At 36.5% G+C, this 72,089-nt stretch overlaps 1 protein-coding gene across 4 annotated transcripts; it reads left to right on the top strand.

The window, feature by feature from the left end:
* The first annotated feature begins 12,971 nt into the window (after positions 1-12,971).
* On the top strand, positions 12,972-47,157 carry LOC131059979 (putative lysine-specific demethylase JMJ16). 4 transcript variants are annotated; one of them, XM_057993052.2, is made up of 13 exons: positions 12,972-13,544; positions 16,738-17,025; positions 26,242-26,536; positions 26,844-26,915; positions 26,997-27,074; positions 27,219-27,755; positions 27,858-28,082; positions 28,398-28,559; positions 29,549-29,917; positions 30,085-32,053; positions 32,185-32,288; positions 45,838-46,035; positions 46,222-47,157. In XM_057993052.2, the coding sequence occupies exons 3-13, from the start codon at positions 26,252-26,254 to the stop codon at positions 46,624-46,626; spliced, it is 4,404 nt and encodes a 1,467-aa protein (XP_057849035.2). In that variant the 5' UTR covers positions 12,972-13,544; positions 16,738-17,025; positions 26,242-26,251; the 3' UTR covers positions 46,627-47,157. The 4 variants fall into 4 exon arrangements, with proteins under 4 accessions (XP_057849035.2, XP_057849033.2, XP_057849034.2 ...); XM_057993050.2 differs by having other exon boundaries at positions 16,738-16,952; XM_057993051.2 differs by having other exon boundaries at positions 16,772-16,952.
* The last annotated feature ends 24,932 nt before the right edge of the window (positions 47,158-72,089 follow it).

Below are 72,089 nucleotides of genomic sequence, written 5' to 3' on the forward strand. Positions count from 1 at the left end.
TTCAGAGATCTTAATAAGGTGTGTCCTAAAGATGATTTTCCTTTACCAAATATAGATATCATTGTGGATTTGATAGCTAGACATGAAATTTTCTCTCTTATGGATGGTTTCTCAGGCTACGATCAAATCAAAATAGCACCAAGAGATCAAGAGAAGACAACCTTCACATGCCCATGGGGTACTTTCTGTTGGAATGTAATGCCTTTCAGACTCAAGAATGTAGGAGCTACCTATCAAAGAGCAATGACAATAATTTTTCACGATATGATGCATACCTTTATAGAAGATTATGTTGACAATCTATTGGCTAAGTCACATACTAGAGAAGCACATCTGGAAATCCTAGCAAAGATCTTTGACCACTTAGAGAAATACAAACTAAGGTTGAATCCAAAGAAATGTGCATTTGGTGTCATGTCGGGTAGACTTATGGGATACATTGTTTCAACATGAGGCATTAAAGTATATCTAGACAAAGTTAAAGCAATCATGGAAATGGAATCACCCAAAAACATTAGTAAGTTAAGATCACTTCAAGGGAGACTTCAATCTATTAGAAGGTTCATATCCCAGCTAGCTAATAGATGTCATCCTTTCACACATTTGTTGCATAAAAATGTTCCATTCAAATGGGATTACACTTGTGAAGAATCTTTTCATGCAATAAAGGAATATTTGATGAACCCACCAGTCCTAATGTCACCAATTGAAAGCAATTCATTACTGCTTTATATATTAGCCACTGATGTATCATTAGGAACTCTGTTAGCAGAATTGGATCGTGAAGGGAAAGAATGAGCTATTTACTACATTAGCATGACCTTAGTCAGATATGAGCTCAACTACTCATCTATTGAGAAGGCATGCTTAGCAGTAGTGTTTGCATCCAAGAGGCTGAGGCACTATATGCTAACCCATTCAGTAAAGCTGATAGCCAAGGTCGATCCATTGAAATATCTTCTTAGCAAGGCAGCCTTAATGGGTAGATTGGCAAAATGGATAATGATCCTGAGCGAGTTTGACATTGAATACATTAACAAAAAAGCTATAAAGGGACAAGTGATTGCTGATCAATTAGCATAAGCACCACTCCAAGATGATCATCCAATAAATGTTGAATTTCCAGATGTTGATGTTCTCACAATCACTAAGAAAACATGGCAATTGTATTTTGATGGTTATTACACACATCATGGATCGGGGGCAGGTTTTCTATTTATCACACCTCAAGGTCATACCATCCCAAAAGCATACAAATTGAATTTCCCTTGCAATAATAATATGGCAGAATATGAGACATTAGTCATAGGAATTAAGATGGCTTTAGAATGAAATATCACACATTTGCAAGTTTTTGGAGATTCTCAGCTAGTCATCAATCAAGTCAATGATGATTAACAAACCAAAGATGAAAAGCTAATGCCTTACAAGAAGATGGTGGATGATTTTAGAAAGTACTTTGTAGACATTTCTTTTGAGAAAATCCCGAGGAATGACAACAAAGCAGTTGATGCCATGGCTACAATTGCCTCTTTGCTTCAAACACAAGAAAATCAAGATTGTTACGAATTCCTGGTGGAAGAACTGTTTCACCCTGCCTATGATTGTCTTGACTCCCAAATCATATGTCACCTAGTAGGACCCAATTCCTCCTGTTATGGCCAAATTTATACCTACTTGAAAGACGATACCCTTCCTCTTGACCTATCAAAGAATAAAAAATGAAACTTCATTCGACAATCTGCTTGTTACACCATTGTTGCGGATACTTTATATAGATGAGGTCTGGTTGGTACTCTCCTCAGGTGTCTTCAGTAGGAAGAATCAAAGAAGGCTTTAACTGAAGTTCATAACGGTATTTGTGGTACTCATTTGAGTGGGCTTACTCTTTCGAAGAAACTCATACGATTGGGTTACTATTGGCCTACTATGGAAAGAGACTCTTTTTAATTCACCAAAAAGTGAAAACAATGTCAGGTCCACAATGATCTCATACGTGCACCAACACAAGAGGTTCATACCTTGGCAACATCATGGCCATTTTGTTAATGGGGCCTGGATCTAGTAGGGAAAATCCATCCACCTTCCTCAGATGGTCACAAGTTCATACTCACAACTACTAAGTATTTCACGAAGTGGATTGAAGCAGTGCCCATCACTAATATCATATGAAAGCAAATTGTTGCATTCATCTTGAACTATATCATATGTCGCTATGGTATCCCTATGACTATTATCACTAATAATGGTCGACCACTCAAAAATCAAGATGTAAGAGAGCTTTGTGAAAAGTTCCAGATCCAACACAGGTTTTCCACATTGTATTACCCGCAAGGAAATGGTCAGGCAGAAGCATCAAACAAAACAATCTTGAAAATCTTGAAGAAGATAGTTAATGATGCTAGCAAAGACTGGCATGTTCAGCTGAATCCGACTCTATGAGCATATCACACCAGTATCTGCACCTTGATAGGTGCCACACCATATTCTCTTGTCTATGGGTTGAAATAAATATTACCGATGGAGGTTGAAATACCATCTCTATATGTGTCACTGAAAGGTCTCATTCTAGATGAGGAGCAACGAGTGTCTAGGTTACAAGAACTTGAATTGTTGCAAGAGCGCAGGCAAAATGTTGTTGATCATTTGAGAGTCTACCAACAAAGGATGTCACACAAATATAATCACAAGGTCAAGCCTAGGATGTTTCAATTTGGTGATCTTGTGCTTAAGGAGAATCCACGCAATCAACAAGATCATGAAAAGAAAGGGAAAATTGAGACAAATTGGTTGGGTCCTTTTGTTGTCACAACTACATATGGATTTGGTGCTTATTAGTTATCAACACTAGAAGGAGATCAAATTGAGGAACCCATCAATAACCTTCATCTAAAAAAGTTTTATACCTAAAAGCAGATAAAATAAAATAAAAAGCAAAAAAGCAAAAAAAAAAAAAAATTACAAAAAAAAAATCAAATATGAGAAAAAGTGCAATAAAAAAAATGGTGAAAATCTGGAGACATGTGCCATTTGTCAGCTAGCTTCTCCATCTATTTGGTCACTTGTCTTGCATCCATCCATCGTCATTGTACATATCCATAATAAAGCCTTTTGTATTTAATCAGGCCTCATTTGTAAATCTCATCATGGTTTGGAACATTGTATATACTGGTGTGTTTCTAGACTGGGGGCAAAATCTTGAACTCGGTCGACAGTAAGCTACATTGAGATTGAATGCATCAAACAAGAAACAATTAGGCAATGGTAGTCCTAAGAAAAGATCGAGATATCTAATATTTGGACATAAGTATCAAAATCCAACTTAAGATCAAAACCAAACACTAAATCAATGGATGATATACTCTTAATCATATCTAAAACACTTTAGTTTGAATGCTCAACTACCGTGTTTTGATTTTTGTTATCATGCCTCCTGAGTGACTCAAGGATGTCTTGTACTAGAGAAACAAGGACAAAGCATGATCTTTTCTTTGTCTGTTGCATGTTAGTCAATCATTCTTACTGTGCAAATTTGTCACGGGACATGATCAATCAAATATCATTGATGATATTTTGGGTTTGCATAGGAGGATGATTAACTCTTGTCTGTTTGCATGCAAGCAACACTCAGGTCATCTTGGTCCATTATACCTTGATGCTTGTGTTAACTTGCAATATCAAAATCCAGGTAAACAGTGCTCGGGTCATCATGGTTCAATTATACCATCGATGTTTGCACTCGCTTACCACATTTTAAAAGGCTAAAAGATGATAAAAAGCATGATTAAAGTGACCGGTCCGATGATAACATGGCTTTACTTGCATATTTAGATTAGATTGCATGCTACATTTAAGGTGCATAAGAGATCAAATCTCATTTTTTAGAGGTTGAGGTCAAGTGGTGTTATCTCTCTTATTAAGTGATTGAGTACATTGGACATCAACAAAAATAAATAATTCATGCATCATGCATTTTAGGTCATACATGTCTTTTGCATTTCATTACATCAACATACATTAGTTAATTCAAACATTTCATATTGCACATCATTGTCATCAAGTCATTTGCATTTCATCAAAAATTATAAAAACAACAACAAAAAGAAAAAAAAAGAAAAAAACATATTATATAATTAGCATCTCATACCATCGCATATGCATGACATAGTATAGAAAATCATTCATAAAACATCACTTCATGAATCATTATTGCACCATAGAATCATAGCATTATTCTATATTCATCATAGAATCATATCATCATTCATTGTAAAAAAGCATAAGCATCTCAAATAGGATCCATCATGCATTGTATTCAATCATCAATAAATCACATAATCACATAGGCATGCCTCATGTAAATACTGCATCATCATATAAGAAGCATACATCCATCATCTAAAATCCATAATCAAATAGAACCTAAGACATACATCATGTAAAGAGTTGCATACATATAATAGATATTGTGATGCTAAAGATGTGGTAAATAGAAAGGCATACCCATATAATGAGACAATAAAACATAAATGAAAAGCTTAATTGAAAACTAGATTAAAAATACAAACCATAAGCCTTCCTTGAAATGTCCCATTTTCCTCTATTCTTGAGGACCTTGAAGGTGTTGGATTGATGGTCTCTCAGCGGAGCAATGACCTCCAAAGTGGCAACTCAAGAGTTGAGTAGCTACTTGATCATGATTGGTTATGCAAATGATATGAAATGCATGATCTAAGAAACTAGATTAACATTCTACGATTAATCGAAAAGATAATTACTAGATGGTTGAAATGAAAATTGCCTATAGTAATGATGCTAAAGCTATGAATGCAAGGGATCCTTATTGCTCCAAAATGAGGGATATTTATAGGAATTCCAAGGCCAAAGCTGAGGTGGCATGAATCGACGGTCCAGATCTAATCTAAAGATATCAAGGGTCAAGATTGAGGAAGTTGGAGAAGAGGTTGGAGGAAGGGACACTTGTCATCTCTGTGGTGACAAGTGTCAAGGAGCCTTGCTCATGAGAGGGCAAGTGTCCAAGGGAGGAGACATGTGGAAAAAGTGCCATGTGTCTCAAGGGGATAATATCCACACCATAGGAGGTTAGGATGTGCAAGATAAGATAGGGTTAGTTAAACCCAAGATTAGGTGGAATGGGTTAGGTTAGGTGGTTAAAAGTTAGGAGCCATGTGCTCATTTGAATTTAGAAATTCAAATAATTGGAAAATAATAATTAATCTCAACAAACTTGAGTTTTTTAATCTTAATTAGGGATTAGAAGAATTGATTTATATGGGAGGACATTAATTAATTTAGAATTAATTAATCAAAGGGGGATATGAAATGAACTATATAAATAAATCATGTAGATTTATTTACTAGTAGATGAATAGAGAAATTAATTAAATTGCTTGTGAATTCAATTAACTGGGAAGGGGGATTAATCAAATAATTGTGTATTTAATTAACTATCTTCAGACCATTTTTAGGTGTATACAGATACAAGACATCATCATAAAGTAAGTAGAATGCATCCATCATATAGAAAGTAAATGCATATCCATGTAAGTAAGTTGCATCTTAAGCTGCATCTCATATAATCAAAAGATAATCGAGATCCAATGTACCATGATATCACAAAAATATCGGAGATACATAACAAAAATAGCTTGCAGGAATCATTACTGTATCATCAATAAGTGTATACAATCAAATCAAAATCTGTCATATCTCAACATCTCAAGAAGGATGAGGAACTGAGCTCGTGCCTGATGCAGTGGACCTGACACCATCACCGCCAGATGATCTTGACCCACCTGGATCCCTCCTAGGGCCTGTAACACCTTGGCTCTTTGAATCTCGACATGAACTATCCCGCCTGGTACTCTGCACATAGGATGTCTCCCATCTCTCTAGAGGTACAACTTGGAAGTATAAATTCTTGTAATACTCTGCCTGAGAGGAGTGGTGTGCTAGATCCCTCAAGGTCACCTCGGTCAATCCCTGAGAAGCTGTCCAATGTAAAGTCCGTATCAACTCCTGGGCCTGCCCATGTCTCTCTATGGTTGTATCTCTCTCTATGGTCAGCATAGCAATCTATGTCTACATTTGAGTCACCTAACCCTGTACCTATGCTTGTAACTGTGTTATCTGTGAGTTTCTCTCTACCAGCCTGCCCTCCAACTGCTACTTGACTCTCCAAGTCGCTAATTTTTGCCTGTTACTAGTGAGAAGGCATCCTGATGAGTATCCGCTGAGAGATCTCTTCTGGTACCTGTGGTATCTGATCTACCTATGTAACTTGTTGAACTTTTTCTATGTGTCCAGATCTCCTCCATCGAACCACCCTAGTCACCCAATCCATAGGTGACACTCTCATATACATCTGCCACTACACCTCCATTAACTCCCCCATCATCTCCCCCATAATCTCCTCCATGTCCTCCATCATGTCCTCCATCATCTCCCCCATAATCTCCTCCATGTCCTCCATCATCTCCCTCATCTCCTCCATCATCTCCATCTCCTCCATCTCCCCTATCTCCTCTCCCTCCTCTCTCTCTTAGTCGTCTACGAGCCCGATGTGGTGGTCTATCCTCTCCATCATAGAACCCAGGTACCGGCTCATCCAAGGCAGTCAATCTCGAAAATGAGTGTGTCAAAAGATACTAGCCATACTCTATTGTAACACCTAGATCAATAATATCGGCCATGTAGTCCCAATCCTGTCCTCCGAGGCTCTCATATTTAGCATAAGCAGCATCATAAGAAATAGTCGGCCCCCAAGTAGCCACATCCTATCGCCTCTGTGCATACAACGTTGTCCCCTGTGGGAGTCCTTGGACTCTGCCCTACTGACGTAACACCCGTGTAATGATGAACTACTTAATAATGTATGGAGTAGAACCAATGAGGTACCTTGAGCATAAAGCAAATGCCATCTCATGTACATCCTCTCTCCATTGATCATAATCTCTATATGGTCGCCAAATCACGCTGTCGAGATCATCTAGCACTCGCCTCCAATACTCTAGTTTGCCCAACTTTCGCTGAACAGTTGCACCTAGGTAACCATACACATAAGGCCTCCCTACTGGATTATCTTTATCTGCTAGTGGACGTGTGACAGGAAAGTGCTCCCAAGCCCATATCTATAGTAGGGTCACACTTGCTGATAACGTGGTTGATCTCTGGTAAACTACCTGGTGCAAGTCATAGTATAAGTGAGCTAACATGCAAGATCCCCAAGAGAACCTAGTGCCCTGTGTAATCATCCGCTCTAGCAAATGGCCCCACCCAACTGATAAGCCCTTTAACTTGTGATCAGGACAAAGGAAACCACCAATGAACCCTGCTAGTATTTAAAGAAGTGGAGTGTAATCCAAATCGAGCATCTCCTGCCAAGGGATATCATACCCACATATCTGATCATCATCAAAGATCCTCCTCAATGCCTTTGTCCCACCCTGCTCATATAAGTCATAATAAACGATGTGCCCAACCACGGGTATCTTGAGTATTTGGTAGACATCCTCGAGTGTCATTGTCATCTCGCCTTGAGGTAGATGAAAGGTATTGTGTTTACTGTGCCATCTCTCGGCCATCACAGTCACCAAACCCTGATTAATCGTATACTGGGGCATATCGATCAAGAAAGATAGTCCACATCGGTGAATCAAATCTAGATCTGCCTGAGTAAGATACTGTATCAAACTATAGGTCTACAAGAAACGTTCCCAACACTCAAGAGTACCTAAAGACTCCTGTTATCATATCAAATCAACATATTAGTAGCTCGATTTATCTATCTATCTATCTCGCTAATGTGAGATTTCTATCAAATCTCGTTGAGCTGCTATCAACGACTCTCATTTATCATGAGGTTTTTATCCTATCTAGCACACAAATAAAGGTAATCAAAACTGATCATTATCTAATCAATCAGGAGTCTCTAAATCAAATTTCCCCAATCTAGTATCAAATTGCTAATCAGGCTAATTAAAATCCAATGTTAACTGTTTTCATCAATACCTATCCGGGGGCTTAAATCATTGATCTAAAAAAAAAATCAATCATTTTGTTTTTATCAAAAAATTCAGCAGGGGGGGTTTTTCTGTGTGCTAATATCATTGATCTAAAAAACTAATCATTTAAAAAAAAAAATTAGCAGGAGGGGGATTATTTGTGCTATTGTGGCTTGGATCTAGTGCTCATGATGTCGGAGCCGATGCCCGTGATGCCGACAACGACATCTGTGGTGCCGCTATCGATGCCTGTGACACCAACAACGACGTCTGTGGTGCAGCTGTCGACGCCCGTGATGCTGGTGATGACATCCATGGTGCCACCGTTGGCGCCCGTGACGTCGTCGACGACGCCTATGGGGCCGCCACCAGTGCTGGTGGTGCCTCCGAAAATCAAGAAATTTAATTTTTTTCAAAAACAACCCTAAACACCAATCTAAAAAAAACCAAAACCCCCCAAAACACCGGTACCAAATCCAAAAACGCCCAAAACCCATTTTGTAAAATTAAAAACCTCGAAAAATAAGCTAAACATTTCAAACACTCATTTGCTAAAAATAGCTAAATCATTCAAAAACATCAATTTAAAATTCTTCTAAAATCAACAAAATATACAAAGAGGGTTTTATCGAAGTACGTACCGATGGACCATAGGTCGGAGGACACTGATATTGCCGCACTTTCTTGAATCGATGCTCCTGACGTGGAATCACCATCTTGGCTCCATAGCTCCACTTCCAAATTTCTCAAATGCACAAATGAAAATGAGGGGTAAAATGAGGTTCACTTTTTCTTTAAAAGGAGCAAAATGACATTTAAGTGAGATGTTTTTATCCCATTTAATTTAAAAACCTCTTTTAATCATTTTTTAATCAATTCAATCGAAACTGGCAACGCTTGGGCATAAATTTAAAATCTTTTATCGAGAGATCAATTGAAAAATTTAAAAATCATTAAAAATTCCCCAAATTTTTTTTCTTTTGAAAATCGCGAAAAATCTTAAAAATTCAAAATTTTCCAATTTATCTCCCGAGGGGGTATCCTCGCATCCGTCACCTATCAATCAATGTCTGGGGCATCTTATCTAACCAAATCAACATCAACAATTTTTCTTTGAACCGACATATTATCACACATCGCTCCAAAGAAGGGCAAAATGTATACACTAAAAATCGGTCTGGAAAATCGAATTAAATAAATACCAAAATATTTAATTAATGACCTTTATTCTTCTACTATATAAATGAATTAAATAATTTGTTTATATGGTTCATTTTCTTAATTCATCACACCAAAAACAATTTCTTCTATTTCCTAATTAAATAAATGAATTTGGTTGATTTGTTTATTTAATTATTCCTTCCCCATTAAATTTGAATTTTAAATTAAAATTTAAGCACGTGTCCTAACTCCTAACCACTCCCTAACCTAATCTTCTTCTAACCAACCCCTAGTCTAACCACAGGTTAACTAATCTTATCCTAACCATTTTTGGAGTGTCCATCCTCTCTTGGAGACACGTGGCATTTATGCCACATGTCTCTCATCTCCATGCCACTTGCCCCTTTGTTGGCATATGGTTGGAGATTCTTTGCCACTTGTCTCCTTAGGAATGACAAGTGTCCATCTCCTCAACCTCCTTCCAAATTCTTCAATCTCAACCGTCGATTTATCAAGACCGAATCTGCACCGTTGATTCTTGACACCTCATCTCTAGTCATGAAAATCCTATAAATACCCCCTCTTTTGGCTATGAGAAAAAAACCTTTAGCATCATTATCAACTTCTGTCAGCATTATATCAACATTTTCAGCAATCATAGTTTAGTTATCATAGTATTAGTGTAGCATTAGCATCATAACAATAGTATAGCATCATTGTAATAATGGCTTTCATGATAGCTTAATCATCATAATGTAGATTTGCATGGAAATAGATTAACTTCTTGCATCTTAGCTTGCATATCAATTCTCATTTCTTGGGTTGTCACTTTGTCAAAGATCATGCATCTGAGAGCCACCAAATGAACCGACAAAGTCCTCAAGACTAGGGAGTGATGAGAACATTGGGGAGTGTTTTAATTGTTTAATTTTGTTTCCTCAATTTAATGTTTCATTGAGTATGTGTGATTTAAATGCTTTTAATGGATTAATCACAATAATTCTGCACACATCATGTTCAATAAATAAGGAATTAATTGAACAAATAAATAAGAGCAAGACATGGTGACACATGGAGTAAAGATAAGTAATCCTCACACAAAGCTATAACATAATAAAAGTCATAGTTATGAGAATCAATATATTACTACACTCACACACCCACAAAGATACTATAACTTGATCTTCTAAGTGTTTTGCATTCCTTTGAAGGTCCTAATTTCTAATCTTTTGGAGGACATGATTTTCAACAAGAAAGTTTTATCATTTAAACTCTTGAAGGCAAGTCTCCAAAGGTGCTTACAATACTATCTATTCTAGACTGTAAGGAAGTTAAGTAGTAGAACAAATTCCTACACTAACCTTGAGAGGAGGGTAATGCAAAACTTTTACAGATCATTACAATATTTATAGAAACTTAATAGAAATAAACATAAATAACATGCATACCACAACACAATAATTTACATAGGGAAAACCATTTCAGGAGAAAAACCCCACACTCCAAAAGCCATTTAATATATAATTCAAAAATCAACAACGGATTACAATATATTTGTAGAGCAATATTATCACAAGAGTATCACCAACTAGAGATTTAAAGGTAACTAAATAACTATAAGACTCTTACACACAACCTCCATCTCTCACACCTCATATATAGGAGATAGAATGCATGAAACCGTCAAACGGTATTACAAAACCATAGGCTAAAATCACCCAATAAAGTGGAACCAAATTTATCTCCAATCCTAGGTGCCCTATGATGTGTCAAAACACACATCAATACGTGTACCTCCCTTTTACAACTCATTAATGTGTCTGATGCAATTTTATATTTTCTATTTTAGGAGACCAAACTTCTGGAGGCCATAACTTGTGAAACCGAGTGTCCAATTGACGAATCATTTGAAGCACTAGAAAACTTGTGATGTGCTCTATCACCTTGTAACTCAATATGCCAATTATGGAAAGTTTTCAAGATGTTTCAGAGTCTCTAAAGTCCTCAAAATTGAATTTAAAACTTTCATCGCAACTTTCAAAAACAAAAAAACTTTAATATCTTCAAAACAGGTTATGGTCTTGCAGCAAAAAATTACTGACGTGCTTATTTAGCCAATTTGAAGCTTTGGGGGCAATTTCAAACTAATTCATGGTCAAACAAAAACTTACTATAAATAGTAATCTTATGTAAATGTAAGGTTGAGACACCAATTTCCCAACAGAAAACAAATTTTCATTACAAGTACAAATTATAGGGTTGTAGAAGATAGGATTGCAATTCCACAAGACAAATCTATAGTTAAAGGATATGTTAATGGTCATACAAATATGACTACACCAAAGAGTATGATGTTATGAAAATAGAAGAATATTGTTGGACTAATATAACAATCTCTAACCAAATAGTAGATTGATTGAGATACAAAGATTAGACCACACACTATGAAAATATATGATTGAATAAAAATATGAAATTAAGCTGCCTTAATACAAAAAATCCATAGAAATATGTACATCTTCTTTTTCATGCTTATATTAACCAATTTAACATGCTTAATCTTGTACTTAGATGAACATAAAACATCAAATAAATGAAGGCTATATCGCCGTAAGGTAGTAATAACAAATGACACAAAACACAACATAAGACTTGAACATCTCACAACATAGGATTTATGTAGAGAGACCGTGGTGAGAAAAAAACATCACTAAGAGTAGAGGCCAAGTATGTATTATCTTCAAATATATGAAATTACAACACTTCCATCACACCTTTCACACCTTCAATTAGACAACACTTTGTTACTTACAAAAAATGATATAATACTACTATATGAAGGTGCCAATTTATAAGAAAGTTGGGGTGAGAATACCATTATGGTATCTCAAAACAAGAGGTGAAAACCACCTCCAAAACTATGCGCCTCCTTTAGTGGTCCCCTTGTAAACATAATAAAAAATAAAAAATTATCACATGGCCAATCAAAATTGGTCAACTTCAAGTGCTCCATTACTCTCAACGACTTCAATGGCCAACATGCACTACCTAGCACCCCACAATGGACAACATGCACATAACATGCAATTACATGCACTGACATGCAAATCCATGTGGCCCTATCACTAAAGTGGATGTGTAGGTAAAATATTCTATCATTATGTCTTATCCCTGTCATCGCTAATTATACCCATCCCATATGAGTTTAATTACAACATGTCATCAATAATTAAAAAATATTTAAAGACATCCAAATACACCTTCCAAAAAAAGATGAAAACACATGAAAATAACTTAAAATTACAAGATAAATTTCACCTTATCCTAATAGATAATATTACATGCAATAACATCTTCAAAACAAAAAATATATATATTTTTTTTACATGCAATGACATCTTGAAAACACATAAAATGATTTCCCAAAACAAAACTTCCAAACTCCTCTTACAAATCTAAAACAATAAAAATAAAACAACAAAATTATGCCAAACACTTAAAAAACTAAACCCTTCTTATTCTTTAATCTCTACACTAATCTTATCTATATTCTTTAATTTAAAAGCTAAAACGTATATAATTCATTTACTATTAATTTATATTCTAAAACGAAAGAACACCAAAAATAAAAAAATGGAGAATACAACATTACAAACTTCAAGGTTTTTAAAGTCCTCTATTTTTGGATTAAACTATAATTAGCTTAAAAAACATATAACCTCGTTATTAAAGAAGTCAGCCAGAGACACAGATTGCCTATATTTAAAATGTAACACACAACTAAGAAAAAAAGTACAATAGATTTTAGCAGAGATAAAACCGTGGGCCTAAGGAACGGTTTCTATTCTTGTAGTTCTAAGGGCATAGGGTTAGGTTTTGGGCTGTTGACCGAATTTCAGTTGGCAATTAATTGATTTTTTAAATTTTCTTTACCTTGCTTTTTTAATTTTGGCGTAAGTTCGATTATATCGAATTCCACAATCGATTTTTTTAACTCTTGACGGTCTGTAATTTTTAACATTTGGGTTTTTTTTTCCTGTTCCAAGAGAATTGGGCTGTAACGAGTTTCTCTCTTTTTTATAATTACTTTAATTGCCCATTTGGGTCATTCTCGCCCACTTCCTATAATTTGATTTAGTTTTTTCAATACTTTTATCCTCATATTAATCACAATACAAGTATTCATTAATTGCTTAGAGGGGTAGGATTTTTTTCCTTGATTTTTACAAAAACACCACATCTACTGTCAATTAGGTTGGATCCAGGGCCTGTCAAGGGTAAATAAATTCATATACTGTAAAGGGTTAGTGGAGATACTGAAAAGGGGATTTCGTTGAGCCCAATTGGTTTTCTGAAGAGGTAAGTTGTCAATTCTGAGTTCTTTTCGCTTGTTGAGATCTTTCATGTGTTGGAGGCTCAATCTATCTCAAAAAACAATTTATCATTTTTGATTCTGCCATCTTTTCTTTTATTGTACATGTTTTGTCATTGATCTGTACGCTCCTACACAATTGAAGATATGTTTCTGTAATGTCATAAATTCTAGTTGAAAAACTGTTGGAGCTGATCTGCCATGCTAAATAACTGTATTGATGCCTTCTGCAGTTTGCAAATCAAATTCAGTTTAGATAAATCAAAGTATGATGCAGAAGCATTCTGAAATATAATTGAATTCGGTTTGAATCTGGTATTTTTAGAGAGAATATTTATATATTTGGAGAACAGTGTATGGGTGTGGAGATAGAAATAGAGGATAAAAATATAGTAGAGGGATAAAATAGGGATGCAAGATCAGTAATTAAATTTTTATTTTTGACACTGCTTATCATAAGCAAGATGCAAACTGCATTAAGGAAGAGAAAATGTGATCTTTGTGGATGCCTGTCTTGCTGTCTTGATAATATATTTATTTGTGCATGATCTTGGTCCTCTTCCTGGGAATACCCTACATTAAAGAGTGATTTTAAAGGTTAGATCTGTATTTCTATGTTCAAAATTTACCAGATATGGATTTCCTTGTAATCATTTCTAAGCATTATTTGCTCTTAGGGCAAATGCTGATTTTTAAGTTTATTTGTATAGAGGCCTATGAAATGTACCCAGTATGTTACTTGGAATTTGATCCCATCTCTACCTGCCAGTTTTAGTTTTTTGACATTTTCATCCTAAATTCCAGGGAAAGACACATTTTTTTGTCCTAAATTCCAGGGAAGGGCTCATTTTTCATCCTATTCTAGGGAAGTATACATTTTCATTCTGATGATGGATCACATAGGTTGATCTGGAACCCTGATGGTTTCAAAATTCTCATGAGATGTTTTTGCTCAAATTTGTTATGGACGCGGAGGCCTTAAAACACTCATTATATATACTGATTCACACAAATATACACACATGCACACCCATAACACATATCTACTCTTGTACCTCTGCAACTCTTGGTAGACATATATACTCTTGAGCTATAGCCACTTTTTCTTGTTTTAAGTAGTTGAATAATCAATATTAAGAGGGATGTTCACAGAAATAATTACCAATTGAAACAAGTGTGGTTTCTATCGTAATGCCATGTGCCTCCCCGCACTTTTGGGATAAACACATCTATATCTACATACCCTGACAAACAATGTTGATGTGGCTGTAGCAATTTTAGGCGATTAAGTATTTGAAGAGCCTAACAGGTTTCTTCTTGCAGATCGAGAAAATTATTGATATTGCAGAATTGATGTTACCATGGTTATCACAGTTGCATTTTTTTCTGATAACTTGATGCAAGGAGTTGTTCTCCAAACAAAAATGCTCCTTATAGATCTGCCCATTTCAGAGTAAGAAATGTTTCAAAAGAGGAGCAAAAACAGCTTTTATGTACTCTCTAATAGTCTTTGCTGCCTAGCTGTAAATGGTTTTAGCCATTTGACCTTGTCACATAATTTGTCCCCTTCTAGCCTATATCTTATGTTGATTCACCATTGTTCCTTGCAACATCTGGCATTGTCTCAAAAAAAGGCACTCAAATTATGCACTCAATAGTAATAACCAATTCATGCTTTGATTTTGGTGGAATGAACTATTCATAGTTGGGCATACCTAGCCTCCTTTGTGTTTTGAAGATGTTTGATCACTTTATAGTTTATATTCCTTTAAAGGAAGCAAAGGGAGAAGCAATGCATTATCAAGGCCAAAATTGGAAAAATCAAAAAGAAAAAATATTTAGGGATTTTATGAGCTGATTTTGTATATTTGGATTTTAGTTTCATTGGGTTAAAATCTTTTTCATTATCCCAAAAAGAGTACATTTATCAGAAGTAAATATTATAATTTTAATTGGTCCTGAAAGCATAAAGTACAATCAAACTGTTGTAGAAGCATTGCCTACAAAGAAGGTTAATTAGCATGTAGCTGACTAGGAGATATGGAACATGGAATGGCATAACAGGAGCAAAGCATACACACTTTAGGACTGAATGATGCCACAAGATTATTCTGACTCAGGTCAACAAGGCCACGATCCAACTAACAATACAGATTTGATCCAACTAACAATACACCTTCAGAAAATAACTAAATATCTAAATAATAGGACATTGAGTAGATAGTATATACCTTTCTTTGGCAGTCAATATCACATGTAGAGTTTTTGCTATAAAAATTGAAAATCCTTCGTAAGGTCGAAGCTGAATATCAAAATCCTAGTACATAGAGCCAGTCTAATGAAGTGACATGCTCCATTATATTAAGGCTGTATTTTTGAGGGTGATTTTTCCTTTTAACTTGAGAAACGCTTTGGAAACATCATTCATGTCCACTTGACTCCTCACAAAGTGGGACTTGAGTTGATGACATTGTTTATCCTTCAAGATGCATCTTCTGAAATGTTCATCTTTGAAGACTTTCCACATCCTTGTTTTCAAGAGAGATTTGCCTACAATATCTAGGGACACATATCCCTTGCTCATATAAGATCAGTCCTACCCTTCCATCAATTTTGCATGTTGGGCATAATTATTTATTTTCTAATGGCAACATGTGACATTTCTTCATCTAGTTTGAAGATTGTGTGTTGAAGACAAGGTTTTGAACTTGAATATCAAATCTTGTCCCTTGGAAGAATGAGTGGGTTGATATTTCAGCAATCGAATGATGAAATGTTGAAATGCTCTAAGTAGCCATTTACTTTCTCGAATCTTTCCTTTTTGCATGTATAATTGAAATTTGCATTTTTTCATTATCACATTCAATCTTTCTTGGTTACACGAGTTATCATTGAAATGCCTAATGTGCAAAACTGAATGAATTTTGTTCATTTGTATACTTTGTAAGTTTTATTTGATATTTTGTAGTTATTGAATAACTTGAGAGCTTCCCCGCATAATTGAAGAACTTTGCCCTCCATGTTATTGCATTTCAATTTGGTTCTAGTGACAAAATGACATGCCAACTCTATGTGAATTCATGGTTTCTCTTCCTATGTTTTGTTGTGTACTTTAATGAATTGAGTTGCAATGATTTTTCATTTAAAATGCTGCCACTCCATTTTTTGTTATCAAAGCAGATTTTGAAGCCAAGTTGTTTTGAATTGAGCTCAGAAGTTATAGAATGGCTCAGGAAGTAATAACGATTTGCAGAAGAGGAAGAGAATGTGCACATTCAAAAGATGGTGAGATAAAGCAGATATGATGAGAGCTATACAAGTGAGCTTGATGGCATACAATTGGCCTAGCAACAGAGAGTGAAATCAAAGGTGTTTGATAACAGTGGAACAAAGAGGTACCATTGTGTTCAATGTCATGAACTATGGCCAGCTTTCAGATTTGAAGAGAATTATTGATGCTATTGCTAGGTACAATATGTATGCATAAATTGAATTTCCCACTTATTTTGGAAATTGAAATCCTAAAGATTTGATTGAGTGAATTATGTTTCTAGAGAACTACTTCAAACTTGAGGAGATTATTGACCTCAAGAGGGTTAATTTTACTTGTAGCAAGATGAGGGGAAATATATCCCTGTTGTGCAAACATTTAGTGATCAAAAGTTTGAGAATGGGAAAGTATAAGATAAGGATAGGGTTACCCTTAGACTATTAATGGTGTTTATTCAGCTGTTCATATAGAGGAAAATGATCAAGATGTCCATGAAAGTGGATGGTTGGAGATATTGTATTTAAGACTCATTGACACATTTACCACTCCTAGGTTTGCGTTTGAGCCACAATGTGTAACATGGTGAATATTTACGAACTCAGGCACATACACAGCGGGATATCAGCAATTAATGTATTAAAACTCATCAATGATAGTTCACTCGAAGTGCATAGCGAGCCAAGGCCTTGCCTAGTTGTAGGGCTAGAGCTATTTACATGCAGGTGTACTTCTTAACATAGGCATGCAAGCTTCATTAATGGAGTTATCAATGGAATTACAAGAAAGGGAAATACAAGCATACAAAAGACATACATAAATCACATAGGAATCCTTTTAATTCATGTGGATCTATAGCATTACATGAACCTTGCATTGGCTAGATGGTCTCAAACCCCATTTGGACAATGGGGCAGCCACATACTTTTAGCTTACTTAATATACTATCTCACACAATTCTATGCAAAGTCCAACCTGCACATATGGATTGTTTGATTTGTATGCCCCTACAATCAAAGTGTATAGATAAAAGCCTTGAGCATCGTTGCCTTAAGCTCAAGCAACCTCTGCACGTGGGTTAACTCCCTATTCTAATGTCATCTGAAATGGTTGGTGGTGAAAAGGGCTAGAAAAATATGGTAAATGCAAAAATAAAAGAGAGGGTAATGGGTAGAATTGTGTGTGATTACTCCCATGAGATATACACAAGATAGGTAGAGATCTAGATATTCAACAATAAAATAGACATAGTAAATTGCTTATGCTAGAGGTATGAAATTTAATACTCACAAGGTTTAAGCATCCACATAAAACTCAATATTGAGAGTGAAATGAAATAGCTGCTGAGTTGTTCATTAAATGCTTGAAAATACATGATAGCAGCTCTTCAAAGACTAGAAGTTTGCTGAATAGTGAATACAAAAATAAAAAAGCTACCTAGGTAAGAAAATTCCCAATAGAAGCAATCTCGTGCAATGTTGACATGCTTTGCTCATTATTTACAGTACTATCAAATCTAGGCCATTGAAAGTGCCTTCAAAATCTAAGGATTTGTGAATGGACACGGTTTTGGCCTAATGGATGCCAAATAGTAGTATTAACACCATTAATATTAAATTATCAAATTGCAGCATTTTCACTCTACTTTGCACTTACAAAGCCCTTCCTCTAATTGGGCCTAGATGTGTCCCATCAAAATTCCATTCAAAATGGGCCCCATCTAGCTAAATAAAGCATGATAGCCTATCATAAAGTAAACTTAGATAAGATTGTGAGACAAAGATTGTTATATTAGCAAGTGAATTATTACATTGATGTTGCCATTTGCAATGATTACATTGGCCCCATGGAGTAGAATACAAGCTTGACGTGTATTACAATTTGTTGGCAATTGGTGATACCCCTCTCAAACCTTATTCTACTACCCTTCCCTTAGCTTTTTCTACTTCTCAGTTTTGTCTTCTTCCTTGGCTCTTTTCCTATACCATCCTCTTGATAGTATCAGGTGTTTCTATGTCCTATAAGTAGGTTGGTTTGTTAATACCTAAACTCCAAATGACATTTATAGGGATATTTATATTATTCCTTCATGGTAAGGGTTTAGCCACTAACATGGTAGGATCATTCCTTGTTCCAACATCCGTGCTTTGATTGGTCATGAGGACATAGTTGATGTTTCTTAGCACATGGGCTCACATTGGCTATTGAGTGGATTCCAATTGATCACTCTCTCACTGCATGTTGGTGATTGCTTTCAATTCTTTGGCCTTTTGATGCCAAATGTTCTATTGTTGTGGATCAAAAGTTTAGCAATACCTTGATACTTGGCCTTCTCGCATTTGAGAGGTGGGAAAGGTGACAATAGATTAACTTGCTGCCAACAAGACTAGTTAATTTTACAGAGGCCACATTTTGTAAAAGGGGCGTCTTAGTTGGCCTTGAGGGTAGAAGAAAACATGTGTAGGAATGTAGATTGGAAATCAAGGAGACAAAGCAGGTGAGAAGTAGAGAAGTGGCAAAGGTTGAGAGTTTGCGAAACAAGAAGATGTACGAGAAATGAATTCCTTACTACAAAGCCAAGGAGGTGGCCCTAATTCTCAATAGGGAAGAAAATACGGAGGCTAAGGTTAGTTAGAAGATTTGACAAAGTTTATTACAAATTGAGTTTTTATGGCCATTAGGCATTTAAATGTCTAGAAACAAAGAAGGAAGGCAATATGGGTGAACTGAGAGCTCATGTAGCTCAAGTAGAAGATGCCAAATGAAGAAATGGGCTTATTTGAACTTGAGGAAGGTGAAAATTTGATGATTCCTAGAGCGTATTTATAGGTGGAAACCAAAGAAGACCCTTGTTAGAGGAAGGGCTTTGTAATTGCAAAGTAGAAGGAAAATGCTACAATTTTATTATTTAATATTAATGGCATTAATACTACTAATTTGGCATCTGCCTGATTATATAGAAGGTGGGCCTAAATTGTGTCCATTCAAAAATCATTATAAGTTTACATATTTTCAAAAAGCTCATCAATTTGTGTTGAGTGAGCAATGTAAGATAAATTTCTCAAGGGGCAGCCTACTAGATGATTTTTTGTGAGAATAGGCAGTCATGGAAGAATGCCACATTTTGTGAAGGTTTTGGTGATAAAATGAGTTGTTTGGAGAAGGAACACTTACACTTTTTCCAAGGATAAGTTAGAGTTGCCTCAGATGAAGTGGTGATAATAAAATTCCACACAACTTATTTTAGAGAACTCCGATAGACATGATGTAAGTCTCAACACATAGTTCTAACAAGAAGTTGAAAGGGCAAAGGTATGTTATTTGCAGGATGGGTTCGAAGAACAAAGAGAGACCTCAACACAAGTGAAGTTTTTGCTGGGTTGAGTCCATTTGAGAGTGCAAATATGCAATTGCAAGACTTACTAGACAAGGAATGACCAGAAAAGAAGATGATTCGAAGATTGGCTATTTTGGGAAGTACTTGTGTAATGGATTGCTGCACAATTCAGAGAGTTTCAAATCCATCTTGAAATTCACTAGATTAATGCATGATGTAGAGGTAGAGTGTGATGCTTAGAGAATGATTGTGATGAACCTTTGAGAAAAAGAAGTGTGAATGTTGAAGCATCAAAAGATTACATGTTGGAGTTAGATAAGAAGGCAAAACAGCAATTATTGATATTAGAAAGAATTGTAAGTCAAGAGAAAATGAAGTTGAGCAAGTGAAACCATTTGTTGTCAGATTTGGTTTTGCTGCATTTGGGAAAGTTTCAAATCTAGAATTGTGAGTGTCATGCTCGTCATTAAATTGCTTGGGGGGGGGTTTGTTGTAGGATAACATCTACCCTTCCACCACTTCTCACAGTTTGGAGTAAGCCATGTTGTGGGGCCCTAAAGTTGTGGAAGGAAACCCAAAAACCTAGTTGATGAATTATTGAGTTGGATTAATGTGGAGTGCAGGCCAATAACTTAGTAAACAACCTTACTAACCCTTTGAACAACTTATGGGAGCATGTTTATGTACTCTTAATGATGGGATCACTTTTTGCTGTTTGCAAATGCTTAGGATCCAAGTCCAAAGGGTGCTATAAATTGCTTTGGGCTCAAGCAAAGGTGGAGAATATGGTATAAGGAGTTCCACATTGAAGAATGTGGTGGCAAATCAAGAACAATAGCATTCTTATTGGTTGTATATAGTATGGTACAAGGATAATAGCACAAAGGTTTGATCTTCTGTTGTGGACTCTTAGAGCATGACTTTTAAAGATGCAAATAGACCTTATTGTTGGAAGGTTGGTGCCTTTGTCCCCTTGGTTGCTCAACACTGCCCTTGGGGATTCGTGACATGGCTTAACTGCCTCCCGTGGTTTGTTTATCTCTGGTGTTTGTATCAGCTGTTAACATGTCGATCTTTTGGCACAACAACAAACCTTGGGCCAACAAGTGGTATCATAGCTTAGGGCACGGGTTTGAATCCCTTGATCGCGCTAGGGGGGATTGTTGGAAGGTTGGTGCCTTTGTCCCCTTGGTTGTTCAATGCCACCCTTGGGGATTTGCAACATGGCTTAATTGCCTCCCGTGGTTTGTTTATTACCGGTGTTTGTATCAGGCATTAACAGGTTGATCTTTTGGCATAATGGCAAACATTGGGCCAACACTTACTGCTTTTGTTCCATGGTGTTTTGGCGATGGAGATGGGGATGGTAGGTGATGCATTTCAGGGAGAGCAGTTTGAGGGCCTTTTTTTGGGGATAGTTGGGGACAGCAATAGCAATGTGTGTGAGTATTTTGATGTCATGTACTTTTTCTGAAAAGACATTTGAGTTGTTTCTTTTCAATATAGGACACTTGGATGTCCACAACTGTCCTCAAGATGGCTAGATGTCTTGCTGATGTTTTCAATTTGTTTTTGCCGATTTGGTGATGTCTTGCAGGTTTGAAAGTCTTGCCATTTTAAAAAATGCCTTGGGGGTTTAGGAGGTTGTTTTGAAGGTTGGGAATGCATCCTCATGGAACATAGCTTATTGCTTACATTCAAGTCATATAGTGTGTGATGTGTGCCATGATGCTCTTTGAATTTTTGTTGTTGGTGCGATATAATTAGTTGCATTTGTTATATGTGTCAAAAACTTCTTTGCCTTGCTTGTTTTCTTGCCTTGTGTGTGATTTACTCTTTACTAGTGCACAAACGATAGTGTCGAGGGGTGTAACTAACTTGAACGCATTGTGTCTAAAATGGACTATGTGCTATAGTTTGGTGGAGCTCAATTACAGGCACATTGAGTGAATGATAAATTATCATCCTAGCTATGTGGGTATGTATGTCATACACAATAAATGGACAAGATTGTGGTTGATCACTTTTGTTTGCCCATCTCCTTGAGATGAAATGTTGTAGATTGGTTTGACTGAGTTTCCAACATCTCCCATTGATTGTGCAAAAAATTACTTGCAAGCCTTGGGTTGCGGTTAGACTGAATGGATGAAGGTAGTTTTGAAATGCACCCAAACGTGATGGTAGAAGAGGCACATTGATGCTTTTCTTACACACAATCACGATGATCCTCAAAGACCTATCTCGTACAACAAATGTAGAGGCCATTATGGTGTTTTATCATAGGTAATCTAAACAAAAATATAAGTTGATAGATTCCCAATGCCTAGAAGGAATAGACAAAAGTGCATAAAACCCAAGCTTCATGTTTGTTGGGTTAGGGATGCATGACTTGATATGGTGCTCTATGTCCTTGTACATATGATACCAAAAGAAGTGTTGGATTATAGGTGAGGTCTTGCTTGCTATGAAGTGATTCAATGCTTCAAAATAGTGCATCTTCTAGATAAAGTTGTTATTGGGGGCATGTCAACAAGAAAATGAAGATTCTCAGGGTTGTAGAGAAGCTGGGTTGGATGGTTGAAATTGACAACCTATTTACCTTTTGTAAGAGAGGTATAGGCTAGTCCAAAGTTTTTATCCATTGATAAGAGGGAAACCAGATAAGTTGCGAGTTTGTGTTTCAGGAGTCATATTTGGTTAAGAGGGTGGCCAAGGTAGTTTGTTGGCTTGTTGTCCTTTAATTTCTTGTGCTTTATCACTAGAACGAGCTACGGCAATTATGTCATCTACATCATATGGTTCATGTTCTCTAGCTTGTTTTGTGTATGCAAGAATTGAAGAGATTTATAATTTGAGTGAATGATTGTCTCCTAAAGGATGTAATGTTGCCATTGCTTGTAGTTTGCACAATGGCATAGGGTAGTGTTTAACTATGCCATTGAATGTCTCTTAGTGATTAGCAATGTTTGGTGAGAATCACATTGAGTGCATAGTTAGATGCATCAATTTCAATCTCAAAGTGTTTAGCGATGTTTGGCATTCAGAACCAACACAAATGCGCTTGTATAGCTCCTTGAAGGCATATTGTTGTGTAGGTGTTGATTGCAATGTAACTTTGGCATGTATAATTTGATTCGATAGCCTTGAGATGTTTGAGAAACCAAGGATGAACTTGTGGTAGAAATTTGCAAGTCTGATTTTGTAGAGTTGGTCAATTCAACTTGATCTTTTCTAGATTTACATGTATAGTTTTCCAGTTGATTCATATGATGGATTTGTGCATTATTGAATGTATACTTAAGTTGGCTTTCAACTTGTGTTTGTTCAACGTGTCTATTAATGTGCTCCTTCCAAGTCTTGTGAAAGATCAGAATGTCATCCAAGGAGATGATGATGGAGTTAGCGAAAAACTTGGGTATGTTGTTTGTCAAATGCATAAGTGGTAGTACATTGGCGTATTGGTCAAATCCCCCTTTTATCTAGAAAGTTTTGTCATCCAGACATCTTTAGGATGGATGGGGACTTGACCATATATTCGATCAACCTTGTTGAAGTATTGTGCTTTTTGATTCTTCATCATTATCTTGTTGAATGCAGGATAGGTGAAACATCTTTCTTTGGCGTAGGATTGTCACACCTCCACAAGGAGAAGATAATGGCTTGATCATTTTGTGATTTATGACCTCTTAAATCTACCTTTTTGGATCTTTTCATTCTCTCAAATGGATTTGCATGAAAAGGAAGAAAGAAAGAAATTATATTAATGTCCACGAATGACCAAGAATAGATCAAAGGGATTTAATAGGTATGATAGCAAAGGACTATTTATAGGTGGAGATCCTAGAACTAGGTGGATTTGATGCATTATCCTGTAATACGTTAGGACACCATTGGGTTCTTTAAAGATGTTGCCATATTGTCGTGGTCAGATATTGAGCAACTACTGTTGGAACATTGTATGTATCACTTAGCATGCTTCTAATGCATGCTACTCAAGGTCCTATGGGTGTACCATGAGCAACACAAACTTATGCACAAAGGACACAAGTTTGCAACATTGTTTGATTAATACTATATTTACCTTGCTCTTTGGAGGTAACTTTGGGATTTTGTAAATGTGGTCATTGACTTTGAAAGACCAACACCTTTTCATAGCTTTGTAACTATGCTTATTGACTTTAGTGGTCCATTACAAATGTAAGTACGATGACAAGGACAGGTACAAAAGTGACTGGATACATAATGATTCAGCTTATGTAACAGTTGATGGTCTGTTTCCCATGTGTAAGGTGTAGATATAGATGTGTTGATGGGCACAAAGATTTGGTATCGAGGTTGACTAGTGTGGAATTTGATTGTCGTGCATGCTAACTTGAAGAGAGCCAATTGAGGTGAGCAAATATTGAAGGGTTGTTTAAGGTGGTGCTGACTTGCTGGAAGCGTGGCACAGAAGTGTGATAATCATGGAAGATTGTGGTGCTAGGTGGAGCAACACCCAGATACCTTGGCATTGGTGCTAATTGGTGTTGCATTGAGCTGTTTAGGACTACTAGCATGGCCATGGCAGGTGCATGAGGCATTGCAATCTGGCTCAAATCATGTGGAGTGGGGGGTGGGGATTTTGTAGTTGGACATTGTAACTCCTGAAGTGTCTTAATTTTAGCCTAGAAGTCAGAAAAGATAGGTCAGAAGAGCTGAAATAAGGGTGTGTGAGGTACTGGTTAAGGATGGTCCTTTATCCTTTTGCAAATTGGAGAAAGAATGAGCCAGACAAAGAAAGGATACTTTTCTTTTCGTTGAGTTTAAAATATAAGTTGGTCAGAAAAATTGTCCCATCTTCTTGGCTTGTAAAAAAATCACAAAATTCAACAGATGCTAGGTCTACATGGGGATTTGAATTTTGATTGGCTATTTAGTGATCAATATCTGAGTGTGGTGGCAATCCAGCTTAGGTTACAAAGAAAACACATCTGATCTGTATTGTTTAAATGAGAGAATGAAATTTGCATGTATTCTTTATTTGTTTTTGTTTCTTTGTTTGAGTGCTCGTTGATGAGCATTGTGTGGTATTATGTTTTCTGACTGCTCTTTTGACTTGGAAATGGGATGCTAGGAATATATGGAAGTCTGCTCTGTCACCATACAGTTCTATCTTTCTATCTTTTTGGACTTGAAGGACACTGTGTTTATGATAACTAGAATATGGGTCTCTTACATCTCTTTGCCAAATAAAAATCCAGGTGATCATGCTACTGTTGGATTTGTATTTTGATGTCTGGTGCATATATATACCCCCTTGTTGTTTTTCTTAGTCATCTACAAATATAATTTTATGTGTGTAGCTATAGTTGTGGGGATCTTAGCTTTTGGGTGAAATCCTATGATATGAAATTGTGGCTATATTTTGGGTCTGCAAAAAGTTGGGGACTGTGAATGTGTAAAACTATTTGAAAAACCAATGGTCTGCAGCTTCCCCTGGATGCTTTACATACATATTATTCACTGTACATTTATGATTAAATGTACATCATTTGTTTTATGAAAATGCTACTTGCCAAATAAAATAGTGGTTTCATGTTTAAATTCTCTTGACTCACAGTTTTGCTACTTTAATTGACTTTTGATTGGGGACCTATTTTCTGTTTCCTTTTCAGTGCCAAAAATGCAGAATAATCTTAGGTCTTACACACTGAAAGTTCTACATCTTGGTGTGACATAAGGCATTTTGTTAGAGACCTTTTATATTTTAATTACCCTTTATCTAATATTTACATTGTTGCAATCCGAATCTTGTGGCCTTGGGGTCACCTTCTCTTTTAAATGTTGTCCAATATTTAGGGATCGACCAGCAGAGAGCATTCAGCTGCTAGGCTAAGAACCCTCTCCTGGTCGTTGATCTCCTCGGCATTCTTTAGTGAGCCTAGTGTTCTCCTTATGGTTAAGTGCCTCAAGGACTGTACAATTGAGAGCCTATTGGCTAAGGGTTCTCACTGGGTGTATGTTATTACCTTGGAAGAATTTCATAAACAATTGTTAACTTATTGCTCTCTTATGATTTTTTTATCTGCCATGCTTACAGATAAGTGAGGATGGGGAGCGGATATTTTGAAGCTGGCACAAATGAGGATGAAAAGCATAGACTAGTAGATCCTGCTAGTTGCTCACCTCAGGTATCTTTTACATTGAAAAGGGCTCGCAGTGATGCAAATGCCAATTCAGGAACTTGCCCTCCACAGCAGAGTCAGACACATGCAGATTGTAGCAGTGGTGATGAAGTGAAGTTTACCAGGGCTCTCAGACGTAGGCCTTGGATTAACTATGGAAAATTTGATATGAGCTCGGATGATGATTCGGATTGTCAGCAATCTTTCCAGGTATTTGTGTGTTTTGCAGTTAACAATTTCCTTATCTTTAAACTGGTTGATTCCTATTTCATTTGTTTTATAGATGTGTGAGTAGCTTTTTATTCCCCATTATTAATATAGAAGTTTATTTATGTGATATCAGTTTGTGTTTTCTAGTATATACATAAAGTTGAGGTCTCAAGCATTTTAGATCCCCGATTATCTATTAAATAATGGAAGGAACATTCATGTGGACTTTTGCAACTATTTTAATGGGTTTATTTATTTCTATTACATCTTTAACTTTCTAAATGCCTAATTAAAGACTCAACTGTAGGCTCGTTCTTCAAAGACCAATCTACCAAAGGGGGTCATCCGTGGATGCTCAAGATGCAGTGACTGCCAGAAGGTGAACATAAAAGATGTGCTTTATTTGATGTTATTTAGTCAATAACCTAATTTTTTTTAAGCCTCCTCTTTGGTATTGCAGGTTACAGCACGATGGCATCCTGAAGATGGATGCAGGCCTGTGATAGATGAAGCACCTGTGTTTTACCCCAATGAAGAGGCTAGTGGGCTTCCCTTTCACATGACAAGAATCATTCATCTTTCTAGAAATCCATTCTCCACATTCTAGTGCTGACTGTTCTTGTATTCATTGTCCTCGGGTCTTTGAAATATGTACATATTCTTACATTTTGATTGATTGCAGGAGTTCAAGGATACTCTGAAATACATTGCCAGCATCCGTGCATTAGCTGAACCACATGGGATTTGTCGCATAGTCCCTCCCCCTTCATGGAAACCTCCATGCCCCCTTAGGGATACGGATAAATGGAAAAGTGCAAAGTTCCCTACTCGAGTTCAAGAAATTCACAAGCTTCAAATTAGGAAATCTGTGAGCAAGAAGTTTAGAAATGCAAATGGTGGAAGGCGTAAGAGGAGGAGGAATTCAAGGAGAGGTAGGTCTTGTGGACGTGGTCAACAATGTCACACTGGAGCTGATGGAGAACTATTGGTCTCTGATGAAGAAAGCAGGTTTGGATTTGATTCTGGATCGGAGTTTACGTTAGAAGCCTATGAGAGGTATGCGAATGAATTTAAAGAACAGTATTTTGGAATTCGAGAGATGAATGGAAATTTAGATTCCACAGTGTTGGGTGAGTCCAAAACTAAGTGGGAGCCATCTGTGGAGAATATTGAAGGTGAATATTGGCGTGTTATTGAGAAACCAACTGATCAAATAGAGGTATGATCATAACAATGAAATAAGCAGGTTGCTTGCTCTTGTAAAACAATATCACATAAATATTTTAAAACTAATACAGATTGCATGGTTATCGTTTCACAGGTTTTATATGGTGCAGATGTTGAAACTGGGACTTTTGGAAGTGGATTTCCAAAATCTACTTCTGGAACTCAATCAAGTGATGCAGATCCTTATGTCGAATCAGGCTGGAATTTGAATAACTTTGCGCGGCTCCCAGGATCAGTTCTATCATATGAAGGAGGGGATATATCAGGAGTGTTAGTCCCCTGGCTTTACCTTGGAATGTGCTTTTCATCCTTTTGCTGGGTTAGTGGTGTGATCAAACCTAGTCAGTCAGATTGTTTTTCTTCGTTTTTTTATGGCATTTATTGACTGACTTTTACTTCTCTGACATCGCATATGCATCATTATCTATTCTTGAATGATGTTTTAAACTTCTTGATTGGCAGACAAACTAATATATTGAATTGGAATGTTTTGAACTCTTTGCAGCTTGTTATAATTAACATTACCAATCAAATTGTTGTGGTCTTGTTGTCAATGATTTTTTATTGTGATAATTGTGAACTGATTTGGATTTGTTGCATGTTTACATGTTGGTTTTTAAATATATCTGGGCAGCATGTGGAGGACCATCATTTCTACTCATTGAATTATATGCACTGGGGTGCTCCCAAGGTGTGGTATGGTGTTCCAGGGAGTGCAGCTGTACAGTTGGAACAGGCAATGAGAAAGCATTTACCACATTTGTTTGATGAACAACCAGATTTGTTGCACAAATTGGTAAGCATTTTTTGTTACCATTGTGTACCATAGTTTTTTGTTTTTCTTAGAAAATATATATATGGTGAGCTAAGTATAACCATCCAACTGAGCCTGTCAATTTATGGTGCATATATGAGCCATAATTCTCTATGCACCCACTAGTCTTTGTCTATCATAATCTAAAACTAATTGAAGTGAATTTAAAAGCCCAAAGATTGGGGTTTTTGATTGAGCAACACATCCTCTATGTAATGATATATATTGAAACCGAGCACAATTGATAAATGGTCACAATATTGAAGCAGTGGTCAACTACAAGACACCAAACTACCTATGAATCATCCATTAGATATAGGCTCAAGCTCCCACTACCATGCACATTCCGTTTTGCTTTAACAACTCATCCATAACCACTTTACCAGGCCATGGTGGCTCCCCACACTCATACAGGTATGATTCTGATCCTGGTACTGGTACTGATCATTGTACCTCTTGAGTTCCTCAATGATTGTAGTTCTTGCTATGGTGCATAGTATCGTACATGGAGAGAGAGAGAGAGAGAGAGAGAGAGAGAGATTGTGCAGATGCAGCCAAGCTATACTTAAGTAGGGGTTCAGAAAAATTGGTCATGCTGATTGGAGTTTCTACATTAACAGACATTTTGGTCATGCTGATTGGAGTTTCTACATTAACAGACATTTTGGTCATGCTGATGTTATATCCACCATACTTGATGTTTGCCTTACATATTTTATTGACTATTTTGAGCATTTTTTAGGGTGGAGATACCTTATTACACCTCCCTGTTTGGCTCCTTTTTGGAAATAATTTAATGAAACTATAATATATTAGCTCGATGGATTCTCTGCAGTACACCCAAAAAACCTTTGACAATATGATGTATTAGCCAGGCTTTTTGTGAAGTGGAACTAGGTCTTTTTCAAGAACATCCAGTGGAGGAACAAGATTATAGAGAATTCTAATGTTTGAATGATATGCTGAAACAGGTAACTCAACTGTCTCCTACGGTTTTGAGAGTAGAGGGTGTACCTGTTTATAGGTCTATTCAAAATTCTGGGGAGTTTGTACTTACATTCCCCCGAGCATACCATGCTGGATTTAACTGTGGTTTTAATTGTGCTGAGGCTGTTAATGTGGCTCCAATTGACTGGTTACCACATGGGCAGAGTGCAGTGGAGCTTTATCGTGATCAGTGTCGCAAGACATCTGTATCACATGATAAATTACTGTTAGGGGCATCAAGGGAGGCAGTGAGATCCCTTTGGGAGCTCCTAATATTGAGAAAAGGTAATTTGTCGAATTCAGATTGGCAAAGCTTTTGCGGTGAAGATGGTATACTAACAAAGGCTATAAAGGTATGAAGCATTCAGAATTGTAGTTTTTCAGTCATGTAGCTTTCAAAAATTCAAAGCATAATTATGTTTGAAAGAGGAGTAAACTATTTGCTGCATTATTTTTGAAAGAATTTCACTCTGCAAGATGTATTGATTTTATTTGTTGCCTTTTAATCGGGCTTTTCTAGACACGTGTTGAAATGGAGCGTGCTAGACGAGTCTATCTTGCGAATCCTGCAAGGGCAAGGAAAATGGATCGTAATTTTGATGCAATAAAGGAAAGAGAATGTCTTTCGTGTTATTATGATCTGCACCTTTCAGCTGTAGGTTGTGAATGCTGTCCAGATCGATTTGCATGTTTGGAACATGCAAAGCAAATGTGTAAATGTGCTTGGGACAGAAGGTTCTTTCTTTATCGGTATGATGCCACAGAATTAGATACACTTGTTGAAGCTTTAGGAGGAAAGTTGAATGCCATTTACAGATGGGCCACTGTGGATTTGGGATTATCTTTGAGCTCTTGTGTAGGATATCCAAACTTACAATCTGGTTTTCAGCTTACAGCAGAGTCTCTTTATGTTAATTCTACACAAAGTAAGATGGATACTAATTCTTTGTTGGAATCTAAGACGCCATTTATTAGTATGTTAAATTTGGCATCTGGATCCAATGCTGGAAAAATAATCTCTTCAGCCATGCAGCATCAGAACAACAAATTAACTGGCTCTGCAGCATTAGTTGGAGACATTGACTGCCCAAGAGAAAAACATGAAAGTAAGATGCCCCTGGGTTTCACAGGTAAAGATACACTGCTGGCACGGGCTCCTCAGACCAATGCTGAAGATGTGATGTTGTCTTCGGCTGTGCAACATCAGGACAGTAAATCAGCTGGCTTAACATCAGCAATGGTTGATGAAAATCACAGTACAGAGGCCAAAACTAAAAGTGAGAATCCCATGGAACTTACCTTGAGAGATAAAATCCCAGACATAAACAAGCCATTCAGTTTTGAAGAGAATGATCTCTTTAATAAACCAGAACTAATATTGCAAGCTAGGACTATTTCTAATGAAGATACACCTTGTAATTTTTTTTCGTGCAAATCAGATAATAGTAAAATTCCTTTTTCTTGTGAAAGTAAGATTGAAGGAAATTGCTCAAGCTACAGTAAACAGTGGCCATTTATAAACGCAAAAGATGAAAATACTCATTATGATCAGCTCAATGGACCTACATCAAAGTCTCATATGAAATTTGTGGCAAGTTTTAATGGAATCAGGGCTACAGATAATCAAGGGCAGTATGAACCTGAAGCTAGCCTTAGAGGGCAAGGTTCAACTTCTTTAAATGATGTTGAATGCATACTTCTCAGTGATGATGAAGAAGGTACTGAAAAATCTATTGTCATGGAAAAAAGGGCTAAGGTCATGCAAGATCATCTCAGTGCAGGAATACCTGAAAATGCAATCAGCTCTGGTAGGGCGGCTGTGCGTAATCTAGCCACAGAAAAGGTTTCTTACAGAGCAATACATGATGAATTTGAAACAATAGGACAAACAAATGAGGGAAACAAGATTTCCATGCTTGGAATGGAACAAGGTGTTGAAAACATCAAAGAATGTTTAAGAGATGAAAGCCATGCCAAACAATTTGACTTAATAAGAGAAACAGATTTCTCTGACAAATCAAGTAAGAGAAGCCATGCAAGTAAGCTTTTACCCTTACTTGACAATTCTTTAATTCAGATGGGCGCTCCAAATAAATTTCACACAGCTCAAGGTTTATTATGTGAAGGAAGTGATATACATCCAAGATATCCCATAAAATCAAAAGTTACTGAAAGAATAGCTGTATCTGGGAATATCCATCCTATTCAGCAATATACTAGTACAGCTGCAGGCAACAATGATATGAATGCAGTTTCAGGATTTGACTTTTCTTGGAATCACATGACAAATGAGAGAAAGGTGCAGTCTTTCTTGGTATCCAGTTCTTCTGATGCGGCAGCAAATTCAACAAAGATAATTCAGAATAAGGGTCCTCGCATTGCAAGGGTTGTTCGTGCACAGAAGTGTAGTTATGAAGTTGAAGTCATGGATCTTGGAGTTATGCGTCCCTTCAAGTCTTGGTACAATAGCCAGGTTATATTTCCCAAAGGTATGATGCATTATTTACTATTCTTAGAACCATATGGGGCATGCATAAGATACTATATACTAAATCAGTTAGTTTTTATAATTCAAGCTCTGGCGAACGTTTAAATTATAACAATTTTGAATTCTTAGCAGGGTTCAAAAGCCGGGTGAGATTTCATAGTGTTTTAGATCCAACACAAATGTGCAATTACATTTCAGAAGTTCTAGATGCGGGGCTAGTTGGACCTCTATTCAAGGTATCAACATGTGCTACTACTTTTTTCTCCTAGAAATTATGTATGGATTATTTTTGGTAAGAAACAAAATAATTTTTAATATTCTTTTCCTGTATTAAATTGTTTTAATCCGTTGAAAGCATGCAACTCACTATGAGCATATGCAAAGGCATATAAGGACTTTCTCAGATGGGTATTATCACTTGAGATATAAGTTGATTAATTTTTTTCCAATTTTTTTCAACAAATAGTTAGCGGTTTCTGAAAGGGGCTTGCTTAGCATACTTTTCAATACAGTTAGATGTTTCTACTCAACTCAGCCTGCTGCCTTTGACAGGGTCTGTGCGTCTGTTTTCTCTTGAGACAAGCATTCTTTAGAGTTTTTAATTTAGTTCTTGCTGTTGAAAATGTTTCTCAATGCTATTCTTTTAATATAAGTCTCTGGCTATGATATAAGACAATTTTTGGGGAATAAATCCAACAAAATATTAGGGTGAACAGAAAACCTGGAAGCAGATTTAATCCATTCTGATTGAATTTGTTTCCCTCATATTACTACACACAATTGACTTAGCAGATGGCTGTATCCTTGAAAATATGGGCCTTGTTGCATTTGCAAAATTGCTGACTGTTTACCCTCTGATAAAGGAGTCATAAGGAATAAGGTCAATTAAAGTGCAATCTCTTCCCTCTCCTCCTCTGGGCTTAAAGAAACTAAATTTCAAAAGTGCCTCGTTGGACTACCTGAGGCTGTTGAAATAATAAGGTGTGCTCTTGGCCTGTGTAATCTAGGAAGGAGACTAACAAAATGGCATAGGCATGCTGCTTGGTTTAGGGTTTGAAGCTAGCCAGTACACAAGTGATCAGAAATTCATTTTAGAGGCGGTTTGCAGGTTGTAATTGGTGCAATCAGTTGGAAAGGATGCCCCAATTGGAAAGTTTTCTCTCTTCTTAGCGAAGGGAAGACTTTGATAATGGAATTTGAATAGGTCCAATGGAAACACTGATACCAGGGAGGGAATATGACAGGAGCCGCTTGCCAATGATGGGGTATATGGCCCTGGCACCTGGATCCATAGTCTTGCATTGAATTGGTTTGGGCTAGAAGATGTTCTTCAGGAAGCTCAGGCTCACTAAGAAATTTAAATTTGACTAATCTTAAGTTTGACTTTTTTCTAATCACAAGGCATCATGGATTTAGGGCAGGCCTCTTCATGATGAAGTTTACTGCAGTGCACTTTGTTGGATTGATATATTTAATGTTGCTTTCTCCCTCAAAATATTGCTATACAATTGCTCTATTCTGTTCTTTGCATACCGTGCAAGAGAACATTGGTTATGGGAAATGGTAAGTGGAGCAGAGAATAAGGTTGTGATCACTGCTGAGAAATCAAAGGTGTCTCAACATCTTTGATTCACAAGCCCTCAAGTTCATGCGTAATGCCTTTGGCCATACTTTGGCATGTAAATGCACATGAATGAAATTGCAGGATGCCTGCAATGGCAGATGGTCAGGAAGACCTAGCATCATGACATTTAAACTTCTTGTAGCTTGTAGATGCCATAACAGGATGGTGAAGCCTGTGGTCTTGCTGTCCTGGTAGCAAGTCTATGTCCTGTTGTTTTTGCTACCAGTCTAAATTGTTTAAGGTAGAAGATGGTGGTTTTACCTGTATGTAGTCTCTACTATATTAACAGTATCTTTCAATATGGTAAGATGGTTATATGAGTGGGCATCTTTTCATTTTGTTCTGCCTCCCATCCGTTCGGAGCCGTAAATGAAAAGATGCCCACTTCGATGCTTTGGTAAAATCAGTTATAGCTTTAGTAGTTTTAGTCCAGTGCTGTCATCTCTAACCTCCCAAGCTGTTCGATGTTCCTCTTGGTAATATTCCACTCAGAATCTCTTTAACCTGGCATGAACCTGTTGGGTATGCCTTTTGGTCATATGCTTGCCAGAAATTCTGTAATCTGGCATGAACTTGAATGGCAGGCATCTTGTTCTGGAATTTAATTTGATCTCCCAAACTAATATTAATTCAGTTTTTAGAGTTAGTTTGGGTTTTGATTTTTGGACTGGTGATTCTTTTCCACCTTGGCCATCCCAGGTGGTTACTCTTCTCTTTTTAAAGGTTTTTAATTATTTTTGTCCTTATCACATTTTTGGCCAACCAATTAATGAATCATTATCACCACAAGCCTGACTATTCAAACGACATAAGTGAAACCTATTCTAAGTTGTTTCACAGTTTCATCTCCGAGTTGTAGTCATGACTCACTCTGCTGATGAGGACCTAAAGTCAATAACATATCCAAAGCTATTATTATAATGTTTTTTACAAGAACTGAATTTATTGTCTTTCATTTGACTTTTCTACGTAGTATTCACATTATTTTTTTTTCTATTCTTCTACACTTGAATCCTTTTCACTGAAAATTCAGTACCTGTCCCTGAATAGACAAAGGATCATTATTATAATGTTTTTTACAAGAACTGATTGTATAATCTTTCATTTGACTTTTCTACACAGTATTCACATTTTTTTTTTCTGTTCTTCTACACTTGAATTCTTTTTACTGAAAATTCAGTACCTGTCCCTGAATAGACAAAGGATCAATATCTCTTTGAAATTTGGGTTTAATAGTATAGCCGAACCCCTCTTGAAAGACTTCAACTGCACTAAGTACTTGCGTTAATCTTGGCTTTTAGATGAAATCAATAGTAGAAAACACTATTGCATGTCTTTAAGTTATGCATCTATCCCCAATTATCCAAGTAATCAAGGCCATAAAGCCCCTGGCACGAGTAAAATTCTGGAAGATGTGTAACCGATTCCTCTTTTCCCACAAAGAAGGGATAATTGATGACATACCAACCTTGTCAAGTCTTCATTTGACATTGTTTTCCAAATTACTGAGGAAATCATGCTGTAGGATCACGTACATCCCATTGCTTCTTCAACCAGGAATCAATAGCAGAAGTGTCTCACTCAATCTTATAAATATTTTCAATCATAGTTATATGGCCTTAGTGTTACCCCACTTTCAATCTCTCTTATAGATACTAAAAGTTTTAAATTTGGAAAGACAAAATAATTTTAATGGACCATTCACAAAGTTCTTGATGCCTAGTTTGTTGTCCTTGTTTAGCTCTTGGGCTTGAATTTATTCTTGGTCAAATGTACCATAAGTGGTTTATGAGGCAAGAGCAAATTTTTGAATGCAACGACAATCTTCAAGTGACCCTATGATTGACATTACATCTCACCAGAGTGTACAGGTAACCAGCTGCAACAACCTTTCAGAAAACTAGAAATGATGATGATTACTGGGTTCATTTTGATATGACTCCATGTGCAATTTGTGAGGATCTTTCTTGGATGTTTTTTAATTAACTTGGTTGTTATTAGAGATTTCAAGTCTAACTCAAACTACAATGTTATGTTTAGCCAGCTAAGCTCAACACAATTAATTGATTATAACTCCCAAGACTAAACAACAATTCAGTGTCATTTTTACCCCTCCAAGGATACACTTGTTTGACCTCCTGATTGCATGACACTCATCTCCAGTGTCCAATGACACTTGTGCTGTCCTTGGTTCAATTCAAGAGAATCTCCTTGCCTTCTAGGACATCCACGTACTCAATGGCTTTACAGCACCCACAACTGTGGTTGAATGCCTGGAGGTACTCTCTTACAAGCTTTGCTCTGCTGGATGTGACTGCTCATCCCTAATAGTTCTACATTTCCTGTCTGCAGCACAGCCAATTTCTCTACAAATTTCCAGGTGATGGACACAGCCAATTCCTCCATAAACATCCAGGTGATGGAAGTCCCATCACCACTGACCTGACAACATTTTGCTCAAGTTTCTCTTACTTGTATCCTTTCTTGGAAATGCCAAATGTCCATATCTTCATTAGACACCACCAGCCTACACTCATCCTTGAGTGCCTCTGCATCAAACTATCCTTTCTCAATATTCCAAAAAACTCTTCACTTGAAGATTCTTCAAAGATCCTCTCGGTCCTCAAATCATTGAAGTTGCTTGCTTGACTTGGCCACTTGACTACTATGTCTGATGCACCTTAGCCTTGTAGTACTCAAATTTCTCCTTGGCCCCTTGACTTTGACCAGTTCTATCCATCTCCAATGAACAGAGTACTTCATAGGTCAATGCACATAATACATGCTTTTAGATATAGCCTTATAGGACATTATTTGTCATTAGAATATGCCCATTAATCCTGAATGTCTATTATGTAGACTTGATAAGCTGCAATTGCAGGGAAAACTCAAGTTGAAACGTACTTGGTAATAAATCTTTGTAATTTATCTCCACAATCAAACAACACTTATGAGTTCAACATTGTCCTAAACAAGGTTTTCCAATGTGCTTTCAAATTATACCATCTTGGCATATTTGTCAAACCTCCAATGGGAACCATTCATTGATGGATCCAAAAACTCACCAGCTTACTATATTATTCAGTTAGACCATCTTGCTATATTCTGCTATAATTTTTTTGGGTTTCTGTTCCTTTCTTTCTTACTTTCTAAAGTCTCATCCTGTGCTCTGATGTTGCCATCTCTCTCTTTGTTCTAATCTGCCAAATGTTCTTCATAACCGCTTTAAGCAAAAACTGCACGGTTTGCCTGACAGCATTCATGCCACCAAAAGGCACTAACATGGCCACCTGAATCATTTTTTGTAATGCCTTTTAGGATCCTTTTCATACAAATTGCATATTCTTTTAATATTCGTTCTTTGATGTTTGGATTAATGTTTTCCATCAAGACAATTTTTTTTCAAAAAAAAGCTAAGCCCCATTTGCATCATCTACAACTATATTTCCAAGGTTAGGATCTGCATTACTATTACATAATAAAAGTACATAATTAAATCCATATAATTTTTTGTTTTGATTTAATCACTATACAAAGCAGGTTTTTTATTTTCAATTCTGCCACAATTTTCAAAATTTTTGGACAGGAGTTGATGTAATTCTAACCTAATTTTTCCCGATTAAATCCCAACTAATTGAAAAAATGGTTACCTTCTGGTTCACCAATTTATTCTAGAGAATTTTTTTTGCTACTTTTATTTCAACAATCTCCATGCTGTAACAATCATACTGGGCACAACCTCCTTGGCAAGCCTGACAATTACATCCTTGGCAGCATTCATATCGATGCACTTAGCCCAGGCATATCTTCAATCATCCCCATGCTCATGAGCCTCTTCACAGATGTGGCACCAAATGGCCAATCATGGCCACATGACCTCACTACCATCTTGGACTCTTTATCACATTTGGATCTATGCACGATTGTGTTGTGATTCAATGATACCAAGGATAATTTGTTGCTGTCTTCCAGAAGTGTGCATCTATCTGTCATCCCACCTCCAGAAGCACGAGGACAATGTTGATTAGGGGATCAAGCAATGTTCCTAACAGTAATTGCATGCTCACTTTATCTTACCACAGGTTGTGTTGAGTTTTGACTGTTGATTCCATACCAAAAGATGATCATAGTCTCAATATGATGCTAGCCTCCAATTATCATAAACTTAAAGATATCATCATATCTTTAGAAGTCAAGATATGTAGGCTCAGTCCTTGTGGCAACAAGTTTCAATTCATCCTTGTGCTTAAGGTAAATCTCCACCACTGCATTTGCAAATCTTATGGGATCCAAGGGAGCTGCATTATTCTATTTGCAGATTTTAATCTGTGCACTGCCAAAAGTGGGCATCTTCTTTGAGTACAGAAAATAATTCTGGGAAGAATGAAAAACCTCAGAATCTGAAGCCAAGAGCAGCAATAAAGCTTTGAAAACCTAGCAAAAATTTAGAAATTAAAAATGAACCCAGAAATTGGTTTAAGAAACCAGATATTTTCTTCTCTTTGCAGCAAAAGTGCTCTAACCCCTGATTGGCTTCCTACCATTTTAACCATATAACTTTATATTCACAGGCTTATTATAGTAGTAGGATCTTACTTGCAAAAAATGATGAGAACATAAACAACAACATGCATAAAGAACTGGATGCTCAATTAACACAAAGAATAGCTGCAAATATGGTTATGTTAATGACTCAAAGACAAATTATTGCAGGCTTCTTTGAGGGGGCACCTTTGTAAGAGCAGAGATTTTATACAAGATATGATTTTAGATGATCCTCTCTTCGTTACAACACCATTTCTTAAGTATCACAAAATGTGACTTAGAGGTAAAACTCATTTGGGTTAAATCCACACGTAATGTGAACCATAGTTACTAGACTTGGACTGAGCTTAGACTCACATCAGATTTGTTTGGATGATTTTTTGCTTGGGACTTGATACTCAAACTTGGATTTGCCACCCAAACATGAATTTCAGTTTTTACAGATGTATGTTATTCCCCTCCTTGATGCTGTCCACATAAAGAGTGTTGTTCCATCCTGGAGCTCTGCCAATAGGTGATTGTTCACTCTAGTGGACTTGTTGGCTCATGGTATCGTATTTGGCATTATGTCTAGTCAATTTGCAATCAATTTCATCAATTTTATCAAACTTGTCCAACTTGGACACTTGTTGGAGTACAGTGGATTACATTGGCTGTACTGTTTTAGTTTACTTATCTAGCTTTTCCAAGGAACGGTCTTGAGAGTAATTGAGGTTCTGATTCTTATAGCCGCCAACTATATTGGTCATCAGGGTTTATTGGAGGGGTAAATGGGGAGTTATACCAAAATGATTAGTACGATGAGAGAAACAAATTGGGATAGGTGGCAAATATGCTGAAAATTCAGCCCATTTAAAATAAATAAATATAGCCTTAAGGAGGTCTACACTGTTAGGAGTCAGGACATCTAAATACCTTAAAGTTTGTGAGAAAGTTTTAGATTCCGGGTTTGTATAGGTAATTAATTTTGGAGACTCGATCGTTACAACACTTTAGTTGTGAATGCTTTGATTCATTGAACCACTTTTTTGATTGTACTAATTTTACCATTGCTGTCCTTTTTTGCCTTGAGCTCCTCAGAATTGGGCAGGGTCACTTGGATTTGTCAAATGCTGACCAAATATGCCTAAATCTATTTAGGGCTAGGTTTATATGGTGAATTTCTAGGCTAGGGTGTGTTTGGTTTGTAGGCTCTAGATTATACTTATCCCACTTGTAAGAGTGAATTGACCCAATATTTCAAAGCTTTAACTATGGAGGGTTACTTGTACCCCTCCATCCTTGAGGTATAGAGAGGAGTAACTTCCTAGGGGTAATTGCTTACAGATGCACCATAGCTTTAAACAACCATTGGCTTCCTGTGGGTGCCTTCTGTTACATATAAAGGTACATGGAAGCTCAAGTTCGTCTATAAAAGTCCTCCAAAAGCTCAAGTTTGTCTATGAAAGTACTCCAAACCCTTCAAAAAATGCTTGATTTCCATGCTTTTATGTTTAAGCATTTCCAATTTTTGTTCTTTTTCTTTTTTCTTGATTTCCATCCTTGAGGTATAGAGAGGAGTAACTTCCTAGGGGTAATTGCTTACAGATGCACCATAGCTTTAAACAACCATTGGCTTCCTGTGGGTGCCTTCTGTTACATATAAAGGTACATGGAAGCTCAAGTTTGTCTATAAAAGTCCTCCAAAAGCTCAAGTTTGTCTATGAAAGTACTCCAAACCCTTCAAAAAATGCTTGATTTCCATGCTTTTATGTTTAAGCACTTCCAATTTTTGTTCTTTTTCTTTTTTCTTGATTTTCATAGATTTGGTTGTCTAACTATCACAACTCACTGAGTTTGTAAGTGGCAGATTTGGCTAGTTTGGCTAGATTTGCCTGGTACTCGGGTCACGAGTCCTAGAGCCTCAATTCAAACTCAGTCGAGAATCGCTAAGTCTGGGTGAGTCTCAACGAGGCTTGTCACTATGCTCCTTGTTAGATGCTACTCCTACACATTATACTACACATTATAGGAAAATCAATTTTAAAGGTAGACTCCTAACAAGGCATCAAGCACACACTCATTCACACGATTAGACTCTTTCTTTCTTGGAACACGATATAATCATTTGGAACATACTATAATACAGACAAAACTCTCCAGTACTCACAGACAACATACTTTTAGGAAAATTTATTGTACAAAATTTTAGGATTCCATTAATATATATGTACTTTCAATCTCTTCTTTCAAGAATGAAGAAACAAAAATAAGAGTCCTTCCTCAATGCATATACACACACCCAAATAATCGAGAAACACTTTTCATACAACTAGAGTTTAAATAAAAGGAGATATTGACTAGCATGAAAATCTTCCTCAAAAACCTTAAAAATAAGTGATGAAGGAGGCTTGGTGATTACCAAATCCACTTCCGTAAAGCTCAATTTCACTCCTTCACTCAAGCATGTGATTTCAAGTTCAAGCACACCACTTCAAATGTTCAAACTCAAGAAGACTCATTAACTCCCAAGAATGCTCTCTAAAACTGAAGAGTACTAAATTCTCTTTCTTGTCCTTTTAGCTCTCAAATTCTCCATTGAAATGGTATAATGATTTCAAAATGAGCTAAACCCTTCTCTTTAACCCATACCAAAGATTAAATGCTCGCAAATCCTCCATTGAAATGGTATAAATTTATAATGATTTCAAAATGAGCTAAACCCTTCTCTTTAACCCATACTGAAGATTAAATAAGACAACTCAATTTCAGAAATATTCACCATTGATATAGTGATGCATGCCCATTTTCTTCCTCGAGAAAGACCAAAGTCAACAAAGGAAACTCTAGGGTTTGAATGACCAATTTAAATAATAAGGAAATTTAAGAATAAATATTATTCACCCAAAAACATCAAATACTCTTACAACAATATGTACTTCTCCTTGCAACTTTGAAAATATCTAATGACAAATATTTAATGCATTTTTATGCGCAATGTGCAGATTACACAGGATTCACAAATTGCTAATAAACATAATAGCACCTGCAAGTGGATGAGATTTCCACCCAGGCCTTAATCTAGAAGCTTCTATTAAAATCCATGTTTTTCAGTGTAAATAGAATATATAATATTCATATTTAGATATCATTACTCTCATCACTTCCAACTTTTTGGTTAAACAAATTGTAGATAGGATGCATGGTGTGCTTCATAAAGGGCCAGAGCCTATGAAAGATTTGCAAGATTTGGTGCTCACCTTCTGTGCAGCTTCCATTAGGATCTTGGAAGGCTAAAGTTGATTTTGGTTTGCCCTTGTACTTCAATAACTAGCAGTAGAATTTTGAAGGAACATCACAATTAGTGGCCCAGTTCATGCGTCCCCAAATTCTAGCTTCTCATCCTATATGCCGAAAATTTTCTGACAAGTTCCGAACTTCCGGGCTGATTTCTGTTTCATTTCATTAGTATATCACATGTTGGTATGTTTTTCAGTCCCGTTGGATGCTTTTTGTTATTTGAGGATGTTATCAATATCAAGTTCTAGGCAAATTTACATATTTGACTTGCTTTGGTTTGGTTTTATCATTCAGTGGAAGAGAGAAATAATGGTTGGTAGAAACAGTTACTTCTTAATGAAGTTCTTTATGTTATTTCTCATTCGTATATTGTTTTCTTGTCATTCTTGAATCTTGAGAGACAAGTCCCTTTCCGTTCTCTGCAGCATCCACAAAAGAGAGATTATCTTGATATTTGCTTGTTCTTTTAGGAATTCTGAAAGCGTCTTTTGCATAAAAATTGTTGAAGTTGTTCATATATGATTGGGGTGTTGTTGATTTGCTACATAGCATGGCACACACTTAACCCAGAGGAGGTGTTGCAGCTTGAGTCACATCTTCTTCCAACTGACTAATATTTAAAATAGCTCAAAATTGAAAACTTAAAATGAGATTACCAGTCTCTTAAATGTTATGTCTCTACATGCCTACACAGTTGCAGCATTCTCTCAAAGGTGTGATGAACTGAATTATCTGGAAGCTATTATTGCTTGAATCATAGAATCCCTTTATTATGGAGATGGTCTTGTAACTGAATTGACTTATTAGAAGCTTAACTCTGAGTGTAGTGTTTATTATCTGATTCAGGCAAAAATGAAAGAAAAATATCCTGTGACTACATTTACACACTCAAATGTGGAGACAGAGACTGGGCAGGTCATCAACTGGATACTCACATGCGTTTTAAAGATGGGAGACCTGCAAGAGACATCTTTTGATGTGTCAGTCTCCTACTACAAATAGAAAGATAAGAACAAGCAAAAATAAAATATTCTAAGGCCTTAAAATTCAGATGACCTCACCCTACTAATTTCATATTCTAACAGAACAATCAGCAGGAAATTTGGAGAGCATGAAAAACATGTCAGCAGGATTTAATCAAAAGAAGTGAGCAAGATTTAAAAAATTTAAGGTTTTGGCAGCATAAATTTTTAAGGAAAGTGATCACGCAAGAAGACCTTTAAGAGGTGCAACCTAATTTTCATATATGATCCAATCTATATGACAGTTCCAAATGATTTTAAACCATAATATTGAGATTCTGCGAGTCTCCATGAGAATCAGAGAGTCCCAAGCTGAGTATTCAGTAACAATATTTTTTTACCTTGACTCGGCAGCAGATTTGGGAATCATGCAGTCTTTAAATTTTCTGCATTTTCGTACTGTAATTCCACTGCAAAGTATGCTCTGATCTGTGCAGCTGCAGATAAATATTTTTGCAAACCCTTGTTGCAGACTTTACCTATGAATTTGTTTGTGTTCATTAGAGTTCTGTGTGTCAAAACTATTTCTTCTGCATCTATACATAAACTCTCGTAGCTGGAGGAAACAGGAGAATAAAATAGTAGAAATTTGATTAGTTTCAATCTAAACGTGATAATAGCATACAATAGTATCTGAGAGCTTTTACAGTTATGTCACAAATTATAGATTGGTTGAAAAGGAAAGATAATATTCTCAAGCTTGAACTTAAAAATATGAGTCGCACATATATACACGTATATACATATGTATATACATATGTGTATGCATATGTATATTATATATAGCCGTACATATACACACACACACAAACACACCCATAAATGTACACACACAGATAAATATACATATACACTTACAGACATGTATATAAATACACACCCATATATGCGTTTGTAGATGTTCTATATTTATTTGTGAATGTATATGTATATAATTATTTATGTTCTAACTTTTACTGTATATACCTACGTTACCAGGAGATGTGTCTCCTACCCCCCAAGACGCATACCAGAGACGGAGACACGTCTCTAGTACTGGAGATGTCTCTGGAAACTTCCTGGTGCACAGGCCATTTAGATTGGCTATGGTACCAGCATTATAAGCAATTTTAATTTCAATTTTTGTTCAATTTTAAATTTAACGTTAAACTTTTACCATTGTTCTTGTTTTCAAAGTTCTATGTTATGATATTTTTTGGAAATTATTAAATTATATTTAAAATAATTGGTATCTCGAAGTACCCTCGTCTCCTATTGTTAAAAATTAGCCGTACCAGTGCTGGTACCAGCGTCTCCAAGTACCCCTGTCTCCCGGTAACCTTGGTATATACATATACATGCATATATGTATATGCATGTTTGACTATATGTATATATATGCTAAGTCACAAGGTTCGAATTTGAATTCGAATTCGACAGCCATGAAATTTGACCTGGGAAAAATTCGAAAAAAAAATCCGGATAAAATTCGCCTTATATAATTTTGTTTAATTTTAAATATATGTATATGAGACATTTATGTGACAGCATATATATAATAACAAACTTCCTTAATTAATCCACGCCTCAAGCGTCCTTAACTATATGTATACGAGACAAATATACTATATATATATGATAACAAACTTCCTCAATTAATCCTTGCGCTGAATAATATTTCCAGACCTTCGCCAATAATTTTACCAAGCACAAATATGAAATCCCCAACAATGGATAATAACAAACTTGCGACAATATACAAGACATTTACCGATGCACATACTTAAATTTGCCTTCAGAAAATCCGACGGAAGTTTGGGGATTCCCTCAACTTAAAGTTTAAGGAGACATTTACTGTCGCACATTCTTAAACTCCGGTCGCTGAATATTCCATCGTATATTGACCCTTGTTGGAGAAAATCCGACGGTGACCTAGCAGTTGCAGACACCCGCAACCCAGCAGTTGCCGAATTTATGGACGAATTTGAACGATGTTTTTATAAAAGTTTGAAATTTGATGAATTCGAACCTCATCCATGAAAATCACCATATTCTGTGACTTAGTATGTGTGTGTGTGTACACACACACAGTAAAACATGCGCATATATATGCTTGTACACATACATGCTTGTTTGTTTGAGTTTTGGGAAAGCACTTCTTTATTTTCTGTTGCTAAGTGGAATTAGTAGTATCTCAATTGCTGCTTTTGTTGGCTGTTACACTTACAACATTCTTGCTTGATTTGAGTTTTGGGAAAGCTCCTCTTTATCTCTGTAGGTGGAAGTTATAGCAACTGAATTGGTGATTTTATTGGCTGTTGGCTGCTGGCTGCATTGCCATGTTTAAAATTACAACCTTCTTTATTTACATTCTATGTTAAATTTGACAGTGCACATCTGTATACAAATGAACATGGTATACTTGATATCTACTAGAATGATTTAAAATTTTAAATATGAGGTAGGCATTTCGTCAAAATCAATCTTAATATCTATTTGGAATCAATGGTTTTAAAACTTGTTAAGTTGTGCCAGAGTTCTTACCTTTGTTTTTTTGGTGACTCTGAGCCCCAGTCTAAAATAGAGCAATATTTATTTGGAATTAATGATTTTTTAACTTTCTAAGTTGTGCCAGAGTTCTTACCTTAGTTTTTTTGGTGACTCTGAGCCCCAGTCTAAAATAGAGCTAGCGAGTCCTTACTTTTTTTTGGTGATTCTGAGCTCCAGTCTAAAATATAGCTAGCAAGTCTGAGTCTCAATCTATGCTTTTAGACATTTTGGAAGTCGTATGAATGTGTCAGATTCTCAAAAGACATACAGTGTATCGTTATTCTGAAAATGATATTCCCATTCTCCCACTGGTTTGTCTACTTTGGTATGTACTTACACAACTTATTGTTAACACTCTTAATGGACCCAAGATGAGGTTGATAGTATTCTTCTGTGGGCTGCTATCAGAGCTTAACTTAAAATTGTTTCACCTTTACTTTCTGTTCAATATCTAGAATTTCTAATTTTAAATTATGCATGAGACTTTTGGAGTTAAGAATTCTGCTTCCTTGCCAAACCCATTGAGCATCATAACTTAAGGTCCTGAATGATTCTTGATTTTGACAGGTTTTGATTTTCTATTGAGGGCATTCCAGATCAATTAAATTGTCATTTGTTATTTAGATTCTTGAAATTTTTGAACAGTTAAAACTATTACAAAACCATTGCTTAGTTTTTAAAATTTCTAACAGGTCTTTAAATTCTTTGGGATGTCATTCACAATTTGGTTTGTCATGTTGTGGACTTATTTTAGTTGACAGGAACATGTTTATATTGATATGACAGGTTATAGTAGAAGGACGCCCAACAGAGGTTTTCATACACGTTACAGTTGATAAGTGCTGGGAACTTGTGCAAGAGAGATTAAATCAAGAAATCAGAAGACAGCGCAGTCTTGGCAAACAGAATCTTCCTCCTTTGCAACCCCCTGGGAGCCTAAATGGTCTTGAAATGTTTGGTTTTGCATCACCTTCAATAATTCAGGTATGCCTAGGTATCAAGCTATATGGGAGTGTGCTCAGGTGCTTGGGTAAATTGCTTTTAATTTCAATATTTTAAAATGGGAATGAATTATATATATTGCTAGTTGCCCAGTGATAGTAAATTCAGAGTGTCTCATTGTTCAATTAGTGTCCTGACTGGTGCAACTGTTTTATTACACACTTACAGGCGATTGAGGATCTTGATCGTGATCACAAATGTTTGGAGTATTGGGCTACACAGTCAACGAGAGGAATCAAGACTTATCCTTCTGAGAAGACAGATGTTACTGAGGAACGAAACAAGGGTTTTAATTCGGGAATTGGAAAAGATTGTAGTCCTGTAGTGTTGAAGAATTTGCTTGGGACAATCAATAATTACCATGAGACAAGTACAGATAATCAGTACCAAGGGCAATTAGAGACTCAAAATCTTGTGTCAACTGAGAAGGTACATACAGTGCTCAAGGGTTTGTTCAAAAAAGCAAGTCCAGATGAGCTGTGGACACTGCATAAAGTTTTAAGCAGCCAATCATGGAACTCCAATTGGAAGGCAGCTTTTACGGCTCTAGTGGAAGAACTTCAAAACTTGTGAATAAAAAAGAAGGCTAATTCTGGGCTCCTGACATTTTTGGTGGAGCACCCAAAAAGTTAATTTTCTTTGTACATCTTACCACATTCTTTCTTCCAACCGTAGGCCACATGCTAGTTCATAGAATAGCATTTTGAATACTAGTTCTCCTCAAATGACACCTGTATTCATTACTGGGTGCCTTTCCTGGTGCGTTATGCTGAAGCAGAATGTGCCTGGGGAGAATTCTAATCAATTCAAAAAGAGGTTGGTTAATTGTATTATATCGAAACATTTAGCAGTAACACAAGCCAGCGGTGTGCCTACTGGAATTGTAAAGGAGCCTATCTACCTAACCCATACTGATGCACCATTCAAAGCCATAAATGCTTGGCACATGCTTTTAAAGGGACAACTGTTTTAGATGTGATATTAAATACTAACTACAATCCCAACAGTGTCACTTTTGACGCCTTTAAATGATAAACCTAAAATAGAAACAAAAAATAATTGTACAGTATACAATCAATGAAAGAAATATTCTTCCTTTTGTTATATTAGCACCTAATGGAGGACCTTAAAAAGTGCAGAAGACACCATCACAACAAAAAAAGGAATGAAAATACATTGTCCTCAATCCAATTTTGTCACAAGATTACAGTTTTCAAAACCCCTATCGACTCAAGCATTTGCAAGAAGTGTTCATCAAAATTTGACTTCTACCTTGGAATAATTACTTAATATTGTGCCCATTGGAAAGATATTTACCAGTTTCCACTGAGTTTGGGGACGTGGAGACTTGGGGTTGGGGGTAATTGGGGCCTAAGTTTGGGAACAGCAGGGGGACAGCGAGGGGACAACGGGGGGTAGGGGTGGGCGTTGGGGGAGCGGTGCTATTAAGTACCGATAACGATTACAAGCTTGAAACATCACCATTGTAGGTTCAAACAATCCCTTGAAGCCTACTAAAACTCATTCTATGCAACCATGTTTGCCCCCAAACAATGCCAAACAGCCTGAGATAGGCTCAACAATACTAATCAGTCTTGAAAATTTGCAAGTTCCCTCCAAGGTCGAGGGATGTTAGGGAGTCTCGAGGACATCATAGCAACCCCTTTGGTGTTTTTGACACAGGAAACTTTTGATAAATGCCCCCTCTGGTGAGGAAATGTCTCGGAGGCGGTGGAGGAAACCTGGTGGTGGTGGAGGAACAACAGAGGGACATTCCCCAGGCGTCACTGTGTCTCGGGGACGCCTCCATCACGGAAAGGCCTACATTTTCAGGGGGGATGTGTCCATGTGGAACACTGATATTATCCATTTGATAGCAAAATTTCGGGCCTGCTAACGAAACTTTGGTAATTATTAGAGATGATATATATGGAAGGAGCATGTTTTCGTAAATAACTCGACTGACAAAAATGAAAGCATATAATGTAGATAGTTGTGGATGTCTCAAGCATAATGCAAGCAAAATTTGGAAGTAAAAAATTAAAGAAGTCATGGTTAGGACAACCTTGGGTGTACTCTGTATGAACTTTATGTACCCTCTTTCAATGCATATAGCCTACCAAACTTCCACCTAGCCTACCAAACTCCCACCTACCTATTTTGATCTTTGTTTCTCTCACAATGTTATTCACTATTTGTATTTTTATTCGATGATCATTTTTGTAACAATTCTTAAAGATGATGTAAACATTTTCCTCTTAGCTCTCTATTAATTTAAATATAATAACATACAACTTCCATTTTTTCACTTTTAATTCTAAAGAGTTGTTTACATATGAAAATAACTTTCCTTTTCACTTCAGGGAAAACGTCTTGTTGAAATTTTCCTAGCATGTGTGTATCTACAACATAATTCACAACAATAATCAGTTAAATGATGGATATAGCACTATCAATAACACGCTGATTTTTTTTCAATTTAACTACAAATATAATTTTAAAATTTCCATCATTAACATCCATAACTACATCGGTCATTTGAATACCCAAATAAATTATAATGACAATAAGTGCACAGCAACCCTTATACAAAGTTTATTGATTAACATAGTTGCCCAAACAAGGCTATGGAACAAGTTTGAATCGAACAAGGATTTGATGTAAATCAAACATGAAGTCAATACTACTAATAGTGTGTTTATAATAACTAAACGTCACATGAACTCTAACATTCATTACCTTCTCATAGATTGCAAGTGGCAATGATATGATATAAAATTCTAGGGATCTTAATTCTATACAATCACACTACAACTGATAATCTCATCGACATAGCTTGATATGTTATAAAATTCCAAGAATATCAATCCTATACAAAACAAAAATGTGTACAAGGTTATTAGACTTAATGTTATAACAAAATACAATAAAACAAAAATGGTACAAAGAATCCCACAAGGCATCTTAAGCTATAATAAAACATGAACAAACTTGTACCAATCACAAAACACTTAAAGACAATAACAAACTCTAATCTTTCTTCTCTTAAATAATTTGGTTAGATTGAGTTTCAATTTAATTTAAGGAAGGAGACTAAGCATCATAGTTCAACTGATTTTTAGGAAAAGAACATCATTAATTCATGTATAACAGGTTTATGCTAGCATCTAGTTCTTGTTGAACTTTCATATCGCAAAAAAAATTGCAATCTAACTCAACATGTCCCATTTTTATGTTGGCATTATGTGAACCGGTATGAGGACATAATGATATTGTATGTTGTCATTGATGTCAATATGTGATATGAAGAGAGAACCGGCATATGCGAGAACTGATATATATGCCAAAGTAAAGCGGTATATTTGTTCTAGGTGAACCGGTATGTCAAGGTGAACCAGCATGTAGTCATGGGAACCGACACATGGAAGCATTGTATGACTACCGGTTGGTAGGTAGTTTCCACATCAGGATTTCTGGTTGGAGTATCTCAAGCCTGTGTGACTCAATCGGTGATCTTTATGTGATGAAGTTAGCATAATAACGAAGAACAGATAGTGTTGCCACGCAAGCCTTGTGTGCCTGAAGGATTTTGCATAAAGAAGATGGTTCCTATCTATCTCGGGAATGTGTGAAGTTTGTAAATGGTGATAACGTGTGATGGGTTATCAGCCACCATGAAATCGGTGGAAAACACACGATGGAGAATGTCTTGAGATTGGATCAAGACTGTTGCATTCAATACAGTATGATCAATGGTCAGGATTGAACCGTTTGAATTCCTTAACCTAACAGGTCTAGGGTTTAGGGTTTATGCCACCGACCTGTCTGTTGTCCTATAAGGTCGATGTTGTGATTCTTTCAGAAGTTGTTGGAAAAAGTTGTGTGTGAGTATCCAAGAGAAGGGATACGTGATTCTTGCCAGACCAGGGTAACTCAAAGTTATTGAGATCTGGAAAGCTAGAGAGCTTTGGAAATCCTTTAGCTATTGAGTTCTGGAAATCCTCTAACAAGGTAACCTGTAACAAGGTTTAACCCTTAACCAGGTATTGTAGACATCCCTTAATCGGGCGATCCCTAACAGGATCGGTTCTTAACATAACCTATTGTATCCGTCTTTAACAGGACAAGCTTCCTAACAGAGTGGACTTCCAAAGAGTTCAACAACAAGCTTGTGGGTATTCATCCCCACCGTGGTTTTTCCCAGTTGGGTTTCCACGTGAAAAATGTGTGTGTCATGTGTGATGCTTTTATCTTGTGATGCTTTGTTATTGCCTGTTAAGCATATGATGGTTCTGTGTTTTATGCCTGTCAATAAAACATGTTGAACTAGCTGTTGTGAAGATATGATGATAGATTACCTGTTCATACATAAGGGTGAAATGGTAGTGTAGTTTTGAGTTGAGTGGAAAGCTAAGTGAGTAACCGGTTTATGATTGTCTTAGTTGTTCTGGGTTTTACCGGTTGCACTCTGTTTCAAACCGATGTCACTGTTTGCCATTCATTTGGAGTAATTGCTGTTGAACCGGTTTAGGTTTGTATTTTATCTGTACTAATTCACCCCCCCTCTCAGTACCGGTTTGGTACTATTCGTTCATCATTGAGTTATCAATTGGTATCAGAGCATCCTCCAGGTCCTCTATGTTGTAAGCTTAACCGCTTGAGGGAAAGATCCTGTTGTAATGATGAAGAGGGAAGGTCCAAAGTTTAACAATGAAAATTTCAGTATATGGAAAGACAAAATGAAGATATTCATCAGAAGCATGGGTTCTCAACATTGGAGCTATGTTGAGAATCCCTATGTTGTCCCTACCAGTACTCTCACCGATGATCAAAAGAGAGAGATATAGGAGAATGGGCAAGTCATGGAAACCCTAATCAGTAGTTTATCTAATATTGAGTTCATTGATGTCCAAGATAAAGTAAATCCCAAAGAGGTATGGGATGCTCTTGAAAATATCTATGGAGGTGATGAGCATGTAAAACAAGCTAAGGAAGAAAGCCTTAGAGGAAAGTTTGAAGACATGCGAATGGTTGAAGGTGAAACCATTCAACAGTATGGTATTAGAATCAAAACTGTTGTTGGAGATATCAAGAGTGTAGGTGGTAAAATAGAAGACTCCATTGTGGTAAGCAAAGTCCTGAGATCTCTATTGCTGGTCTATGCAATAAGGGTTGCTGCTATTCAAGGGTTGAGATTAATAGACACGACTAAGGTATCCTTGGACTCCATCATAGCCAAGTTGACAACCTATGAGCTAAATAGTTTTGATGTCAGTGTTCAAAAGACTGAATCAACTTTTAAAGCCTCTGCTATACCATCCAGAAAAGGAAAAGAAGCTAGCACTAGTGGTGAACCTAGACAGAGTAGAGAAATGGATGATGAGGAGATTCTGATGGCATTTGAAGCTCTCCTTGCCAGGAAGCTTCCTAAAGGAATCGGTAAATACAAAGGTAAGCTACCTTTGAAATGCTTTTCTTATAATCGGATAGGACATATTGCTATAAACTATCCTAATGGCGATAACAAGGACAAACCGGAAAGGTTCAGGAAATTCAAAGGAGGAAACCGAAGAAACTGTTTTGTGGCAGTTGATGAAGGTGTCACAGATGAAGAATCAGAGGATGAAGAAAATGAAGATATTGTGTTTGTTGCTGTCAAAGAAGATGTGTCAGACAAGAAGGCTCTTGTCTCCCGGTTTGATAATTCCAATGAGTGGATCATTAACAGTGGTTGTTCTCACCATATGACTGGTGACCGGAGCAAGTTTCTATCCTTGGAGGAGTATGATGGTGGTGTGGTTCGCTTTGGCAATGATGCACCATGCATGGTCAAAGGCAGAGGGTCCATCTCTCTGAATGGAAATAGTAGTGCTAACAATGTGTACTGGGTTGATGGTCTCAGACACAACCTTCTGAGTGTTGCCCAGCTGAATGACAGTGGCCTCACTCTGGAATTCAAGAATGAAGTTTGCAGAATCAAAGGAAAAGATGGTGAATTGGTGGCCACCGGCATGCAGACCAAAGGTAACCTATTTCATCTGAATGCAAATATAAGTACATGTCTTATGGCTAAATTTGATGATAGTTGGATATGGCATAGGAGACTTTGCCATGTAAACTTTGATAACATTGTAAAGGCCAGTAAGATCAAGGCAGTTGGAGGGTTGCCGGTGCTAAGCAAACTAGATAATACCTTATGCAGAGAATGTCAATTGGGGAAAATGTCTTCCTCAACCTTTAAAGGTAAATCTTTCACTGCTGACAACTTACTTGACCTTGTGCATACTGATTTGTGTGGTCCTATGAAAACTAGGAGTGTGTAGGTTGATAGGTACTCATGATTCTCACTGATGACTGCTCAAGAATGATGTGGGTCACATTCTTGAAAGACAAGTTTGAAGCCTTTGTAAAGTTTAAAGCTTTCATAACATTAGTGGAGAAGGAAAGTGGTAAAAGGATCAAGTACTTGAGAACTGATCAAGGAGGGGAATTCATTTCCGGTGAATTCAATAAGTACTATGAAGAACATGGCATCAAGAGGCAATTATCTGCCCCCCGGACTCCACAACAGAATGGCCTAATAGAGAGGAATAACCGGACTGTGGTTGAAGCAACTAGAACCATGTTGATTCAAGGAAAGGTTGCTCACACCTTTTGGAGAGAAGCAGTGAGCACTGCAGTCTACACAATGAACCATGGACTCATCAAGAAAGGTAAGGATAAAACTCCTTATGAGTACTGGACTGGTAAGACACCTGTGGTTAGCTACTTTAGAGTGTTTGGTAGCAAATGTTACATCAAGAGGAGTGAACACCAGAGAAAATTTGATGCAAAATGTGATGAGGGAATATTCCTAGGATATTCCACCAAGAGCAAAGCTCTCAAGTGTTTCAACAACAGGACTCAAAGAATTGTGGAAAGCATCAATGTAAGAGTTGATGAAACCTCTGAGAAAACTGAGGAAACTGGTAGTGTGCAAGCAGTAAGTGAACCAGTTGCAACCTTCTGGGAACCGGTTGTCAGTCAATCGAGTCCCAACAACAGTGTTCCTACACCAGCAGATGTAGATGCTGATACTGATGGAGATGAGCATGAAGAAGAAAAGCAAGAGGAATCTATCAAGACCATTCCTCGGTATGTCAAGCTGAATCATGATCCTAAGCAGATCATAGGAGATAAGGATCCTTACAAGAAGAAAAGTCTGAGAAAACTCATGTATGATCTCTAAATTTGAGCCTAAAACATTCAAAGAGGCACATAAGGATGAAGACTGGATCAAGGCAATGGAAGAGGAACTTGACCAGATAGAGAAAAATGGTACATGATCCTTGGTACCCAGACCGGAGCACAAAAATGTCATTGGTACCAAATGGGTCTTTAGAAATAAACTGAATGAGGATGACACAATGATTAGAAACAAAGCCAGACTGGTGTGCAAAGGATATGCCCAAGAAGAAGGAGAAGACTATGGAAAAAATTTTGCTCCTGTAGCCAGATTGGAAGGAGTTCGTATGCTTCTTGCATATGCAGCTTTTAAAGGCTTCAAAGTATATCGAATGGATGTAAAATCAACATTCCTAAATGGTGTACTTGAAGAGGAGGTGTATATTGAGCAATCAGATGGGTTTGCCCGACATGGTATGTAGGCTACATAAAGCCTTATATGATCTAAAGCAAGCACCTAGGGCATGGTATGACCGCCTACATTCCCATCTTGTGAAGATTGGATTTGAGAGAACAAGTGAAGACAACAATATCTACTTGAAGTCTAAAGGAGATCAGATCTTGATCTGTGAGGTATTTGTTGATGACATTATCTTTGATGAAGATGACAAGATGAGTCATGAGTTTGCAGATGAGATGAAGAAAGAGTTTGAGATGTCACTCATAGGGGAGATTAAGTTCTTCATTGGACTGCAGATCCAGTAAATGAAGGATGAAATATTTATCACTCAGTCCAAGTATGTCAAAGAGGTGTTGAAGACCTTTGGCATGGAAGATAGAAAACCGGTTGGTACACCGATGGTGACCGGTTGTAAACTATCCAAAGAAGATGACTCAGCATTGGTTGATGAGAAGGAATACTGATCAATGATTGGTAAATTGCATTATGTAGTGCATAGCAGACCAGATATTGCACATGCAGTTGGCATTACTGCAAGGTTCCAGAAAAGTCCAAGAGAATCCCACTTGGTTGTAGTCAAATGGATTCTTAGGTATCTGAAGGGAACTGTTGACTATGGATTGTGGTATCCATATAGCAAGGACTTCAACTTGAAAGTGTTCAGAGATGCTGATTGGGCTGGTAATGTAGATGACCGGAAGAGCACAACCGGTGGTGCATTCTTCCTTGGTGGTAGACTGGTCTCATGGATGAGTAAGAAGTAGAGTTGTATCTCTCAGTCTACAGCAGAAGCAGAGTATGTTGCAGCCTTCATGAACTGCACTCAGACAATTTGGATGAAGCATGTATTGAAAGGCTTTAAAGTTCCTGTATCGGAACCGGTAAGTATATTTTGTGACAATACTAGTGCAATTAATATCTCCAAGAATCTGGTTTTACATTCTAGAACCAAGCACTTTGAGCTTAAGTATCATTTCTTGAGGGAAAAGGTTCAAAACAAAGAGATTGCACTGGAGCATGTGTCCAGTAAGGAGCAGTTAGCAGACATATTCACCAAGCCTCTCCCAAAGACTACATTTACACACTTAAGAGGTGAATTAGGGGTATTGCCCCTTCAGGAGATGAACTAAAAGCATATGCTCCACATCAGTCCGGTATTGCATAGTCAAATTTATTTTGGATTGATGTGTTGAAGGATGCTACTCCTCAGGGGGAGCAACATAATGGAACAGGGAAGCTTGTGCCTCCACTTTGGCATTGTTGTCAAAGGGGGAGAAGATGTGAAGCAGAGAAGATATCTGCAGAAATTGAGGGAAAAGATGTGAAGCGGAGAGATATCTTTGTATATTGCCATCAATGCCAAAGGGGGAGATTGTTGGCATTAAGTGAACCAGTATGAGGACATAATGATATTGTATGTTGTCATTGATGTCAATATGTGATATGAAGAGAGAACCGACATATGTGAGAACTAGTATATATGCCAAAGTAAAGCGGTATATTTGTTCTAGGTGAACCGGCATGTCAAGGTGAACCGGCATGTAGTCATGGGAACCGGCACATGGAAGCATTGTATAACTACCAGTTGGTAGGTAGTTTCCACTTCAGGATTTCCGATTGGAGTATCTCAAGCCTGTGTGACTCAATCAGTGATCTTTATGTGATGAAGTTAGCATAATAACGAAGAACAAATAGTGTTGCCACATAAGCCTTGTGCACGTGAAGGATCTTGCATAAAGAAGAGGGTTCCTATCTACCTCGGGAATGTGCGAAGTCTATAAACGGTGATAACGTGTGATGGGTTATCAGCCGCCATGAAATCGGTGGAAAACAAATGATGGAGAATGTCTTGAGATCGGATCAAGACTGTTGCATTCAATACAATATGATCAATGATCAGGATTGAACCGTTTGAATTCCTTAACCTAACAGGTCTAGGGTTTAGGGTTTATGCCACCGACCCGTCTGTTGCCCTATAAGGTTGATGTTGTGATTCTTTCAAAAGTTGTTGGAAAAAGTTGTGTGTGATTATCCAAGAGAAGGGATACGTGATTCTTGCCAGACCAGAGGAGAGAAGTGATACCTATAGAGTGTAAGTGTAGAAGGTGAAGAGGAGCTTAAGCGGATCTGTATTGGCATTGAGTGCTGTTACCAGATCATTGTAATACCTGTTGATCTCTAACCACCTCCACAGTTAGAAAATCCCCTAATAGGGTAGTCTTAACCGACTTGCTGTAAATCCCTTAATAGGGTAACTCAAAGTTATTGAGATCTAGAAAGCTAGAGAGCTCTGGAAATCCTTTAGCTATTGAGTTTTGGAAATCCTCTAACAAGGTAACCTGTAACAAGGTTTAACCCTTAACCGGGTATTGTAGCCATCTCTTAATCGGGTGATCCCTAACAGGATCGGTTCCTAACAGAACCTATTGTATCTGTCTTTAACAGGACAAGGCTCCTAACAGAGCGGACTTCCAAAGAGTTCAACAACAAGCTTGTGGGTATTCATCCACACTGTGGTTTTTCCCAGTTGGGTTTCCACGTGAAAAATATGTGTCATGTGTGATGCTTTTATCTTGTGATGCTTTGTTATTGCCTATTAAGCATATGATGGTTCTGTGTTTTATGCTTATCAATAAAACATGTTGAACTAGTTGTTGTGAAGATATGATGATAGATTACCTGTTCATACATAAGGGTGAAATGGTAGTGTAGTTTTGAGTTGAGTGGAAAGCTAAGTGAGTAACTGGTTTATGATTGTCTTAGTTGTTCTGGGTTTTACCAGTTGCACTCTTTTTCAAACCGGTGTCACTGTTTGCCAGTCATTTGGAGTAATTGTTGTTGAACCGATTTAGGTTTGTATTTTGTCTATACTGATTCACCCCCCCTCTCAGTACCGGTTTGGTACTATTCGTTTATCATTGAGTTATCATTTTATTCTAAAAGAACCTATATGGTTTTACATCTTATAAGAGAATTTTTTTGTTTGTATTAGAGCATCAACATCCACCATCAAAAAATAGTATCTCATTGCAAATAAAATCCATCATTATCATTACAACATACACCTATAAAGACCTTACATGTGTAAACATGAAAAAGAGCAACAAAAGATGCTAGAGGCAAATAAATGATTGTTGACACCACCCATTATCCACTAAGATCAAACATTCTTATTGAGACTTAGGGATTTCATTAACACATCGATTTCTATCCTCTTTCTATTATCAAAGATTAACCTTCAAATTATATTCCATTAATCCCTTCAATAAAATTGGGCAATCTATCCCCTTGCTAGCTAAGATATTGATTTCTTGATTTTTTTTTAAAAACAATGGCTTAAATTCACTATCCAATAAAGCCCTTTTTCTAAATATGATGTCATTCATCAATTTGAGCAATGCAAAAATTTAGCATTTTTATCTCTACTTCATAGACTCATCCCTTAATCTCTTGGTGGTCTACCTTATATGCCATGTGCAAACCTCTAATTAAAGCTTCCCATTTGTATGCATTAATAGTTTTATGGCCAAGATATTGCGATCCTTCTAACAATAAATATCACCCCACGCTACATAATAAATGCTCTACTATTGCTAAGCCAAGAATAACCCTTGAGACATCACGAAAATTCAAAATTTCTTTCCAACATTGCCACCTTTTAGTTAAGCCTATTAAACACTTCCATTAAATAATTCTCTCTTTATTAATTACTCCAATAGAAAATATCTCGATAGAACAAATGAATTTAAGATATAAATTTTACTTTATAGATTATTTTTTAATTTTATCTAATAATAAAGTTTAAAATGACAATAAATCTAACTAAATGGTTATGATCATTTTTAAAATTATCTCCAAATATATTTTTGTTGAAGTCTACATCTTATACAAAGAAAAAAAGATGTCCCATACATGTGTGATTTCTATTAATAAGTAAGTGATGGTAGTTTCTTTGTTGAAAGATGTCATACCTTCTTCCTTGTCCCAAGATAAGCTTTGCAACGTAATTTCTCATATTTTATACCATATTGTAGAGAGAAAAAAACAAGCACACTAATAACTTACCTTGTTGAAAAGCTGATCTCTGTCTATACATACATATGTATATGTATACATACACATGCATATATATGTATATACATATATACATATATACAAACTATACATATATACATACACACGTGTATGTATATGTATATATATGTATATGTATATGTATATATGTATATGTATACATATATATACATGTATATATATATATATGTATACATATATATACATATACATATATATATATATATATATGTATATGTATATATATGTACACACACACACATATATACACACACATAGTGCATATATATATATGTGTGTGTGTGTGTGTTTGTGTGTGTGTAGGAATATATATGTTATACATACATACATATACACACACACATATATATACATATATATACACATATATGTATGTAGACATACATATATATATATACACATACATACACACACACTTAAAATCATATAGATAACAACATTTCATCTAATAGTTGAGTTTTAAATTAGACACATTAAATCATCAATTTATGAATAAATATGAGATAGATGTCCATATAGCAATTATATGGCTGCTAACTTGAATTGCATATTGTTTTTGAATAAGGGAAATAGGTTTTGAAGGGACCCGAAACCCTGTACAAAGTAGGATAAATAGGGGAACCTGAAACCCACATCTAAAGATATTCAAGAAAAACCACTAAACGAAATAGAGCTAAGACGAGACGAAACATAGCTAAGAAAGGGGATACCCCTCCCAAAAAGAAAAGCTGTTTGACAAAAATACAGGCAAACCAATATTCAAAAGGGGAAACAAACTAGGATTTCCCTTTGGATCCCTTCTTTTGGGATCTAAGGGTCATGTCAAAAGAGGGCAAAGACCTTTTAGAATGTTTGCTTTTAATTGAAATTCAACCTTCTTCAACCTTAGCAGCCTCAACTTGCCACTCCAACGAATCCAATTACATATTGTTAAAACATAAAATTTTAATAAATATTTTAACATCCTCTCCATAGTCCATTTTATCACAATTAATTTAAGAAAGTCTATTTTATACATTTTTCCCTATTAACTTTAATTTTTTAATATATTTCGAAACATATTATAATCCAATTAATTTATGCATTATATAGTATGTTTTAAAAATAGTTATATCATTTAATCTCTTTTACTAAATTAAACCCTATCTCATATTGAATATTCATGTAGCATATATTATTTCATAATTTAATTGGTTTAGAATATATTTATGAAATAAGAAAGGTTTCAAGAAAAAAAACTAATCATCTTTAAATATAAGTATTTGATCTTTAATAGAATTATTGTTAGTTTATCTTTTTTATAGAAGTATTTTATTTTTAATAGAATTATTGTTGTTTTTTAAATTTTTTTTCATGGGATTAATCATTTTTAAAATTATATTATGTTTTCATAAATGGGAATGCATTCTACATTAAAAAATTAATAATTAAGATTTTAATACTATGAAGAGATTTTATGTCTTATAAGTACATAGAAAGATACATAAGTGTGATGATTTATTAAAATTTAATTGAGTTGATGAAGATTGATTCAAAATTTACCTAGTTAAATCTTAATAAAATACACCGTAATTTTAATATACTCCAAAAATATTTATTAATATATTATTAATATGTATAAATGTACATATTTCTTTATAAATAGATTCAAGAATCAATCTTATATAAATATTTGTCATTTAAATAAATTTATTTTCTATTCTATAAATTATATAATAAGAAAAATAAAAAAGTATTAAAACTTTACATGAATTGAATAAACTACATTACAATGGATAAATGTGTTTTAGAACAAATATGAATAGACAAGACAAGCTACAAGAACTTTCTTCCCATAGTGCTATGTCCTTTGACCCAAGTCAATTAACTAAAATCAACCATTTTCAAGAGTTATTTCTAGTGTTTTAATGTTTTAAAGATAACTTATTTTAGCTAATTTTTAGAAAGTTTTTTTTTTGGTCAATAATAGTTTGTATTTTATTGCATCATAATATAAAAAAGGATAACATGAAGTATTTATCTGGGCTTTCCAACCTGCACAACAACCTATCTTTGGAAATTGCCCTTACAATTATCATCACTGAAAAACCCTCTACTCCTGAACAGATTAAGGATCATCCTTAAAAACTAGACCCTTCACACTGTGTAAAGCTTAATTAAATCCTTAAAGCTGGGGAAACAACAAGACCCTGCCACCATCAGTAAAAACCTACCCAGTAAAAAACATCATCTTGCAAAAAAGACCTAACCCAGCTTATAACCACAATATTTACTAAAACCTGTAAAACTACTATAACTTTAGGAGGCTGCTTATCAACATTTTGTCTATAGAATAAAAAGCTTCTGCATAGTCTAAACAAACCCAACACCTTCTGCAAATCTTGCACCAGTCACTCTCCTGCGCTTGATCTTAGTTCGCCTGCCTTTGGGAATTTTCTTCAGCCATGCTTGTGTCAACTCATTATCTTCTCTCTCATGGTGCAAAATTATCCCTTTGAGCCTCTCCCAAGCCTGCGCTATTTCCAGCACATAAGCCTCCTTGTCCACCTTCCCAACCCACCTGACAAAGGAAACTATGCCAAATTCATCAGCATCCCTTACATCCTCAAAGCCTTTTGAATAATCTAGACCTACTCCAGGCACAACCCACTCCAAAATGGAGTCCAAACCTTCTAGCATCTCATCTTCGAAAATAGAGGTGACAACCAATTTAATCGTCTCTATGTCTTCTCCAATTTCCAGTCTCCAAGCAATGATCATGGATATTATATCCAAATTAACTTTCCACCGCATTGAGTTCTCCATAAAATAAGGCCCCACGACCCCCAGTGCTTCCCTAGTGCCGCGTTGACAACCTCGACTTCCTTGAAACGTAACAATCCCAACATTCTTTCTTTACTTATAGGTCCCTTGAACCCCTTATGTTGTTTTCTTGTGCTCACTGTAAAATTCGCTTCCATATTTTTTTTAAACAACCAACACACTGCCAATTCACCTCCTCACCAATCAATTTTTACACATAAATGTCACCACTACACTCTTTATAGTGTGAGCCACGCGACATTCACCACCTTAAATTCCATCCACAACCTGGATTACAGTTCTGACATGCCACCCTGCAGAGCATGTCATCACACTTCCCATCATCCTTGGAGATTTCACTTCAAAAATGCCAATATTCTTAACATGCTTGCAAATCCTTTTGGAGGATTTGGAATGAGGTGTCCCAAGAAAACACCATGCATTCACCATCATTAAAAGGATGGGACAAATCTAAATGCCACCATTCCCATCTTTAAGGTCCAATTGAAAGCGGGTCGTCCTTCCAACCCATTTGGGAAACATCGCAACCACTTTTCACAAAGGGGGCCACACATTTAACACTGCAAGATGACATCATTTGTCGATCACCACACATCCACCATCCAAAATTTAATCATTACACAATCACATCATCTAATAGAAAATTCCCTTGAAAATCTTCAATTCTTGATTCGCCTTCCAGCTCAAAGGATAAAGCCCATTTAGAAAGTCTATCTACAACTTGGTTTCCATCTCTACGAATGTGACTTATTTTGAAATTATAAAAAAAATTAAATCTTCATGATCAGAGCAATAAATCCTTGTAAATGCCATGCTCTGATATCCCCATTCATGATGGCGTGTATTATGATCAAAGAGTCCCCTTCCAAATGAAGATTTCAGACACCTTGGCTTTTGGCCATTCTAACTACTAGTAGAGCCGCTTGTGATTTTGCCTCATTATTCATGTACCTCCTTAATATTTTTGCTCCACATTTGATTAGGTCTCCAGAATCATTCTTGATAATGAATCTTGCCCCTGCCACATTTCTACTTGCTTGTGCAACCCCATTAAAATTAGCTTTGAACCAACCCTTATCAGGGGGTCCAACACACACCTAGGACCTTATTTTTACCCTTGTTGTTAGCCCATGAGCCATGCCGGATTTTGATTCCCGGCCAAGCTCTCTGTATTCTGCTATCCATTAAGGTAAAATGAGAAGTCAATGTTAGGGATTGGGAGGTTGCGGCACCAACAACTTCTTCAATAGCCCGATTAATTCTGCCCAGTAACCTTCTAACATCCTCAACTTTGTCTTGAAAAATTCTGTGATTACACTCTTTCCAGATCTCCCATATGACTAAAGAGGGGCTAATACGCCACACACTTGAAAGAGTCGACTTGTTTGGCTGTCTTGGCAAAATTTCAAAGACCTCTTTGAGGGTGGACTGGAGAGGACCTTGCCAATTTAATTTCTCTTGAAGGTTTGACCAACACCTCGCTGCCACATCACAACTCAGTAATAAATGATCTACTGATTCCTCCGACTTGCTACAAATCACACATTTGGAAGGGCCCATAAACCCTAGCCATTTCCTTCTCTCCCCTGTTAGAATTCTACCTTTAACCACTAACCATGCAAAAGCACTGACTTTCAGAAGGCACTCTTTGCTCCAAAATAAATCCCAGAACCTAGAATGAACCTCCTCACCGCCTTCCAAAATTTGATAACCTAGTTTGACTGAGTAGTTCCCATCCCGAGCACCACACCAAATCACCCTGTCCTCTGATCCTGTGAGAAAAATCTTCCTTTGATCCAGAACATCCATGAGACGCTACTGAGACTGAACTGAGAGACCTATTGTCGAAAAATCCTTCCACACCCATTCCTTTTCAAGGTCCCCATCTATAAAAACCATATAGTCTTTTACACAATCACCCCAAATGGGCACTAGGTAATCCTTAATTGCAGAGAAATCTTTAATATCTTTAATGGCTGAAAACCTTGCCCAAGAGTCATCCCAAAACTTATCTTTCGATCCTTTACCAATCTTCCAAGTTAGATGATTAGTGACCACCCCTCTGCAACTAATTATGAAATTCCATATAGCCGACCCTTTAGGGGGGTTACAAATTGTGAAAATTCTATGATCTTCTAAAGAGTCCAAATACTTAGCTCGCAACACTTTTACCCATATTTGGTCTGGATTAGTATAGATATTCCAAACCAACTTAGCCCCTAGAGCTATATTCATCTTGTGCCAATCTCTCAAACCTGCACTGCCCTTAAACTTTGCTTGACAAACTTTATCCCATGCCAATAAAGGGATTTTATCTTGGTCATTTGCTCCATTCCAAAAGAATTTTTTCATCCTTTGTTGAATCACATTGATCACCTTTTTTAGAATCTTTAAACACATCATAGAGAAGATTGGAATTGCAAATACAACTGATCTTAACATTAGAATCCTTCCAACTGAAGTAAGCCATCTACTTTTCCATCCATCCATTTTATTTAGACAACAATCAATCATATTTTTTCATAAGTCAGACTTATTCGCACCACCAAAGAAAGGGATGCCTAAATATTTACTGGGAAGGACTCCCATCTTCATGCCAGAAATTCTACAAATCTCCCTATGTTTACACGGTTTGGTGTGAAAAAAGAAAATTTCAGATTTGAACCAATTAACCCGCTGTCTTGAAGCATTTTCATAGACATCCAAAGTCTCCTTAATAACTCGAGCTTCCCTAGCTGACGCATCACCCGCCAGGAACGTGTCATTTGCAAATTGTAGGTGGGTTAGGGGATTCACACCTTCTACAATTTGAACACCTTTCCATAACCCTTCACCCCACTTCTTAGAAATTAGTCTCCCAAGAACCTCTGCCATTATGATGAAAAGAAAGGGGGAGAGAGGATCACCTTGCCAAATGCCTTCTTGGACTCAAAAAAACCCCGAGGGATACCGTTTACAATAATAGAAAAACAAGGGGAGCTGATGCAACTTCACACCCAAGCAATCCATTCCTTACTGAAACCAAATTTCGAGAGGACTTGTATAAGAAAGTTCCTATTTACCTCATCATAAGCTTTCTTATATCCACCTTAACCATCATTTTTTCTATCCTTGCTGTCCGAATAGAGTGAACAACTTCATGTGCAAGAATGATACCTTCATAAATAGATCTACCAGGGGCAAATCCACTTTGTTCACTTGATATCACCGATTCCAGAACAAGTTTTAATCTATTCGCCATTACTTTGGATATCACCTTATATATGGTGTTACATAAAGAGATCAGACGAAAATCATCAAAGGATGTGTAGTCCACCTTCTTTGGAATCAAGGCAATAAAAGTGTTATTGAAATCCTTTAAAACAAAGCCCCCTTTCCTTGATTCCTCCACCACATCCAAGATATCATTTGCAAGAATGTCCCAATTTTTTTGATAAAATAGGGCAGGGAAGACATCCGACCCTGGGGATTTGTCTGACCCTAGCCCAAAAACAACTCTTTTCACCTCCTCCAGAGACACTGGCCCCATTAACATTTGTTTTGTTCTTCCTTAACACATGACAAAATGACCTCTAGAATCTGATGCATATATCCTCTAGGGTTCACTTCACCATTAAAAATATCTGAAAAATGTTTAACTGCCTGCAAGTTGATCTGATTTAAATTTGAAACAATCACCCCTTCTCTGTTCTTTATAGAAAATATCTTATTCTGAGTCCTCCTAACCTTTACTGAAGTGTGGTAGAATTTTGTGTTTCCATCTCCATCCTTCAACCATGTTTCCCTAGACTTCAGTCTCTAAAAGATTTCCGCTCTAGCTAATATCTCCGAGTAGCGTTTATTTAAAAAAAATTCTTTATTAAAAACATCTTCATCCATTCCCTGACTAATGATATTCTCATGAAGTGTTTTTAACTCTTCTTCAATCCTTAACTTTTCATTGAAAATATTACAAAAGGATTCTCCATTCCATTTCTTGAATCGCTCCTTTAAAAATTGTAGCTTTTTGAAAAAAATAAAAGCTTTATTACTTGATCTTTCTGGGATATGATGCCACCACTGCTCCACTAAGTTTATGATGTTACTGTCCCTTAGCCACATTGCTTCAAACTTTAAAGGGAACCTCTCCAGAGCACTGTCATCTTGAATTATGAGGCAAATTTGATAATGATCTGAGCCTGTTATAGGTAGAATTTAAGCAACATAGTTCCAGTGACTTTCTGATCAATCCCCATCAATTAAAAACCTATCTAACCACTAATATATTTTCAGAAAACCACTCCTCCTATTAGTCCAGGTGAAGTCCCCCGTCCTAAAGGGAATTTCAAGAAGCCTAGAATCCATTACAAATGCACTAAAGTCTCTATGACTCTGTCTATTCCAACCCACACCATGCATCTTATCTGAAGGACGTAGTAGAGCATTAAAATCTCCACGAAGAATGAACAGGCTTTCCCTATCAATCCTCAGAATGTTGGATAACTCAGACCATAGATGCAATTTCAAATTCGAATTGTTAGGCCCATAAATATTGATAAGGAAAAAGCTGGCGTGTAACTGCTTCGATCTTATCTTCAACCATTGCCACCATCTGTTTGTCCTAATGACATCCATGTCAACAACCGAGTCCTGCCAAAGAGCAGCAAGGCCTTCAGAAGCACCTTGAGCTCCCACAAGACTAAATTTCCAAGATTGAAACTTCCTAGAAAAAACACCAAAATCTTCTTCTTTAATCTTTGTTTCTTGCAAAAAAAAAATGTCCAGTCTCACTTGATCAAGACACCTTTTGATCAAGCGGATCTTGTCAGGGGCATTGCAGCCCCTGGCATTCCACGAAAGGGTCCTCATTTCTACCAGGAAAAGGCATAACCTTTTCTCGATCTCAATTTGCTTTGGCCTACTGCATTGCCTGCCATCTCCAACTTGGCCTTGTTAGATTTGACACCCCTTTTCTTTTTTTTCTCCCACCTTAGCTTTTGCTTGGAGGGATAGTGTCATCTCCAGTGTTCTCTTATCTTGGGTACTTGCAAGGGCTGTTAATCCTAGTTCATCATCTCCATCCCATGAGAAGGAAGACTCGCCCTCATAGTCTGAATCTAGGAAATCCCCTCCACTGTCCTTTACTCCTTCAAAAGAACTTTCCGGATTTCTTATCAGGGATATTTGAATGTCCTTAAAAATAGGTTCCTCCAAATTAGGATCAGGGTTATCAATTTGTATTTCTAAAATGATCTAAAAAATTTCTTGGTCTAGGACCATAGTGGTCTCCTTTTGGGTCATGTCAGTAAGATCCTCCGCAGGTTTCACCATTGTTGTCGAGGGTTCTTTTCCTCCACATGGGATACACCTTGACCAAAAATCTTGCATTCTGGGATTGTAGGAATTTTTTCTATTTCCCGATCTGCAATATTTTCCCTTTGTAAATATCTCCCACCCTTTGAGCTGGTCTCCTTTAGGCTCCAAGAGTCATCCTTCACAATCCTTCCTTGAGGAGTTACTGCATAACTAGATCTATTCAAAGAAAGGGGCACTTCTTTATCCAACATCCAAGAGTCACCTCTAGTTAAAACAAAGGATTTTGATTCATTAACAAAATATTCATCAATATCACCCTTCTGAGATTCAAAATTCTTAGTCTTGAGATCATATATTGAATCATTTTCACATTTTGAAGAGTATTGAATCGCCCAATCCTTTTCATTCTAGTACTGTTCCTAATGGTTATCCTCTGACAACCAAATGATTTCCTCCACTAGCTGGTTCTGCATCATAAATTTGCCTTTTTCATCTTATTTACAAAAACCTAGAGGATGAATTTTGGTAGTACATTTGGAACAAGATTCCATCACTTCCTCCAAAAGTATTTTTTGCTTCTAGAATCCCGACCCTATTTTGATCTCTAAGGTGTCAGGGAGATTGTGAATCGACTACCAGTTAATACACAACCTAGAGACCATGCTAAAATCAGATGAATCTACATATTCCTCTGCCATCACAAACTCTCCTAGTTTGCATCCTATTTTTTTTAGAATTTCCAGATCCTTATATTCCTGAGGAAGACCAAGCAGTTTTATCCAAATGAGGATAGTGTCCACCAAAGCCTCATAGGGGTTGAAGTTAGGTTTCCAGGTTGAAATGGTGAGTCCTTTTCCTTCCATAAAAAAAATGACCCATTCTCTATTATTTAGTCTCTATCTTGATTTGTTGGGCATACAACTTGATAGTATCCATTTCCTAGGGTTTTGAGATCCATCCCTTCCCCCCAGTTTTATTACACTAGTTCCTAAACTTGGAAAAGGTCGACCAAGCACCTCCCCATTTAACAAAAAGGGCTTTATCAAATAGAAAACTAATCAAATCCCTCCATGCATCATTTGCTAATTCTATAGAAAGGAACCTACTATATTCTGCATTAGGGTTTACCTCTAAAACCTTTGCTTCCAAGGAGGAGGATTCTGATCGCCAAAAATTCTCCTGAACTGTTCGAAAATCCACTTTTGGGCTAGAGTAGAGATCCCGATAACCACCAAAACCACCAGTTTTATGAGCCCTTGAAGAGCTGGCACCATGATCCCCAAAACTTTTCCATCCTTTAGAAGTCACTGGATCCTTCCATGTCCACCTTTTTTGGTTGTTTTTCTTCCGAAAGCCATTGTTCCAGCCATTGTTAAAGCTCCCGCCGAGAGGCCATCTGGATCTTGCATCGCCTCTGTAGTGAAAACCCTCATGTTTCTTGAACCCTGACCTACCGCTCCAGTCCGCCATTCTCCATAAATTGTATGGTTTATAAAATTAGTTTTTATTGTAATATACTAAATTTCTATTTAACATAAGATAATAAAAATACATATTATACAACATTGAATGTTTTTAAAATTATATTGAGATTATATAAATCAAAAGCGTTATTATTAAATGTATTTTATATTTTTATCATATATATTATTTTTATATGTTAGATAAACAAATAATATATTAGTGAACATGTGTCTTATTAAAAAAAAATTTAGACTAATATACAACACAATAAATATAAAATTAAAATAAGTAGTTTTCTTCTTACATGTACACTTTCAAGGATATTTCATAAGAGACATCCACAATATTAAAGGCATGTAGTTACTAGTAGAGCTAATCAGAGTATAAATGAAGTTAAGTTAGATTCTAGTCAAAATGGGGTAAAGGATCCTGAAGAAGGAGATTTAATTTTGAAATTATGAAGGAAAAATGTTTGATCTTTACTCTTTCTTTCGAATGTGTCCTCCTCTTGGTTCTAATTGTTGAAGCAATTTAATTAAGGGAAGATATATTCTATGTAAAGAGATTAAGTGAAGTATGGGGTCTAGAAGTAATGCTCTCTTTTGGGATGACAATTGGTTGCTTGATCCTCACTTAGTCTACGTTGATGGCTTTTTCTCTCTTTATGATATCCTTACAAGTTCCATGGGGGTTAGTGTTGGGGGTTATATACAAAGAAGAGGGCTACTTAAAGTTTGTAAAGGCTTTAGTTCTAATCATGCTATGAGGTCTTAAAATAGGTCAATTATTTGTAAGCTCTTTTGAAGGGTTATCATTTATGTCAATTAAATAGAGTATGAGCTACCAATTTGAATGGGTCTTAATGTATCTCTTTTGGCTTCTCTTTGCTTCTTGATTACATGAGGGAGAGTTTACCTTGGTTTTAGGCATATATCAAATATCATACTCTAAAGCTAAACTTATTTTTTTGTTTATCTATCCAAAATTAAATCCTTACCCAAGATTATTTGGTTAAAGGGGGCATTTTAATAGTAAATTCCCTATATATAAGAGACATTCCAAACATGACTATTTACTTCTTGATTGTACTTTTTTATTGGAGTGTCAATATTTACTCCCTTTGGATCTGAATGGATTTAGTTGTCTTTGATGTTGCACTTGTTTTACCAATGGGTTTCTCCTTTAATATAAAGCTAAAAAATCATGATTGAAATGAAATGCAATAATTACCAAAGGTAATAAAATAGTACAATTAAAGAGAGTGAGATGTGTAATGGTGAAAATTAGGTTTTCCACCATTGGATGTAGTAAAACCAATAATTTTTCTTAATTACCATCACATTAGAGAAAGATAGGAATTTGATAGATATAAACCTAATAGATGTAGATTCTGATAAGATTCTAGGGGTCTTAAATGTGCCTCTTCTTTCCCTTAAGTTGAATTGAATTGTTGAAGATGCTGAAATTAGGGTAAATATGTTAGAATTGAGGTAAAAATGCATGAATAGTGAGCTACAGTCATAGGATCGAGCCATGAACCTAGATTTGAGGAATATAAGTGTATTCAGACCTATTCCCAGAAAGAGCTCCTGATTTTTTGGGACCTGGTGGTGGTCACCCTAGTCCTTCACACTTTTTGCACTCTAATGGGGGATATGTTCATCACTGTAAATAAAGATAATTCTAAAGATTGCATCTTTGTACCCACTTCCTACACACATAAAGAAGGGGAAATAAATTGGGAATAGGGGTTTGACTAAGTCAAACCTTGGTATAGGAATTAACCTTGAATGAAATATTACAAATACTGAAATAAATAATGGAAACATATACCTCAGATCTGCAATGACTAATAATGATGCTTTGCTTCTTGAATGTAGTCACATATGTTGTATGAAATAGCATGAACATGACAAAACCCGAATCTCACACACATGCTTTCATATTGTTGGCAATATTGCATTATAACAGACAATGAAAGATTGTTGACATTTCAATAAGGATATTGAGAAGGTTGTTGATGATTATGGACATAATTGATTAAAGATGTTTTACTATCTTGATATTATTATTTTGTCAATGATGTCAAGAAATTGATTTTCTAATTCAGTATGATGTTGCCATATCTTGAGAAGTATGATATGAAGATTATAAAGAAGTCGGTAAAGACACAGGAAAGAATGTGATGAATAAGGGGATAAGTTATTCAATGGGCAACTCTACCGAGTCAGACAATGATGAGATCTTGATGTTTTAGATTGTTTTAACATCATACATATGTTGTAAAATGTAAAGGTTAATACTATACTATGTTATCAAGCAAATAACCTAGTCGGTAAACCCTAAGGAACCTAGTCGGTAAACCCTAAGATTATCGCTATCGGTTAATGAAGGCAGAATGTCTACCGAGTGAAGTTTAGTATTTACTAAGTTGTAACCGAGCTATAACAAAATGCATTAAATGTTTACATGTGATATTTAATGAATGATGCTGATGAGCTAGAGCAGATCAATGATTGGTAAGCTATGGAAGTAGTTTGTTAACGAATCTAAGGCAATGGAAAGTTGGCACGAAGATCTACAGCTCAGATTGAACCGCATTACCCTAACACAAGTTCCAAGGTGAATATGCAAGTTCCAAGGCGGGGTAAAACGTTTTCAGATCAAAAATACGTTGAACCTGGACAAGATTGAAGATCTGATGGCTATGATTGATCATGGGAAATGTGATCAATGAGATTAAGCGGTTAGAAGATTGTTTATAAATAGGAAACTGTTGATAAACAATGTATGCGGGTAAGTGTATGCATAAGGATGCTACATAGTGATTACCGAGCACAGAAGCTTGAAGACCTGTTAGAATAATAGAGTATTGATTCCCAGCAGATAGACAAGATTAGTTCTATGTCTAGATTGTATTGAACAAATAGGAATCTGCTTTAGCATTTTAGATGTGAAGTTGCAGATAGATTTTTATTACTGTTATTTTGTGAAAGTGACAGGAAATCTCTTAACCGAGTGGACTTAACAGTCTTATATGTAAATCCTCTAGCAAGGTGACATTTTGATTGAGTGTTTGAAATCCTTTGACAAGGTCACTTCTAACAAAGTGAAGATCCTAACAGATCTGAGGGAAATCCCTTAACCGGGTCACATCTAGCAATGTGTTTGTAATCTTTAACAGGATTGACTTTTAACCGAGCATACTCTAGAAGAGTATATTTCTTAGTGGGTCTGAAATCCCACAGTGGTTTTTCCCTATTTGGGTTTCCACGTTAAATCTGGTGTTATGAGGTTTATATTGTTCATATGCTTTTGAGTTTGCATGTTTGACAATTTTTGGTTATATGACTGATATATGTGTTACCGAGGTTGAATCTGATGTTTTTATGGATGATTAAGTTTGTATGATTCACCCCCCCCCTCTCATCTTGTTGGCTATTGGATCTGTACTTATATTAAGTATTAGAACTATCAATTGGTATCAGAGCTTTGGACTCCGAAAGGAAAGTTTAAAGGCACTTGAGTTGAAGATCCAAAGATGTATAAGAGGGATGTACCTAAGCTGAATAAGTCAAGTTTCTCTACATGGCAGAAAAGGATGAAGCTACATCTATTAGGAGTTGGAGAATATGCTATATACTATCTGGAGAATGATTTTGTTGCACCGAGCACCTATCCATTGACTATGGAAGAGATAAAGGCGAAGCAAGAACATATTCAAGCAATGATTGAAATAACATCTGCATTGACCGATTCTGAGTTTAATGATCTAGAAGGATGTACTAATGCAAAGGTAATGTGGACTAAGCTCATATTTGTAAATGGAAGAGATGAACATGTTCAAAGAGCAAAAGTAGATAGTTTAAGAGGACAACTTGAATCTATGAGGATGAATGAAGGTGAGAACATAACCCAGTACAATACAAGACTAAAGGAGATTGTAAATCAAATCAAAGGAGCAGGAGGAACTATTGAAGAAAAGGATGTGACAAGTAAGTTGTTAAGAACCCTTCTACCTGCCTATGCAATCCGAGCCTCTGCAATCAATGAATTGAGGTCTGTGCCTAATATGCCAGTTTCCTTGGATGCTACTATTGGTAAGCTACATGCATTTGAGTTAAGTAATTTTGATAACAGTGGGTCATCGGTAAATAAAGTTGAATCTGCATTTAGTTCTTTTCATCTGAATGAATCTAATGATTACAATGAAAGAAAGTATAAGCACTCTGAAGGAGATCATAGTGGAGCAAGTGAAAGATTTCGGAAGAACATGGAGGAGGTACACAAATTGTATGAAGAAATCAGAAAGCAAGAAGAGTTTGAAGCACTATTGGCCAAAAGGTTACCAAGAGGCAAAGGTAAGTATAAAGGAAAACTACCTTTGAAATGTTTCAATTGTGATAAGATTGGACATATGGCTTCTAACTGTCCTGACAAAGATTTCACTGAAAAGAGAGATTACCGAGATGACAAACAGAAAGATAATCATTATAGAGGACACTGAGACTTCAGAAGAAGAGATAGAAAGACATGCTTAATTGCTGATGAGGAATCTGACGATGATAAATCAGATGAGACTGATACAGAGGAAGTTGTTTATGTGGCTATCAAGGATGGATCAGATGAAGAAAGGTATGAAGAAAAAGCCCTAATATCTCACATAAACACTAATGATTCTTGGATTATAGATAGTGGATGCTCACATCATATGACAGGAGATAAACACAAGTTT

The sequence above is a fragment of the Cryptomeria japonica genome, chromosome 8 (assembly GCF_030272615.1).
Source record: "Cryptomeria japonica chromosome 8, Sugi_1.0, whole genome shotgun sequence".
NCBI lineage: Eukaryota > Viridiplantae > Streptophyta > Pinopsida > Cupressales > Cupressaceae > Cryptomeria > Cryptomeria japonica.

Excerpts from the sequence above, each read along its gene's own strand:
- LOC131059979 (XM_057993052.2), top strand. The coding sequence starts at position 26,252 with ATGGGGAGCGGATATTTTGAAGCTGGCACAAATGAGGATGAAAAGCAT. Across the intron at positions 27,075-27,218 it reads TGTTTTACCCCAATGAAGAG|GAGTTCAAGGATACTCTGAA; the intron begins GCTAGTGGGCTT and ends GATTGATTGCAG. Across the intron at positions 32,054-32,184 it reads CCAGGTTATATTTCCCAAAG|GGTTCAAAAGCCGGGTGAGA; the intron begins GTATGATGCATT and ends AATTCTTAGCAG.